We start from the raw sequence: 72,089 nt of genomic DNA on the forward strand, positions 1-72,089 counted from the left end.
ACAGTAGGTTTGTTTGAGGAGGATTTGCTCCTCGCCTTTTGTGAAGAGACAGCACGCTCCACTTGCCACCCCTGTCTCTCAGCTTTTCAGTATTCACCCAGCTGAGTTCCAGGGCTGTGGCTTGGGATGCGAAATTTCGTTGCCCAGAAATGACTATTCATACACCTGGAGGATAGTCTCAAACACCAAGATGCCTAGCTTGGGGGGCTGCTGGGCATCCGTGTGTGTACCAACATGCAGGTCGTAGAGGGACACACCTATGAGTATTATGACCGGCTTTGGTTTCCTCTTAATGCCAACTCGGCATTGCTTCACAAAAAGGAGGCTGCTTTGTAAACAGTTCACTATGGAGTATACAGTGTTCCCTGGTGTCAGCCACCAGACTCCATCAGAGGACTGCCAAGCTTGAATAACATCTGGTGTACCTGGGTGCAATTTGCACAGATACCTTAACAAAACTAAAACCTGACATCAGCTGTCAGCTCAACTGTCATATTCCAGGCGCAGGGACCACCTTACCTTTCCATATCACTTCCTTGGGTGAGGATTTAAGGTTAAGAACTGTTACATTTTGTTGAACTCAAGTTCAATCTCTACAGCCAAAAAGCACAGGTAAATGAAAGTAAATGTTCCCCCTCCTCATGTGGAGTGACCACTGGCTAGATACAGTATGAAAGCAACTGATGACCTCACTTGCTTGGTTGCCCACAAATAGGGCAGTGTGAAATAATGCCGAATTTAGAGTAAAAAATACCAAAGTTTGAGTCTTCACACCACACTGCTGACTACAGGATCTTGAACATTTAATCTGCTTAGCCTTGTTTTCCTTGACAGTAAAACAAGAATAACACCTTAGTGGTTAAAAACCAAGTCACTCAGTATTTATAAGTTCAATTTCTCCATTAAAAGATAATAATTATTAAATGAGTGAACGTATGTGAAAGCCTTTTACAAAATAACAAATGCAAAAGTGACTTTGGACTCAGTTCTAATACTATGGTCGCAACAGACCTTCACCTTGAGAGTAGAAACTTTTGTTTTCCACCTCTGTAGCCCCTCTGCCAAGTTCAATGCCTAGAATATAATGGACGCTCCATACCTGTGAGCCGAAGGAAAGGGATGAAGCAGAATCTGAATTATCTGCTGTTGGAATGAGTCAGTTGCCTTCAGGAAGTTGTCAGTATCCTAAGCCTGCAAATGCAACTGTGGAGTGGCGGTAAGGTTACCAGATGTGGTTGATAATCAGAGGGCATGAGGGGTCCCCATTTCTGCTCTCCTAACTCTATTTAGTTTTCTGTTTATTAATTTTTTTCACAGATTCTGGGTTTCTGGGAGAGACCACCCAACCCCACCATGTCTCCCTCATACCAGGCAAAATGTGTGCTTAGGAACACATCCGATTGTCCTAACTTAGGAGGCCATCTGTAAAAGTTCTTTGAACCTGGCTAGGAAAAGAGCCAAGCAAAGGGGTGGCGTTGGGAGGAGGGAACAGATAAAAGTTGACCTTTTCTGGTTTTCTTACTTTTCCCTGATATCTGGGTGTGAAGCTAACTCTGGGATCAAAGGGATAGCACTTATTTCCAGAGTGGTCACAAGAATGAGCACTAGGAAAGTGAAGAACTTCGAGCTGTAGAGAGAGATGTACCAGGCCCTGCAGCAAAGGAGAGCGTAGGTGGCGCTGTTCACCTACAGAGAAGCTAGTCCCTCAAACAGATTGTCATGGTGCTTTCCATCCATGTCCTCTTTTCTCTTCACGTTCAGATTTTCTCCCATCTTGTCCTCTGTCTTAAATTCCTCTGTAAGTTTTAAAAATAAATGTTGCAAATGTTATTGTCACTTTAAATCCTCAGCCAAGTGTTGACAGGAAACAGACTGCCAGATATTTTTCCAGCAAAGATGGGTTTATTCAGGATCAGCAGAGAATTGCAATTCAGGGTCTGCAACCATGGTGAGCCATGTGAAAGTCCTCTGCAAAAATGGAGGGAAGGGGGAAGGTATAGCTCAGTGGTAGAGCCCACGCTTAGCATGCACAAGGTCCTGGACTCAATCCCAAGTACCTCCATCAAAAAAAAAAAAATCTTAAATAGACTTAATTACCTCTCCTATTCCCCCCCCCCCGCCAAAAAAAAAAAAAAAATTGGAGAGGCTAACTCTTTTATAGATGGGAAAAGGAAGTCGGAAGGGCTTTGGTAAACAGAGTCCATGGCTTTTCATTGGCTGCGTCCTTGCCAGGAAAGAAGAGGAGTCTTTCTTCCTCCTAGTGAGGTTGGCTACCTTCACAGGGTGTGAGAGCTCCCCCTTCTGGTTTCCCAACTCTTTCTAATTGAGGTTTCTATTGATTATCTTTTTTTACACAAGAAAAATTAGGCGTAGCATGAAATGAAAAGAATTTACCATCGCTGAATTCCTGGGTAGTCATTTGTCCATGACTTGCCAGAGGTGAAGTGGAGAGAGATTCAAGTGCAGAGGTGGAGTTTGGAGGGAGAGTTAAGGGAGTCTTAGAAAGGAAATAAATGATGTTGGTCAAGTGTGCAGCAGTTGCTGCCTCTTTGGTTTCCACCCAGGAGTGTGCCACCTGGTCAGATCAGGTGTCAGGACCAACATGGAGCCTCCATCTCTGCTTCTTCAGCCTGCACAGATCCTTGGAGGCAGCTGCAGGCTGAGCCATGCTTTGCCAACAAAAGCTGTCTATCTGATAAACTTTGGAAGTTCAGCTCATTGTCTGCCTCAGTATAAACAAGGAGATTTTCTCAAGAATGCTAACACACATTTGTAGAGAATCTGAGAAACTTTTGGGGTCAAGCTGCTCAAAGAGTTTCCCAAAGCCTTTGAACCTGAGTCCTGCCCTGTGTCTTGATCTCTGCTCCATCATTCTGTGAAAGAGAAGAATGGAAATGAAGTTCCCTTGACAGATTGTTGGAATAAGAGCCCAAGACTCTAGAGTCCCGTGCAGCTTCTTACTCTATTTCTACTCCTTCCCATTTCTCCTGACCCTGCTAGATTTTCTATCTGAATACGTGTTCTTTTCAAAAAAGCCAGGAGAAATGGGAATGTTCATTGATTTGACTGACCCTCTGATACTAATCACTGTTCTGAAAGAAATGTGCTCTTCTGATAAGATTACAAATAGAGTATTTGTCCCTCAGAAAACAATTGTGAAAATTAACTTGTGATTTATATTCGTAAATGAGGCATGAAGCAGTTGACAGTATGTTTCATTCCAAGCAATGCCAAAGTGAAAAAAAGAGATGTCAGATATTCTACTGTTTTCTGAGTCTTTGTGCTTTCCTTTCTTTTCCCACCAAACTACTACAAACAGAAGCCTACACTCATTTCCCATTTACATTTTAACCTACAGTCTGCTGTCTCCCCTAACCTCCCCAACACCCCAGTATGAAGCGTTAGTAGAGTACTTATGAATTAAGGTTGCTCAATTTCTTTGTCAAATCCAACGTGAACACTGCTCAGTCCTCTCTTCTAATCTTGATGCTATTCATACACTTACCTTCTAAAGCTCCCCACTCCGTGGCTTCCTCCCAGTCTCTCCTGGTCCGCTCTAGCCTTTTGCACCATTATTCCTCAGTCTCCTTCTGGAACTTTCTTGGTCTTTCTTTCTCCCTCTTATTGGTTTGCGACTTCAGTCTCCCATTAGTACACTTTATTTTAAAAATATCTCCTTTAGAGTAGCTCCAGTGTGCCTTGGAGCTCATGGTCATGCAGCTTGGCAACAACTTATTGGCCCAGGGAGGTCACCTGCTCTGATGGTATCTGACCTAAAGGATATGACAGAGTCCAATTGCCCCAGGATCGTCCAATTTATAGCCTCAGCTTCATCCACCACCGTGAAAACTACCAAAGATATCTCCATCCCTGAGCTCTGTCTCAAGCAGGAGACTCAAATTTCCAATTGTTTACTCTGTATTTCTACCAACAGGACCCTCCGTGACTCAGACTTTGTATATCCAAGACCAGGCTCATCCTGCCTTTCCCAAGGCTAACTCCCGTAGGACGGCACAATGCGACCAGTTATATTTATCGGTGCACCATCTTTGCCTGTTATCCCTCAGATACATGTCTTGGTTTTTCCAGTAGGCTGTTTCCCAGGCTCTCCTGACAGCTGCTTTCTGGCTTAGTTGGCCAATGTGAGGCTCTCTTAAGAGATTAGGTGAGAGGAGGGGGGAATCCAAGGCATTACACGTATACACACATATCTTGCCAGACAATGCTTAGAACGATTTCTGTTTTCTTGGTTGCATTGTGTATGAAACACTCTCCCTCTTTCTCACCCGTCAAATCACTCCATTCTCTCCTCTCTGTCCCCACTGCCACTGACTTACATCCAGTCTCCATCATTTCTCTCCTACATTTTGGTAATAGAATGTATGTCCTTTGAGTTAAGTCTCCTCATTCAATCTATTCTCTATATTGTTGCAGAATGAGCTCTCTAAGGTGATAACCAGGTAGTCCTCTCCCATTTAAACTGACCAGTAGTCGTCTTCAAAGGAAAATCAGCTGCAAGTAGCTCCTTTAGAGTAGCTTCCGCGTGCCTTGGAGCCCATGGTCGTGCAACTTGACAACAACTGGTTGCTGACCCAAGGGGGTCACCTGATCAGACCATATCTGACCTATAGGATAGGAGAGTGTTCAGTGCCCCATAAGGCAGCCTGGCTAGAGAACTTTGTTCACTGTGAGCACCGATAGTGCATCTAAACTAGTCAGCCTAATCAGATCCATTGGCAATTTTTGGGGAGAGACAGGGATGTGGCAGTGCGGAGCAGAAGTGGAAGAAACACAAAGTAGAGGTGTAAAGACAGTTATGGGGCAGCAGAAGCAATGGCACACTGAGAGTAGCAGTCAGTAGGCAGGCAGAGGAGTAGCAGTTCAAAGCTCAGTGTGGGGGCAGGTGGCTAGGGTGTCGCTCATGTGGTGGAGCGCATGCTCGGTATGCATGAGGTCCTGGGTTCAATCCCCAGTATCGCCATGAAAAAAAATAAACCTCCCACTTTTTCATGTATCCCTAAATAAACCTCTAGCCATAAAACGTCTGTTTCTCTTCCTCACAACCGAATTCCACCCATATTTATGCTTTTCACAAAAATCGCGTGCTTATTAGACTTACCTTTGGAAAGTTTAGGAAACACTTTCCACTCAAGACTGTCAGTGTAAAGTCCTCTGTGATTTTGCCTCCTGTCTCCAGCATCACCTGAGCAGAGTCGTCCTTCCTCAAAGGAACGGTGTGTTCTCTGTAACAGCACTGGGCATCTTTCTCTCAATGCAGTGACATAAACACAGATGATTATTCTTACTGACTAGCAGCAATCCAACTACAAGAGGGCTCTCAGGACTCTGTCCCTTTGTATTTACCGCTCCAGGTGCCTGCAATTGCCTGGAAGAGGGAATCCTCTCTCACTGTAAAGATTTGTGTTCTTTATGGCTTGGTTAAGGTGTCAAGGAAGACTTCTGTGCCATCCCTCTCCTTGACTGCCCCCAGTAGACAGGTCTTAGCTCCTGTTCTTCTGACACCTGTACAAGCTTATCATTGTTTTGAAATTGATTTACTTGCTATTCTTTCTCCCTAGATTGAGGAACTACCGGACTGAGATCCTAACTATTTCATTCTTGTGTGGCCCTGCTTGGACTACGCAGAGGGTCTGCAAGAAATTAATACATTCATTGCAGGAAAGCTTGTCCAAGTTATGGGAGACCTCAGGGAGCTGATGTGGTTATAGTGGAAAGCAAGCTGGAGTCAAGCTTTGGCTCTGGATCGAATTATTTGCATAATCACAAAGTATCTCAAACTGTGTCTGATTTTCCATAGCGGAACTGTGATGAGATGTTTAAGGGTTCAGCCCAGGAACTTCTGTGGTCTTTGTCATGCTGTGAATGGCCTGGGACTTGCTCCTACTGATACCTCGTCCCCACCCGTCCCCACCCCACCCCACTTGTGGCTAGTGTAGAGCTGCAGGCTGCCTTGGTAACATTACACATCTGGTTAGAGATTTCATGCCCATGGCTCTGATTATTTGTTGTTGTTGCCTGATTTTGTGGAACAGAGAAGGATTTGTTATTCAACAGGACACAGAACCCTTTTTCCATAGTCAAGGTAGGCTTCAAGATGTGGATAACACAGATTATATCAATCTGAAGGTAGCTCCACAAAAAGTTTAATTTTAAATATATAAAACTCTGTTCAGCAGAGAAAGCTCTAAGAAGCAAAAACTTCCAGGTTACCGTGTTCAAAAACAGTGTTACCTACTTTTACGTATTTCAAACTCAGAGGCGAGAGAGAACAGTATGCAAAATTGATTTTATTGAACATGCATGTATATCAAATATAAAATTAGTTGAGCTGACAGATCTAGATAAGTCTCTAAATAGATCATATAAAACAGAAGATTAGCAATCATCATTTCTTAGATATTTCTCATCTATAATAAGACTTTTGCCATTGGCACAAACTTTGATATCATTGGTAAACATTTTTGATACTTGACAATCAAGGTATGAAATAGAAAATGGAAAAATATGAAATAGATCTATATTCTGAAACAAATAATTTTTTAAACAAGAAATCCATACTTCTTGGCTTGTCCTGTGGGAAAAAACTTATCTAGCAGAACAAAGAGCTAGAACATCCAATATCCACATGGTCACCACATTTATTTATTTTTCAGGAACCAACTTTCTGGAGGAAAGGATACACAACTCCTCTCTGACACTCCAGCAAGAGTTATTCATGAGTCAAAAAGAAGTATTTAGCTAAAGTCTGCTGATGTTTCTTTGACAAGTTTGCTCTCCATTCTTACAATTACAGTCCATTGTTTGAGAGACTGAGGGCCATAACTAGTCTCTTAAGATCCCCTTGCTCTGTCTTGACCACACCCCACCCACAGCCTTCCTCCATGCTCTTGAGAATTACCGCTCTGAATCCTGAATCTCCGTTACCTGTTCATAAAATCCGAACTTCTTGATCTACACAAGCCTTGAACCCCCTGATCACTGCTCTCCTTTTCCGGCATCTCTCCTCATCAGCCTGGCCATGCTCTCCCCTCTGAAACCACTTGCATTTGCCTGGATGCCCCATGCAGTTTCATGCTTTCAGTCACTGAAGAGTGAAGTACCTCCCACGTATGTGCCAAGGTGTGGTGGGGGCGACTTTCACGCATTTGCTCATGCTGTCCCCAAGGCACAGAATGTCCTGCCCCAAATCTGTCCTTTTAGAAAACACTCCCATTTTTCAAGTCTTAGCACAGTGCCTATAATTTTGGCCTTATCAGTGAAAATCAACCAGGTTTTTTTTCCTGTGCCTTTAATCAGCTGAACTGCAGAAAGTCTTAACAGTACTTTTATGTCTGTGAGACCATAAACTTTGAGAAAAAGGTCCATGTCTCGTTCATCTTTTCATTACCAGTGCCTGCATAGTACCTGACACGTGCGGCATTTCATCTTAGCCCCAATGAGTCCCAGTCAGCCTTTAGCTAGGCACAGCAAAGAACAAAATAAACAACCAAAAACTGCATCAGACACGACTTGATTATCGCTTCACAAGTTACAATCGAATTTTAGAAATATAAGGGATTTGCAGGACCACTGGTGTGAATCTTAACAAATGAAGCCCAGAGAGATTCATTAGAGACGCAGTCACGGCTCAAGGTTTCTTTTCTAACCGTGATCAAGGCTCTATATACGCTTCTTCTCCTACCTTGTTAAACAACTGATCCCACTGAGCACAACGAAACGAAAACTCTCCTTTCCTCCTAAGAAGGTCAACAAATTCTAGTGCCGTGAGAACATTTAATCAAAAAAACCCCCTCCTTTCTGGTTCCCTCTTCCCACACGTAGTGAAACACATCCGTTTAATGAGACCACGCAGCCTAACGCTAGCACTGCCTCCTTCACTCTGACTTCTCCTGCCCTTCAGGAAGAGTTCATTTCTTCTGCCTCTGTTCCCATAGCACTGCATTTACACTAATATAGGTCGTTAAAAATTGATATTAACTGCAGACCATGAAATTGTACCAGGTCAGGGTCTGGCACATAATGAGCACACAAATGAAGGATGAATTGAATCTGGCTTTGAGGATATGAAGCGAGTCAGGACTAACTATGTTCACTCCAACCTTAAGTACTTCCTTTGGCTTTTAATGAGGGATCATGATCTTTGAACACAAATTTAACACCAGACAGTGGTTTTTGTTACCTGCAACACCAAAGTCTGCCCCAAAGGGTGTTAAATATTTATGAGGACACCATTTTTTTAAATGAATTTATTTAAACAATTGCTACATGGATAATATACAGGAAGTGAAAAACCACTAATACAGTGGAGTCTCACAGTGGTTGTTTCTAACGTAGACACACTAAAAATAATTTTCAATGTCTGGAATAGGCCCATAGAACACTTTATCCTGTGGTGTTGCCATTTTATGTTTTAATTATTTAAAACATTTAAATGATTAAACACAAAGGTTAATTATTATTAAACTCTCACTACATTCGTGGTAGGTAAATTAGTGGTGATAAAGCATCAGATACACTAACATCTGCTCTTAAATTCATTCTGATTGGATTACTGAGTGACCAACTCCACCCTCCTCATACTACTCATTATGTGACTCATTATCTTGTGATTCTTGATACTTTATAAAGCATTTAATACTTGAAATGCAGGTCTAGCTTGTGCTTTAATTTTTAGAATTTGGTCATTTTGCAAACACGCTTACACGCTGGCTTGAACACTGCTACATCACAACTCTGATATGAAAACAGCCTCTGTGTAATCAACTTACATGCCTGGTGGCATTAAGACACTGAAAAATTATTCTTAACAGTTATTTCCTTTGGTCCCACTTGTTTGGGTTTTATAGACTGCTGAAGCGTCGTTCTTTTAAGGATGTAAACCGTACTGACTTAGCAGTGAAAATGGAGAAGCCTGACTAGAAAACAAATCTCAGGGCTTTTAGAAATTCTATGGTGCAGTAGTAAGTGCTTTAAAAGATAAATCATCCAATGACAAACATGCAAGTTACACCGGTGGTGCAAGAACCTAAGTGAATGGATGGAACGTGCCTTTACATTCACCTCTACCAATGCTTTGCACTAACCACACTTGTATGATAAGAAAGCCATCAAGAACGAAGCTTGTCTTTCATCAGCCTGAGTGCATGTGGATATCTGTATATTTAACTGGCACATACACACTCCAAGTACCCAGATTACTTCAATCCTATATTCATTTTCCTCTCAGAGTGGTTTAAAGGAACTACAGTGACACATAAAAGGGGGAAAAAAAAAAGAATGCCAGGACTCCTATTAAGTAAAGCCAAATCAAATAATACTGCAGCGCTAATAGCTAAAACACAGATTTCTATAGTTCTGGTCAACTACTTTGTCATTAAACCTTAACTTTGCCAATATGGTTTCAAGTAATGAAATTATTCTTGACTTACTGGAAATTATACATAATACATGAAAAAAAAATTGTGATTTTGTTTTTTGGCCAATCATCAAACATGTTTTCATCTGAGTAAGGGAAATTCTTTGAGTTTAATACAAATTTTTCAATGAAACAACATAAATTTACAATAAACTTAGTGATCTTATTCAATAAATTTTCCAATCTTCAAATTCAGGCGTAACAGAGAAGAGCAATGATTACAGGAGAGAAAATAATAATAACACAAATAATCTCCTGTGGCCATCATCTTAGGGGCTGGTTTTCTTGTAACGACGCATTCTATCAGAAGTTGTTGCGTTTCCAAGATTTGCACAATGCTTTAAAATGGAACTGCCTGAGAAGATTCAGAAAGCCTTTTGTTCTTGGGCTTACATGGTAAGCACTTGGCGTGATTCTTAATCACATTTTTATCCGGAACACAGTGTTACAGGTCACATTTTTCTCGACTATGCATATACTGATTTGTGCTCTACAAATATGAACATATCTACACACCGAATACACACTGACAAGGGGGCATGAAGTTAGCCAGCCATCCATAAGCAGAATGGAATAAAAATTGCAGGAAGGGTAGTATATGATGCCATGCCCAGACAGACTATAGACGCCAATCCCAAGACTGCCGAAGCAAGAACGCTTCTCTGATCGCGAATAATTATCTTCACATTCTCACAAAACTGGAAAATAAAATGTAAGAATATTAGAAAAGGTGGCTAAACTGAAGAAGAGTCACCTATCCCAAACAGCAGAGCAGAGTTTCCCCAGCTATTTTCTATCTACCAGACAGAGGAGATTTCTCTCACATCTTAGGAAAGGATTTAAGATGTTACTTAATAGTTCAGTTTCTTGATGCCACATCCCATAGTAGCTGAAATGATACTTTAGGCTACTAGGTTAATCCTGGAAGCTGTCTTTGAAAAGATAGGACATTTATAGGAAACTAGGAAATGTAAGCACATAAAAGTTATTCAGGATTAAAGGTTAAAAACCATATTAAACTGCCTCTCAATAACAATAACATATTCTAAAGTTAAATAAGCAAATCAAATTTAGCGTATCATTCCTGGTGAATTCAGTTCCCACAACTCACCAGCCTACAGTTTGGTAACACTCATGATGATAACTTTCTCATCAGTCTCAAAACCGAAAGGCACACAAAGTCTGATTTGGTTGTCATACCCCATTCCCTGCCAAAATAGGTTATGTTCACAATCAGTTATGTGACACAAAATTGACTGCTGCAAATACAGATAAATTAAACATGATCCTTACCCCTGAGGAATGCATTCTTCTAATGTGTGTAATTTTTCTTCCTTAGAAAACTAATTTCCAGAGAAAATAGCTATGGTTGAGTTCTGGATCATCTAACCATTTAACCTGTCCAGACTACCCTCTGCTCCTGCAATGGGAATACTGAGGTTATTATGAGGATCGAATGAGACCTTTTTTGCAGAAGTACTCTGTACTCATCTGCACACTATATAAATGTAAGGTATTACAATGATTATTATGACTGCTATATTAGTTGACAATTATCTCTACCTCCTCACTGTCAGGGCAGAATGTAGCAATCAATTACTTCATTTTGATATGAGTTTTAAGCTCCTTTTCTAGACATGACATTATACGCTTTTAGGGTCTCCTATAGTGGCCTGTTTAGTCCTGGACAGCTAGGTTTCCAAATTCTTAATGGATAGAATGCACAAGTTCAATATATTTTAACACACTATCTTCACTGTAAAGTTGTCCCTGTCCGTACTTTATACAGTATCTCAACAAATACAAAATTTCCTGTTGGTTATCCAGATGTCATTCTTTTTATATGTCAACTATATGATTTGTCTCTTTTAAACTAAACTAACAAGACATTGAGTTACAAACACACCATCTTAAAAGTGATGAGAATGAAACTGAATGAAGTTTTCAGGACAATGAGAAAGTTGCTTAGCAATTAATGGGAAGGTATACACTGAAGTAAATGAGAATATCGTCTTGATACAGTCATGCTTCCTTTATCTTTTTTCCCAATAATTTTTAATTAAGGCCTACACAGTATCATTCTGGGCTCTCTTTTCCCCAAAAGATTTTCCCAAGGAGCATCTCATTTCGAATGTCCTAGTCTTGTTCACTTGGCTGTCAGTGCAGGAGGCATCTCTCAAAGGTAGGAAAATGTCTTGTATTTCTAGGTGTTAAGAAGCCTGTAAGGGCAGTTTTGAGCACTGAATCCCCAGAAATTAAAAGGGGTCTGTGCATTCATTTTGGCAATGAAAACCAGCAAAGGAAAAAAAAAGGATAAGGAATAGTAATAGTTACTAATTAAAGGGCTTTATAGTTTACAAAACACTGAAATTTTTAACAATAATATAAAAGTTTAATTTTTTGATTTCTAAACTTATAAAAAAAAAAGAGCATCACTACAAAAAAATAAGATTCTCTCCGAGTTCACGTTTATATTAATTGCAGTGTTTTCGTGAGGGAAAGCGCTTTTGAGAGTTTTCACAAACTCAGATTTAAGAGGCAACTCTGCAACTCTCCTGTTGAGCTGATAATAGCTGTATATATTGTGAACTCCACAATTCGTCCCAGAATCAGGTCATTCCTTATGCTTCTGAAAAATAGAAACCAGTCCTCCTTCAGTATTAATGACCTACTTCTCCTAGGGCATGTTCAAAAACACTCCTTAGAATTGGAATATTTGGGACGGGGATTTTTTTCTCCCCCCTCCCCAGGAAATCTACTCTGTGGCCAAGCTGTTTGTTAGACCATTCAAAGCGAGGACAAAAACTCAACTTCACAAGAGGTGCTATGCAGCAAATAGCAATTAAAACACTTCTCTACTTCTGTGAAATCTTCCAAACTTTCCAAAGATGAAAAACTACTCCAGCTAGTTGTTAATGCAGATTAAATATTTTACTACCTTAAGAAAGCACTTGTACTGTTGTGTGTGTGTGTGTGTGTGTGTGTGTGTGTGTGTGTGTGTGTGTGTGTGTGTGTGTTTGGTAGAAGTATGTAATACAGTGCTATATGTGTTCCATGAAAGGGTAACTCCTAATTACGGGATAGAAATACTGTTTTTCCTTAGAGAAATGATTTGCTTTGGGTCCTGAGTAAATCTGACGTGTTTCCTTTTGAACACTTTTGGAGCCAGTGTTTGTAAATGTGGTGAAGTTCATTTCTAGACGGGCCTGGACTGGAGCTGTGAGTCTTGAATCACTGCACAGTGCTCTAATTGTATTTTTATTTTACTTAGAAAATAATTCCTAGATTGAGTCTCTCGTGGCTTTATAAATAATCTATAGAGTTTTAGACACTGATGTATACAAGCATTATACTTTCCTGCTCTGCCACAGAGGAAAGATTTTCCTATATGGGTCCAAAAATTAAGATGTAGAGCAATAGAAAATTGGTTACATGGCCTCAGATTCTTTGGTCCCACAATATCTAAGGTGAAGAGTAAAATCTGAAGCTTCTTTTGTGATTGCCCAGGTTTTCACAGTGAAGGGCACACATTATCAATACCTCTTTAGCCACTGCAGGGAAGGCTGAGAAAGCTTCCAATTGCAAATGAAGTTGCAGGCTTAAAATGTTAACGTTACAAGTGAAGAGGTTTCAAATGTTAATAAAAATCCACTGTTTTTCCTTTGGGTTTGTACCTAATGTAATCATCTTAAATTCGAACTTTTTTTTTTTTTTTCCTTTTTAAAGTAGCCATAAAAAAGACCTTCCAACATTTAATGGCTCTTCTTGAAAATCAATTGTTTTGATCTCTGGGGAACATGTAAACAAACTAACCTATCTGTGGGACTAGTGGGTAAAGGATGCTTAACAATGAGGAAGTCTAGATGGGGATTAAAGCCAATACTGAAAGAATTCAGAATACCAAGGAAAAGACTTCTCTGAAGCCCAGACACAGGAGGAAGGGATCTACCTGGGAGGTCTTCTTAATAGAAATCTTGGTAGTTTATTATTAAGCAAAGGAAATTCACTCTCTGCAGCTTAGGGGGAAACTGCATGCATCCTTATTTTAAAGGGACAACATTTGTACTATACAGTGTTATAGATTAGATATAAACTCTGGACACTTTCCTTCCAACTGCAATTCTTGGGTAAAGTTGCAAGCACAGGGTGACAGATTTTCTGTGACTCTCCCATTTACCTGCCCTTTGTCATATTTCAGCTACCCTGGGGGACACCATGATGACTTCCGCAGCAATAACTGGGCAGCTCTCTGGCATCGCTGGCAACTGTACTGCACTGCCACACTCTTTCACTGTGCATTTCGAGATATCCTGCAAGGCACATTGCCACTTATGTATTCACTTGGCCTCCCCGAGGAACATCAGAGGACTCCTTCCTAAGTCTAGAACTCAATCCCTGCTCAAACCCAGGGGAGAGAAAAGGTTAGAGATGGGAGGGGGCGTCCTCACCGAGCCCACCGGCGAGTCACGCGTCGTACCTTGTCCGACTGGGGGCTGATGGCGGTGCCGAACCTGCAGTAGGTCACGAAGTGCTCGCAATTGTTCCACAGTAGGCTGTAGGAAGTCGTGCCCAGCAGCTTCTCCGCCCTCTGCGCCACCTCTTCGTTGAGCAGCGCCTTTTTCTTGAGGGACTTGTCCAGGTGATTGACCAGGATGTCGGCACCGTAGGCAAAATCCTCCACCGTGTCCACGCGGATGCTGGCCACCTTGACAATGACGCCCAGGACGAGACGCTTGTTAGAGACCACCTTCTGCGTGAGCCCCTTGTCATCGGTCAGGGCCAACAGGATGTCCGGCATCATGTGCGCGACACGGTTGTCGCCCAGGTAGATGCCATAGTGTGTGAAGTTGGTCCGGGGCACCTCCAGCACGTCGCCGCGGAGGAAAGAGTTTACACTGTAAGTGGTCATTGCCTTGTTCTCACCCGGGGTGCCCGAACTGAAGAGCTTGAAGTTGGAGATGAGGAGCAGCTTCTCCAGCACTAGGGACACCGCCTCCAGCATCGGGTTCTTCATCCTGCAGGGAAAAGGGAGTTTTAGGGGGACTGCCGCCCCTCGGGCGCCGGCCGGGACTGGCAAGGTGAGCTGGCGAGACAGGGCGCTGCGCCGCTGCTCACCTGCCAGCCAGCCGCTCCGGGCCGCGGGGCAAGGCGGCTGCGGAGGAGGGAGGGCGAGAAAAAAGGGAGAGGGAGAAGCCTGGAGATTGGCTTGCCCGAACCTCACTGCGGACTGAGAAGGATAAGGAACCGGCGGCGGTGGCTGGTGGCTGGACAGTGGGACCCGCGCCGCAGGCAGCAGGCGGGGACCAGCACCTGGTGGCCGGGCCGAGGCGCAGGGCCGCGCGCGGTGCTCTGCGTGGCGAAGTCTCTAAGGCCTTTTATTGCCGTCGAGGGGGCGGGGCCGAATGCCGTCACAAACCCAGCGAGAGCGCTGATTGGGCGCCGGCGGCGAGCGCCGAGCGCCGCGGGGACGGCCGGTACTCAAGGCTCTTTGCAAGCAACAAGAAGCCTCTCGGCTTCGGGGGTTCCGCCCCGCGACCCCTTTACAAGCACAGGCTTCCTCTCGCATTCGAAAATTTAGCACTTCCCGCCTCTAAGCGGCTGTGTTTGGAGAGTAGAGGCCGAGCGTGGCCGCACAAAAGATCCTGCACCTGTCTAGAGTGGGGCGCGTTCTGGGCACTTTCTGGGACGTTTTTGGTGGAAATTCCCCTGGAACGAGATTTCTGAGCAGAATCACCTCCCTCTAAAAGGTTGGATACCCGGAGACCAAGGCTTACTCAAATGTTTGCATTTACTCTGAGAAGTGTGAGCGCCTCGAAAGCCTGCAGACTCCCTCCTAAGCTCCGGAGAGCGGTGGTCCCGCACACCGCGCAACTTTCTACCCTTTAAAAGCCCCGAAGGACGCTTGCTTTGGGCTGGCGCGCGGGTAGGGAGCGACCCCGCGAGCCATCGGAACCCCAGGCGCCTCGGCGCTCCGAGGCACCAGTGACCGTTGAGCGCACCGCTCCCAACGGTCAGCGAGTAAAACGGCGAAGCGCCCAACGTCCTCCCGGAGAGCCGGATTAATGTCGAAGTTTTATTTCTTCGGCTTTAGGGGTCACATGGACCCAGCTTCGGTTCACCCACCGAAACTTTGCCGCTCCCTTTTAAAGCGCAGCCCTCCGAGGTGGCGAGGAAGGAAGAGGCACTGAGTTCCTCGCCCGAGCGCCTGCGGCGGGCCCCCGGTGCACCGGCGAGGGGCCCTGGGGAGCGCCCGGGCCCGGGAGCTGCGGGCGCGACGTCCGCCCTGGGCTCCGCACGCGGTGTCCCGACCCAGCGCAGAGTTCCACGATAACACATTATGTAAATGCTTGAATTCCTCGGACAAAGGCCACAATGGAGAGCCTCGGTTGCCTCCACAAAGCCGCCCAGTGCGGGGCTAATAGGTTTCGTCAGTAAGCAGATTCTTCGCCCGCCTGGGGGAGGGGCTCCCTGCGGATGATGGATGAAGGGACATTCATTTTACCTGGAAGATGAAGGGGACCCTGGAGACCAGACTGGGAGGAAGCCGGCTCCCCATTATCCTCCGAGGCCCGGCCTTTGCTCCCACCCCCTGTCTGCCCTCAGCGCTCTGTCCCAGTCGCCCCGCTTGCTGGTGACTTTTGTTCATTTCCCAAACGATTTCGAATCACACTACAGTCCCAGCAAAGAGAAGAAAACTCCATTCCCTACAAACGGATCGAAAGAGGAAGGTGGGGAAGGGGAGAGAGGCAGTGGACGTGAAAATCTTTTAAGACATTTATTTCCCCAGTCTTATCCCAAAATTTAAAGAAAAGCGCAGTTAGCGAGTAGCTTAAACGAATCAAACTGCTCCGCACTCAGGCGCTCGTTAGCGTTCGGCGGCCCACCAGCTCAGCGGATGGACTGGAACTCTGGGCAGTCGTAGAAGCCTGATCCAGACCGACGTCGGACCCTTAGGCTCAGGACGCGCTGGTCTGGTCCAGTTCTGGGAAAGCGCGGACACCGGAGCCTCCAGGGTCACAGGCCAAACGGCCCGGGCAGATCAAAGGCGACTCTGTAATTAGCGATTTCCGTCTCCAGTGGTCACTAACCCGGCCTGTAATGCCTGCGACCGTCTGCACCCGGCGAATGTGCCGGGGGAACTGCTCACGACTCCACAGAGGGCTTTTTTCAGATAAAAAGGAAAATATTACGGAGCAGTCACCTAGAGACCCTCCTCAATGGCCGCACTCCCACGGCGTTTTGGGAAAGGTGGGCGACGCCAAGCTGATTTACGTTTGGTTTTTCTTTCGTTCCAGGTAGGGTTAATTATTTTGGCCGCTTCTGAAAAAAACGGAGATGAGATTAAAATGAGGCATGAATCGGAGTACTTTGCTCAAGATGTAGGGATTCTGCTGCCTTGGGAAATGAAGGGGGCGGGGGCTGTCTCCATAGTTTCTTGAAAGTTTTTGTTTGCCAGGGTTAACTCCCAATTTTTAAGCCAGAATATTATGCCATTACATAAATTAATTTTCCCAATGAAACTGCCCAAAGCAGCCCTCTCCTCCTGCCCTGCTTGCCGGGGATTCGGCTTCTGGAAACTCAAAGGAGACAGTGGAACATCTTCATTTATCCGGTTTCTGAAATCTCCTCAAACCTATTAAGGGGGAGGGCTTAGCGAGGATTAGGCTGCCTTTCAGCTGAGAAAATGCAGCGTCGAATGAGATCTTGTTGACTGAACTGATTCCCTCCCCTCCCTTATTCTTCAGCAATCATTGAAATCTTCCCTTGCAAAAAGCCACTTCTTCACGTTCTCAGGGCTGCATTATGTGTATTTCTATGGCTGAGCGGCCACATTTTGATGGCTCCTTAGAGACACACTTCATAAATAATACGTATATACACTAATAAGCTCACATTCCCACTAAGATTTTCCTGCCTGAATCAATTTTAGCCAAACTAAAAGAAGACAACAGCTATTAGAAGGAAAGGCCCAAGAGAAATCTAACACCAGAACGTTCTCCTTCCTAAACCAGAAGCGGTCATTGGTCGAGAAGTGAATCTGGCTGGCTAGAAAGACCCCTTGTTCCCCAATTGTAGGAAAGGTGGCTACATGCAACAAGTTTCAGTGTACAAATGGGCTGAAAGGACTCGAATGGGTCGCCAGATCTGGTGGGGAGATTCTGAGAGTTCTGGCCTTCCGGTCAACATGTAGGCTTCACTCAACTGTCAACTCTTTCCTTGGCCACCGCTTCCCTACCGTCCAGCACAAAGTCCAAAGTTGAAAGACAGCAGCCTCCCCACCTGCGAGTGGGTCCCTCTGCTCTGCTCGGGCCGAGGTCTGTTTCTCCCTACGGCCAAAGTTCCGTTGGGGTTCTGCACAAAGAAGGCTTAAATTGGGGCATCTAACTTGTAGGCTTCACCCCTGTCTCTAGATCCCATCGCGGGTCCCAGAAGAAAGCGTTCCTGTCCTCAAGGACAAGGGGAGGAGTCCTGCAGGAGCCTGGAAGGCTAGTGGACTTCCTACCTGTGGATTTCATACCTCTGAAGACTCCGTCTTCCTCAGATGCCTTTGCGGAGGAGTAGAAGATCACAGTATCCTGGGCTTCCTGGGTGTGAAGCACTAAACTAATAAGCATTTTCTCACTTAATCCTTATAACCCTATCAGGTGTCATCTCCATTTTACACAAGAAGAAACTGAGGTTATAACTGTCTCCTCACCTTGTTAGTGTGGATCAGGACTGAACTGCAGGCTCTTTGCTCCCAGGTCCACCACCACTGGGGAAGTCTGACCTCCCATCAGTTCATCTACCTGTCACCCATTCATTTACTGAGTACCTGATGTGCCCAGTCCTGGAAGCTCAGTGAAATATCCAAGCCTAAACTTAGATCCCAGAGCTTTTCCTCTTCCTTCCCTCCTTCCTTCCTTCCTTCCCTCCTTCCTTCCTTCCTTCCCTCCTTCCTTCCTTCCTTTCTTTCTTTCTCTTTCTTTCCTTCTTTTTCTTTCTTTTAAATTGGTGTATAGTCAGTTTACAATGTTATGTCAATTTCTTGTGTACAGCATATTTCAGTCATACATATATATATTCATTTTCATATTCTTTTTCATTATAGGCTACTAAAAGATATTGAATAAAGTTCCCTGTGCTCTACAGTATAAGCTTGTTTATCTATTTTATATATAGCAGTATCTACAAATCTTGAACTCCCAATTTACCCTTTCCCACCCCTTACCCCCCAGTAACCTTAAGTTTGTTTTTTATGTCTATGAGTCTGTTTTTGTTTTATAAATAAGTTTGTCTTTTTTTTAAGATTCCACATATAAGTGGTATCACATGATATTTGTCTTTCTGTCTGACTTACTTCACTTAGTATGATGATCTCTAGGTCCATCCATGTTGCTGCAAATGACATTATTTTATTCTTTTTATGGCTGAGTAGTATTCCATTGTATAAATTATACCACAACTTCTTTATCCGTCATCTGTTGATGGACATTTACATTGTTTCCATGTATTGGCTATGGTATACAGAGCTGCTATTAACATTGGGGTGCATGTATCTTTTAGAATTAGAGTTCCCTCTGGATATGTGCCCAGGAGTGGGATTGCTGGATCATATAGTAAGTCTATTTTTAGTTTTTTGAGGAATCTCCATATTGTTTTCCATAACAGCTGCACCTAATTAAACTTATAAGCTTTTGCACAGCAAAGGGAACCATAAGCAAAACAAAAGGACAACCTACAAACTGGAGAAAATATTTGCAAAAGATGAGACTGACAAGGGCTTAATTTCCAGAATATAAAAACAGCTCATACAACTTAATAATAATTAAAAAAAACAATACAAAAATGGGCAGAAGACCTAAACAAGCAATTCTCCAATGAAGACATTACAAATGGCCAATAGGCACATGAAAAAAATGCTGAATATCGCTAATTATCAGAGAAATGCAAAACAAAACTACCATGAGGTATCACCTCACACCAGTCAGAATGGCCATCGCTCAAAAGTCCATGAATGATAAATGCTGGAGAGGGTGTGGAGAAAAGGGAGCCCTCCTACACTGCTGGTGGGAATGCAGTTCGCCACAGCTTTTCTTTAAATTTGGACTTTATTTCCATGCTCCTCTAGTGCCACGAGTTCCAGTGCTAAACACCAAGTTATTTTACTGCCATGGTGAGAAAGGTCTGGTTAGGGTTCTGGTCAATAGTACACCTTCACCAGAAAGGCTCCAGCACTTGAGTGGCCAGTAGTCCTCCACCCTCTTAGACACAGGAATGGGCGCCTGGGGTGGGGAGGGCACAGGTGTTGGGCATCTGCCCGAGGGCACAGAGTCAGAAGCGGAACCTAAATGGGGTGTCTCAGACTTCTTCCCTCTTAGACCACCTTCTTTTCCCTAAGCCTGGTGCACTTGGCTTTCTAAACTTTGTACTTTTGAATTATTGTCCCCCTTTAGGATGATTTTGTTGTTTTTCTTATATTTTTTAAGATCATTAAATCACCAGTCACAGACATTATGATCATCTTAACACTTGTTTTTCCTCTGATCTCGCTACCCGTCTATCTTCAGTTCCTCTGCCTATGCTCAGTTCTGGCCCCCTGGACACAAATGGAGGCCCTAACCAGCTGACTCTCAGGGGACATGGAGAATAAAGGCTTTTGAACTTCCCTTCGGAGATAGAGGAAAAAGAACAGACACCTCTTCATGGAGCCTCCTAACCCAGTGCTCCCCGGAGTGTTCCTGAGAGGAATCCATCACCTCCTGGGAGGGGGTTTTTCTAGCTTCCTTCCTGGCTGGCTAGCACCTTATTATGAGGGTCTCATTCCTGCCCTGGGAAGTTAGTCCTTCAGAAAGGTTAAAGGCAGCAGCTCCAGCCAGACAGGATTTAGTTGTTGTTTTTGACAACCATAACTTAAGAACACGGTGCAAAACAAGGAATTTACATTTAATATTGTAAAGAATCATGACTCAAATGAATCCAGTTTATTAATAAATTAAGAACAGGTTGAGGCAGCTGTGATGTAGGAGAAGGAGGCAGAAACCCTGAGGGTAAGGCCTGGTGTTGCCATTTATCGCTAAATAAACTCAGACCAGTCATTGGCAACCTTTGAGCCTCCATTTCGTCTCTCTAAAATGGGAATAATATTTCAGAGGAGAATTTTGAGGATTAAGCAGAATCAAACCTATTGTGTCAAGGGTCATAAAGTGATACATCATCTCTAACATCATCTGTGTTAGTCATCAGTGAAGCAGAGTAAGGCAGAGGTGCTTCTCTCTTCTGCTTGGACAGAACAGTCATCCAAGAATGCGGAGTAGACAAAAGGCATGCTTTTACTCACAGACTCCCTCTGATGTTTCAGCGCAGGGCCACAGAGGTGAGCAGGAAGTAAGTACGTGAGTGCTTTGGAAGTGAGCGCAGCAGGCAGAGGCAGATCTCTGCTCCTCCGGCTGCTGGATGCCAGGGAAGCCCTTTACAATTCATAAACACAAAGACAAAACCTGCCATTTGAAAGTGCCTCTCATGAATACAAAACCCCCCAAAAGTCCATCTTAGAAACAATCAAATGACATGATACCAAGGAGTGACTAAAATTTTTGAGATGCTCATGACAGGTAAAGCACATTACAGTTTAAAATACAAATAATAAATGACAAGCCATGGCATTTCTTAACAACGTGGAGCAGATACCTTATAAATTCACCTTCTTTCTTTTTGATTCTCATTTTATTATTGTGAGGCAACAGTAAACATGGATATTGGATGACCCAGGTTTGTTAACAAAAGCAAATGTGACAGTAATAACCTTTGGCTACATATTCAAAAAGTAACAACCACACCAGTGTATTCATACAGGAACTGTACAGAGAAGTCAGGTTTGGCTATGCCCCAGACAGGTCAGCACTGGTGATCCCCAGTAATGCGAAGTACCAGGAACAGTGGTGAATGCCATGCTATTAGCTGTATTTCAAAAATCCTTTCTAAATACACAGACATTGTAAAGATAAAATGACAGGTAACTGAATGCAGAACTTTTTTAACATCAGTCTTAGCTTTTGCAACTCATAGCTGATGGTTTGTGAGATCACTGAGAGCCACGAGGCCTCATCTATAAAGTGTCTTGAGCTGGATTAGAAGGAGATGCTCTTTAAACCCTTCCAAGTGTGCATGGTCCACGGGCCTATGAAAATCAAATTACTCAGGCCCTTCAGACAGTCTTAGCTGTTGCTCTTGGTGAATTTTCACAGGGAGTAATTCCCAGAAAAAGAAGATAAATCACTGTCTGGTACTTAGAAAATCTAAACAGCATTCACAATAACTGCTTTAAAAAGTGCAATGCCTCATTGAATTAAAAAAATAATAATAAAAAAGAAATCACTCATAGTCCAGTGAAGCAGTAATTACACAAGAAGGAGAGAAGAGACTGAGCAGGAGTCTGGCAACAGTTGGTTCTGGAAATCAAGGGCTTTTTTGATAACATATGTTCAATCATAAATTTTAAATAATACAAACACAATATTTGTGTTTCGTCAATTTTTGTAGCAATATATATTATTGATTTTTGAAAAGAAGAACATGTCTTTAATTTCTAAAATTAACTTGAAATAAATGTATCTTTCTGGTATTTTTGTAATTACATTTACTCTTACCCACCCCAGGCAAAAAAGAATTCAGTGTAGTCCAGCTAAAGCTGATTTATACCTCAACAGCTCAAACAACTATAAAAAAGGGAAATTGGATTTTAAATTGTCTCATTCTTCTTAATTGGGAGAACTCCAAGTGGGCAGCTCTCTCCTTAGGGACCAGGCTGCCTACATTCTCCAATGTAGGCACAAAACTTTGTGCTTCAATTAAGTTCATTTATTTTTACCCTGGTCGCCCTCTGCAATGACTTGCCTTTATGTCAGATTACATAAAGTTACTTTCATTTTCTTAACACGCAGACTTCCCCTGTAAAGAATGTGAGTGGAATAGAAATTGGATCACACAGAATTAATAAAGTAAAGTCAAAACTTTTTTTTTGAAGATGAATTAAAAATCTTTGAAATTGTGAGGGAGCAGCCAAGATGGCAGAGTAGAAGGACGCTCTTATCTCAGCCTCTCCCACCAAGAGAGACGTCCACGGACCCACCCATCCACTCAGAACACCTGCTGAACTTTGACAGAGCATCGCCTTCTTCAAAAGACAAAATTCATCACAAATCTGGTAGGAGGGGAAAAAAAAAAGGAGAAAAAAGGAAATTAGTGAGGGATCTGTTGCGGGGGAGCAGCAAAGGAGGAACAGCGCTCTTATGCTGGGATTCCCCTCCAACAGAGAGGTCAGTGGGGATGGAGGGGGAGCCTCTGAGGCTTGGATCAGTGCACAGCAGCCCTTGGCTGACAGAACTAAGTGAAATGGGCCTAAAATGTCCCTGAGATCCCCAGCCCTAGACTAGATGAGCCAGTGGGGGTGGGCGGGGACTGGCTGCCCAAGGCGGGCGGAGGACTGGGGCCCACCATGCAGAGGCAGCCTCAGGGGACTGGAGTGTGCTGTGTGCCGTGGCTGGGAGTGTATATAGAACAGAGCCTGGGTTCCCCATTTTAAAAAATTTTTAAAAATAGAAAAGAAGGCAACACTGCTGGTGCGTGTTGAGGGGAGGGGCACAACATGGCTGGGTGGTGGCCTTTGTCTCTGAAGACCCGCCGCACCATCACTGGTGCACTCTCAGGAGAAGAGAGATGGGCTCGGCCACAGCCACCGTATCCGCCGGTGCAGCTCCAGGGACGAGGTGGGGTTGGAACCTGAATCCGTACCCAAGGGCTCTGCAACTTCATAGGCAGGACTGAGATTTACTTACAGCCCCAGGCAGAGGGGACTGTTTTGCTCCGGAGGTGCCTTTGTGGACCCGCGCCTCTAAGACTAACAAGCAAGGAGTGGAGCTCTGCACGCAGCGGGGGCCAGGGCTGGTGCGGCCTGTTTTCTGTGAGCCCGCCTGCCTACCACGCGAGGACCCGGTGCTGGGAACGCGCTGACACTGCGGCGAGACCTGGTGGCGTGACCCGTGGGCCTCTGGAACGAGTGACTGGAGTTTGTGCAGTGGGGCGAGCGCAGGGGTGGCCTTTGGTGCTGGGGACAGCGCTGACCCCAACAGTGCACCACGGTCAGGTGTGCGACCCAGAAGTCAGTGGAACTGCACTGGTGGCTCTCAGGGCAGAGAACGTGGGGGACACCAGAGCAGCACACGGACATGCCCGTGGCTAAAGCGTGCATAAGGGCAGGTTCAACAAAGAGTACTCGCCACGCCCCAACCCCGCCTACTAAACACCACAGCTCAGAAATGGGGCTTGCAGTCTCTAATCCAAAAAAAAAGGGGAACAGACCCAGCCCCTGTCGGGGCTTGATGACCACAGAACAAAAAGGAGGCTCCACTCCACAGCCAGGGCAGGCTCTGGTCACACCACCACCAGCCACAGCCCCATTCAAAGGGAGAGCAGCCAACATACAAGGAAGAAAGATGTGGCAACCATCTGCACTAAAAACAGACCTGGTGACAAAATTATTAGGGGTGCACAGCCTACACAGGAGGGCCTCTGTAGGGAAAATGGAGTCACTCCGGCTCCCTTGTCAGACATCTGGTGCCCAGTGACCCAGCTGTACTATCCTGCGTGTGCAGGACCCACGTAGTGTTGTATAAACGTGACTTGCAGCATCGAGTGCACTGGTGAGCGCCAATCATAGTTGGCTTGATGCCAGCTTTGTTTGCCTTGATATGTAAGGCGGGTGGGACTTTCCACCACCACCACCGAAGCCTGTGTACTCCTTCGCAATAAGGGCATGTCAGAGATACCCCTGGCTCCGAGAGTGTTCTTCAGTCTGCCGGAATCCAGCGTGAACCTGCCAGGCCTTGAGCATTTGCAGTGCGTTTGGTGTAGTCGGCAGGACTCGCCGTGGACTGGTATGGAGCCCTCTAAATCCCTAGGGTGGGTGGGCTTGAGGGGTGAACCCCGACGAGTATGTGGGACTCAGTAGCGAACATCTTTTCTACTTGGGCACCACCCCAGGGATGCCCAGAGGTGGATGGTCCCCCTGCCCAGGAGGAAAGGGCCCCACAGGAGGTAGGGGAGTCCCTAGAGAAGCCCAGTGCGCACATGGCAGCCAGGGCTTTGGAATGGGTGCTCCTCACAGCCCCGCAGGCTGAAACCAAAGCCTCACTGTGAGACATGGCAAAGGTTTAGAGTTACAGGAAAGGGAGGAGGCTTTGGAAGCCCGCATCTGAGCCCTGGAGGAAGATTTATGGGTTCTGGAGAGCCTGCCATCACCCCTTCCACGATGATGACAAGTTTGGGTGAGGTAGAAAGCCGTCAGACAGCAAAAGGGCGTACGAGCTGTTACCCGACAAATGGGGAAGTTAGCTAAAAGGACTGGGAAACCTGTCAAGGTCACTAGTACCCAGAATGTGGGCGCGCCTTGCAGGAGCCGGTGTAGACTAAGCTGAGATAGATGGGAAACCTAATGCCCACTTACTGGAGTTACGGCAGGAGTTGAGGGAGGAGCAGAGGTCCACTTCCATGAGAAGGCATACCCCTGCTGTGAAAAGCACCAAGGAGTCCAAGGGGACCAGAGCAGTGCACCCTGAGGACCACGTGCTTCCCCGGGAGGAGGAAATGCTTTGTTTGCCTTTGAATAGAATGCAGGCCAAGGAACCTGCCTACAGGGGGCAGACGGGGACCAGAGGCCGCATGTACAGCTTGCTGTTTACTGGTCCCCGACCATCGTGCAGCGAGTATTGGCCTTGGTGGACACGGGGGCTGAATGCACTCTGTTACATGACGAGGCCCAGGGGCCTACATAGATGGCTATGTGGGGAAAAGTATCTGGGTGAAAGCTATACAATTGCTCCTTGGAATAGGGCGATTGGCCCCTAGAGAACACAAAGTTCATGTGTCCCCAGTACCAGAACATCTACTGGGCATAGACGTGCTCACGGCCTGTGGCTGCAGACAACTGCCGGTGAGTTCTGCCTGCGAGTACGGGTGGTGAAGGCAGTAGAGTGGGGACGCGCAAAACACCCTCCAGGACAGTTGCCTGTTTCCTGGCGGGTCACCAACACCAAACACTATAAACTGCCAGGAGGTCATGACGAAATTACAGGCATTGTTGCAGAATTAGAAAAGGTGGGTATTTTACACCAGCCCATAGTCCATTCATTTCTCCTGTATGGCCAGTGCGTAAACCCGATGGTACTTGGAGAATGACTGTGGACTACCAGGAGTTAAACAAGGTAGTCCCTCCACTGCATGCCACAATGCCTTGGGTGGCCAAATTGATGGAGCGGCTAAGCCATAAGTTGGGCACATATCATTTCGTGGCCGATCTGGCAAATGCTTTCTTTTTGATTGGCATTGCCCCTGAGAGTCAAGATCAATTTGCCTTCACCTGGGAAGGACAACAGTGGGCATTTACAGACTTACCCCAGGGATATTTACACAGAGCCTGTGAATTAGACATGCACGTTGCTCCTGAGGGATTTGGCTGGGGTATGTGGCAACATTCAGAGCATTTGCAACAGCCCATAGGGTTTTGGTTCCAACTATGGAAGGGAGCAGAAAGCCGGTGCTCTCCTGTGGAGAAACAATTGGCTGCTGAATACGCGGCCTCGCTAGCTACTGAGGGTGTAACCGGCACAATGCTGGTGATGCCCGCACCACCCACCCCATAGCGGCTTGGATAAGAGAGTGGACCTCAAAGCCCCGAAGTGGGGCAGCCCAAACTCCTACACTGGCAAAATGGGGGGCACACTTACAGCAGCAGACTGTGCTTTCCATGAGCCCTTTGCATGCGTAACTCCAGGAGGTCCTGGGGGTGGTGACTTATGTGGGTAGCACGCCCACCGCTGAGTCCCCTTTGAAGACTGAGCCAGAAGCTAGTCCCTGCCAAGAATGTAGGGCCCCTGTGCCAGCAGATGCATGGTATATGGATGGTTCAAGTTGAGGGCAGCCCCCGACTTGGATAGCGGTTGCCATCCAGCCTGAGTCTGATACCATTTGGTGTGATACTGGGGCTGGCCAGAGCGGTCAGTGCGCAGAGCTACGTGCGGCACTGTTAGCTGTAGCCAATGAATCGCCGACCATTGCTGTCTGCACTGACAGGTGGGCAGTCTGCAGAGGACTGACCCTGTGGATTTCCACCTGTCATTTGAGTAAATGGTCTGTCACGCATAGGCCTTTGTGGGGCCAAGACTTGTGGCAAGACCTCTGGGAGTTACATCACCAAAAGCAGGTGACTGTGTTCCATGTGACTGGACTTGAAACTTTGGCCTCACGAGGGAACGATGAGGCCGATACCCTGGCAGAGTTCTGATGGCTAGAGACTGCCCCGGGAGATGGAGCCCCCAGAAGTGACGTGACATATGGCTGCACTGACACCTGCTGCACGTGGGGCAAAAGGCAATGTGGGCCTCTGTGCGCACCTGGGGACTGCCAGTGAGCCTGGCAGAGGCGCACAATGCCTGTGAGCAACGTGTGGTATGTTCTAAGGCGCACTCAGGCGGCCCCCGGGCCCCTCAGGCCAGGTATTGCAGGGCAGATCCCCCCAACTCACTGGCAAGTGGACATTGCTGGCCCGCTGCCTGGCTCTGAAGGCTGTCGTTATGCCGGCACTGTGTAGAGACTGCAGCAGGCCTGTCGGCGGCCCATCCAGTTCAACACCCGGAGCAGAGGGCTGTGTTGCGAGCGCTGGGACCCCTCTGTGTGGTGTATGGACGTCCTCTAGTGATTACAGGTGAACGGGGAACTCATTTTACTGGAGCCCAAGTGCAAAGGTGGGCACGGACATGAATATTGAGTGGGGAGGTTTCATATCCCTTACAACCCAAGGCCACAGGTATTATAGAACAGTACAATGGCCCACTGAAACAAGGCTGCGAGCTAATGCCAACTGTGGAGGGATGGACCAAAGGGCTATGGGACGTCCTGCGAACCCTTAATGAACGCAGCTGACACGATGGCCCGGCTCCAGCAGAGGCGCTGCTCCATCGCGCTGCTGCACCCACATAGATCCAAGTCCAGGTGAAGGATATTTTGCTGAAACCTGGATTTGGGCGACAATGTAGTATATTGCTGACGGCGCCAACCAGAGTGGAGAAGGGGCAGACCCTAACGTGGACGGGGCCTTGGACTATTCGGGCCCCCCACATGCGTCGGGTAGCCCTTATAGCACCAGGGGGGCCAGACTAGAAGCTGATTTACAAGTAACCCTGTGATTTATAGGACAATGGCCTCCCAGAGTAGAGGTAACACAGCCAGGGGTGGCACATCGATCCACTGTACTAAAAGGGACTTTTATGTTGGCCGTGTGGCCTATTAGGAGTTCTCTGTTACTGCATATTGAACCTGCAGAAGCCTCTCTTGGCTAAGCGAGTGTGGTATGCCAGTTCAAGAAGGCTGCTGCTCCCAGCCACTGAGTTATCAGCCGATAAAGCATTGGCATGGATCTTGCCCGAGGGACAGGACCTACCACGGCTCATACCACTAACAGCCTGTCTTTTTGCCCTTAGGTTTGTTTGGACTAACACCCTGGTTGACTGGGCACACACTTGTGAGATGATTGCTAACCATTAGGCTTGCTGGATCTGCACTGAGTTGCCTGTTAGTGCCTCAGATGGGCTCCCGTGGAAAATTAAAGCAGCCTCTGAGGTTAATTGGACTTCGCTAAGAATGTGGAATGATACTAATCCACAATAGAACTTAATCAAAAAGAGGATACTTGCTGGGGTGAGAGAGTGCGTAAATCGCCCTCGCCCTGGATGGGATGTTCCATATAGGACAGTCTCGGCTGGGTGACAGCTGCAATGGTCAAGCCTCTGGCACGCATCCCCTTCTGCGTTGAGAGTTCAAAAAGACGGGACCATGTCAGATGGATCCCGTCTGGCCCGTGCAATAATGTTACTTGAGTAGCAAAGGGGGAGAAAAGGGGAAAGAGGAGTGGCACCTTAGCCTGGCTTGTCCCTTGTGGGAGCCTTTGGGTCCGTGGGCAGTAAAGCCGACCATATCTGCCCCACCGCTGGACCGGCGGAGGCACTTGGGGATGGCCACCTCTCCCTGTGTGGGTGCTGCCTACTTCACAGACCCGCCTAAGTAAGTGGGGAGCGCTTGAGGCATGCCACAGGGTATGGCGCACCCCTTGGTGGTGTCACCCCTCAGCTCTTTCTTCCCCCCAGGCAGCCACCATAGGGACAGAAGCAGAGATCAGTGCTTCAGCAGTGCACACGGCCAGGGCATTTAACGAGACCCATAAAGCCCTGGGCCTTCTTAATGGTGAGGTGTATCAGCTGCGAAAGCTAGCTTTGCAAAATCGTACGGCACTTGATATTCTGACAGCTTCAGAGGGTGGGATGTGTGCCCTTGTAGGATCTGACTGCTGTGTTTATGTTCCAGATGCTCATCATAATATCAGCCAGGCTCTGATGGCCTTGGAAAAGAGCTAAGAGCTACTGAACACCTGACTGGAGACCCCCACAAGAATGGAAGGGATCACTGACTTCTGAGTGGTGCTTGGTAATAGCCATTTTGGAAGTATCTGCTTTTGTATTAGCAGCTTGCTGTTGTAGTCTCTCTTGATGCTGTGGATTATGGATGGAGAGATCCATCTGTCCTGTGAGCCCTTAATGAAGGCAGCTGACGCGATGGCCCAGCTCCAGTAGAGGCATTGCTCCAACGTGCCACTGCACCCAAGAGTCATCTTTTTGAATGACCTTCAAAATCTCTTTGACTCTAAAATTCCACACTTCTTTGAGAACGGCAAGAGTAATGCATTTTAATATTTCCCCTCTAGCTAAATTCAGATTTGTAAAGCAAGTCATAATGATCACAAAATATTAGCATAATTTACATTTTATTTACCTATTTTAAAATTATGTATATATCAAAAATTATTTATACCAGTAAAATCTTCCCAAATAGCCAAATAGATAAAGTGTACTGAGTCACAGTATCTGCCTGTTCCTGAAGAAGCATATGTTTGTTTCTTCCAAATAAGTAAAGACCAAGGGGTGGGGTGGGTCGGCACACGGCAAGTAGAAACAAGACGGGGAAGTTGTTAAGAAAGTCTATTCTGTAGCCGAGTTGCTGGGCTTCAAATCCTGGCTTTTCTACTTAGCTCTGTGACCTTGGGTAAGTTACTTAACTCCTCTGGTCTCAGTTATCTCCTCTTCAAAAATGAGTATGGTGATAAATATGATGCTGACCTCACAAGTTTGTGGTAAGGATTAAAGAATAAATATGCACATGTTATTTAAGAGCAGTGCCTAATAAGAACTCAAGAAATGGTGGTTGCATAATAGTTCTCATTCTGCAACACATTTAGCAATCTATTGATTATCGATTGCTCTCATGTAAATTTGCAAGAGGTGGCAAAGGTCCATAGGGTAGTAGGGAATTCTGTAAATGGGGATGGGAGAATTCTACTCTCTGATCCACCTCAGTAAGTACTTACTGAATACTTAGGTTGTGTGTGGGCTCAGAGATACAACAGGAAATGAGATGCAGTCCCCTCCCTAATGGAACACAGGACCTGCTAGGGACGGGGGAGACCTAAATAAACTGCCCCAGTTCAGTGTGATGTGCTAAAAGAGCAGCAGCTCTCAAGGCGCCGGGACACTGATGAAGGAGTAATTAATTCTAACGGGGGCAGGGAAAGTGAGAGATGGGGTAGCACCTGAGCTGCACCATGAGGAGTTGGGGTTTGCTAGGCACACACGGTAGGGGTAAGTTAGTGCCGAAAGGCCAGGCAGGCTAAGGAAACATGAACAAAAGCAAAATTCTTAAAAATTGTTGGGTATATTTTGCAGAGCCATAGTGCAGCTCAATCAGAATAGAAGGCATATGCTTCTCCAAGAGCAGAGGGTCAGAGAGGGTACAGTTCAGTGGTAGAGTGTGTGCTTAGCATGCACAGGGTCCTGGGTTCAATCCCTGGCGCCTCCATTAAAAAATAACTAAATCTAATTGCTTCCCTGACAAATTTTTTTAAATGGACTTTCATCCATACACCACATCAAAAAAAAGAAAAAGGAAAAAAATAAGAGTAGAGGCTAGAGCCCCACTTGGGAGGCTTGAGGGGACAGGCTGGGAAGGCCTCCTACGCCGCTCCGGGCACTCACACGTTATTCCGCAGGCAGCAGAGAGCCAGGGGAGGCCTTCAAGTAGGGGACCGAGAAGATCTGGATCGGAGGGAGGAAGGAGAGACGCTGGAAGCAGAGACCAGTTAGAAGTCCACTTAGTAGTCTAGGAAAGGGGCTGAAACAGGGGGAGGGAGCTAGAACAAGGCAGAGGTGATGGAGGGGCAGGGACAAAAGCTGAAAGACACTTCTGGAGATAGACTGACAAGGTTTGGTGACCTGGATGCAGTGGTGGTGGCAGGAGTGCTAAGAGGAGTAACTGAGACTGAGACAGGAGGGAAGGGGACAGGGCACAGCCATTAAAAGAATGACACAGCAATCAGCACCAAGATGGTGGGAGATTCAAGTCCCAGTAGACGCTGAGCTTCAATATACACTCACTGAAATACACTAGGATGCTATATGGCACTCCCACAGGTGCCAGGGCAATTTTAAGTGTGACCATAAAATGTCAAAAAGTGAGTGATGGCCCAGTTCCTGGGGACCCCCCCATCCCCAAAGTAGTTGAAATAATCCTCCCTCTTGTGAGCATATGAAGTTACCAAGCCCATAAGTACTAACAACCCCACACCCTGTGGCCTCTCCTTTCTGGATGAGATGGCCGCACTCTGTCTATGGAGTGTGCACCTACTTTTGTTTTAAAACTAAATACTCACCCCCCACACCTCATGGCCTTTCTCTCGCCTTCTGAGACAGCCTCTGTCCATGAAGTATGTATCTCTCTAAATAAATCTATCTTTACTCACTTGTGGCTCACTCCTGAATTCTTTCCTGCATGAAACCAAGGACCGACACTTGGTGGGGCACATCCCAGGGACTCAACTGTGACCTGGGACACGGCCGTCCTCTCACCCCACATTCATTTTCCTATATCAGGACCAGGACTCTGAAGTTTCTTGCTGGAGCAACTGGACAGAGAGTAAGACAAGAAAGGAAGGAGTAGGAATAGGTTTATGGGAGGAAGAGAATGGGTTCAACCTCAGATATATTGAATTTCAAGCATCTACAGCTTTTCAAATGGGGATGTTTAGTAGGCAGATAAGTAGGGGAAAAAGGATCTCTGGAGAAGAGTCTGGCCAAGAGAAAAAGAGGCGGGAGTCACAAGTGTCTGGTGGGTAGTAAAGGCTTTGGTGCAGATGAAAATGCCCAGGGGCGGCACACAGCAAGGGAGGAGGAGACAGTGGGGACAGAGCTCAGCATAAAGGGAAGGCAGCACTAAGGAGTCATCAAGGTGCTTGAGGAAAACTGAGAGGCTGAAGAAAGTCTTCATAGGAGGGTGTGGTCAGTAGTGCCAAAAGCAGATGAGCTAGCAAGAGGGTCCAGGGGCTCTTGGATGAGGCAACAAGGAAGGTCCTAGAGCTGCAGAAGTTTCAGGGAGCCAGACTGCAGAGGGTGCAGAGAGTAGGAGTTAGGCAAAGGGAAGGACTAGGCAAAAAATGGAGATGATGATTGCAAGAAGTTCTGCAGAAAGGAAAGGAAAAAGAGGGGATCAAATGGAAGATTTCTTGTTACTTGCTTCTTGTTTGTTTTAATGGGGAACACATGAGGATATTTGTACCCCCAAAGGAAGGGAAACCAGAGGAGAGAACAAGTGCATAGCTCAGGGGAAGTCAGACCCAGAGGCGGTGGGGAGCCATTGGATCAAAGCTCCAGGTGGGAGAGTTAGAACTGGTGGTGGGTAAGGGCTCTTGTTCTCCAAGTCAGGAAAGGGGGAAGCAGGTAAGAAAAGAAGCTTTAGACACGTTTGGAAGTGGAAGTCAAAAAGACACTCACTTTAGTTTGTACTCTAAACTCTGAAGAAGGAAACTCCCCAACCCAACCCAACCCGTTGGCAAAGTTGGCATGGATGGCCCAAGACTTGATGCAACCAGGAGATTCATGTAAGTTTATGGGTGTATAAGAAATTGACACCGTAACACTAGGCTATTTGCATATGGTGCGGATCTCAACGAAAAATGAGAGAGTTTGGAATTCCATTCCTATTCAGAGCATTTATTTATAGTAAATTTTACATCCATGTTCCAAGGAGCTTATTAATCTTTTATCTCCTCATCTGTTAAGTAACAACAAGCTATTCCTCAGTGATGTCAGTCTCTAGGATTAAACCAGAGGTGTGGTGAGGTGCTGAAAAGGAAATCATATTTATGATGGACACTAGGGAAAATCAGGCTCATAGGATCATTCATTAAAATCCCTACTCACATTTTTATTATGTCAAATCACTTCAAAATTATTACCAAACTATTTACTATGGAACAGAAAATACGGTTAAATTAAAAGTGGTCAGTCCCCTGGACTAAAATGCAAAAATAGTTTTACAGCAAGCCTTGAACTTAATTTGAGTTCAAAGTATTAGGTCACTGTACCATTAACTTTCAGACTGTTTCCTATTGAGAAGGCTAAAATATTCAAATATTTTCTATTTTTTTCAAAATCCGTGTGAGGATACTACAAATGTGTGAAAAAATTGCATAAGTAATTGATAGGCTGCTTCTTTGAACCTGAACTTAATTTGTATACTTTCGCATGAAGATTGTTTAGAACAGGTAATAAGATGTTTAAATTACTCTTTAAAAGAAGAGCAAGATACTCTTCAAACAAATGACAATAAAATTTGCCAAGCTTGGGTCTGAGTATCAGAGAGAACTGTGAAGAAAAAATGAAAAAAAAAAAAAAAAAAAAGAAAGAAAGAAAGATGAAATAATAAAAGATGAAACATTTTAGAAACAATTAACATAGTGAGTATAAATTTTGGATAACTTGAATAAAATTGGCTATGTTTCATTTAAAACTCTAAAAGTGAATATATTATTAAACAAATCACAGTTTATCAAGTTTTTAAAGTATATGCTTTACAGAATAAAAGAACGTCTTTATCAAATGCCTATGAGATATATCTATCATCTTCTCATTTGTGTCATATGTTAAATCTTTGTTGTTTATAATTTTGTGTTAAAAAAAAATCACCTGTTCTCTTCTACCTTCCAGTGACCACGTTATTAATGCCGGTATTCAGTCCACCAAATCGGTGTTTACTTATAATGTGTGTTTTCTACATTCTTTTACCTCGGATTCAATTTTGCAGTTGTACTGAGAAACAGTAAGTTCCCCAATGCCAACCTCTTTTATCCACCTACTAATTACTTTAAATCAGGAAGATCTTTAATCTGGAAGTCCAGTACCACTTGTGCAAGCACTTTGCCCCGTTGAACAAAACAAACAGAAACATACTGAAGTGTTTAGCGGATTCTATTATAGTTACTAACTTCCATGTCGCACATTTTTAAAAAGTGACTTCTATTTAAATGATTCGGGTAAATAAGATTTTAGTTGATATTGTCTTATCAATTAAGAAATTTCAGAAACACATACTAAGGGGACACAGTTTCAAGTAAAACGTATTATTTGGTAGATGAATTCTAGGTGAAGAACACATGAAAAAGGTTAATGTGTGCAAAGGAGAGACAGTTCCTGAATCAGAAATGCTTTATGCTTATATAGGAATGTACTCGTTGCAAGAAAACAACAGAGAAGGCAAATTTTAAGAGGAAAGTAAGAATCACACACAGAGCATAATACACCGATAAACATCTAAGTAAACTGAACATATAAAAGAACTGAAATAATATCTTCTTTCTGCTAGTGACTCACCACATGGCTACAGTATTTTAATTTCACCAGTGGTGCCTGCAGGTTACTGGCTTAGACAAGAATCACAGCTGAAGATGTGAGCTGTTTTTATCGACTTCACAATTTTTTCCTTTATCTGATGACTGTAGCTTAGAATGACTTGGTGAGCTTCAGGTGGTCCAAAAGGTGAATTGAAAGACAGCAGAACTACAGAACTACAGAGATGCTGAACTGAGCATAATTTGTATAGTTCTAGCCATTTAAGGTTCGGACTAAATAAAATTATTTCTGTGATTTCTTACATATTTCAGTTTGAGATATTGATGATGAAGGAAATGTGGAGGAGCATAAAGAACATTCCATTTTTAAAATTTCACTTCAGGCAAATTCTACTGAGAAGATTTTTCCTATATTAGATGCCTCAGAATCACTTTAAGAGCTCTGTACAAAGCGGGTTCCTGAGGCCCATCTTGAGAGCTTCCAAGCCAGTGGGTCTGGGGTGGAGCCAGGATCTTTATTCTAACAAGCACCCCTGGGGATTCTGAGGCAGGGGGGCCTCACATCTTGAGAACCACTGAAGCTCGCTCATCCTTACAATTCTGCCAGTCCTCGGGTCATTGCTGAAAGGTGCCGCGGCCAGCTGAGCTTGAGGGTGCCGTCCTAATGGTCAACCACCCACTGCCCACCCCCCCACCACATGCACATATGTAAGAACCCAAGAGATACTCCCAATAAACAGATATTTTAACAACACATTTATTAAAAATTCATAGCCCCCATCAGTTGTCAATTGTATCTAAGAAGATATAAATATAGCAAGGTTTCAAAATAATTTGCAAAATTTAAGCCTAAGCGATACACTGGACTGAGCTAAGGTTACTGACTAAAGTTCCTTCCTAGGATGACCCTGGTGTATTTGAATCCAGCTCCACAGTATCCGGTGTCAGCTGGTTCTGGGCCGTGATAATAAGATAAAACTTTCTTTACCTCAAAGGATGGTTCTCTTTAATCTATAGAATACAAATCCTCTTTTGCTTTAAGATTAAGCCATATATGAACTATTTTCTTAAACATTGAGATACTAAATTTTTTCTCTTGCTCTCTGGTCTTCAAATCCTCTAAAACAACACTCACTGAAATAAAGACAAATATGTTTCACTAAGAAGTTATCCAGAAAGACTTCCCTCCTATTTTATTCCTCATTCTGAACTGAGAGCTCTGTAGTATTAGGGCAGATGTTTTATAGAATGTTCTCAGTACAACTGCAAAATTGAATCTGAGGTAACAGAATGTAAACAATACACATTATAAGTAAACACCGATTTGGTGGATTAAATACTGGCATTAATAATGTGGTCAATGGAAGGTAGAGAATTAGGTGATTTTTTCGAACACAAAATTAAAAACAACAGAGATTTAACGTATGACACAGATAAGAAGACTGATAGATATATCTCACAGGCATTTGATAAAGATGTTCTTTTATTCTGTAAAGCATATACTTGAAAAACTTGATAAGCTGTGATTTGTTTAATAATATATTCACTTTTAGATTATCTCTTATTTTTTTTAAATGAAGCATAGCCAATTTTATTCAAATTCCCCAAAATTTATACTCAATATGTTAGTTGCTTCTAAAATGTTTCATCTTTTATTATTATTTCATCTTTCTTTTTTGTTCATTTTTTCTTTACAGTTCTCTCTGATACTCAGATCCAAGCTTGGCTAATTTTATTGTCATTTACTTGAAAAGTATCTTGCTCTTCTTTTAAAGTGTAATTTAAACATCTTATTACCTGTTCTGGTGGTAGCAAGCAAGATGTCTATACACATGGCATATATGGTGTAAATCATGAGGCTGGTATCAGGATGAATTTTTTTTTTCCTCTGATTTTTTTTTTTTTTGGCCTTTGAGCCTTTGATCAGATACCATGAAGTATATACTGAAGTCAGAATATCTCAATAGGCAGTATTCTGAAAGTGAAATTGTTCACAGGGAAGATTTACTAACGATCATAACACAAAGTTATACTGTACCTTCTGTCCAGTGTTCATTGCACTTAGAATGTGGGAAAAATATATATGTATGCGCTGTGGGACACTATGGGGTGGCCGGTCCATAATATGTGGGTTGGTAAAAGAATTTACCAGAGATAAAGTATGGGAATAGAAAGGAGTTTATTGGGACATGCTGCCATAGACAGCAGTGGGCCACACAGAAGAGAGGTGTCTGTGTGAGCACCGAGGGCTGGTAGTTGGGCTATTTTATAAGGTCTGGTCACAAGGTGCCTGATTGGTTTGTGCGCAAGTCTGGTTGCAGGTGATGCAAGAAGTTTAGAGTCTGTGAAGGGCGGTGGGGTTTATGACTCTAAGGTGGGCGGAAACAAGCCAGCCTGAGCTATCATGAGATTAGGCATTACCTAGGGCTATTAGTTTGTTAGGGGAAACATGCCCAGTAAAGAATGTACTTTATCTGTTGAGGGATCACAGGCAGATGTCTGAGGGCCCAGGAATGGGAGGCCATTGGACTTTGAAGGACATCAGAGGGCCCAACAGTATGCACACACACATATCATATAATAGTATGGACTAATGGACTATTTTATATATGTGTGTATTTCTGTCTATGTGTGCATGAATGGAAATTGTTCAGAGAAGATCCACACTGTCTAGGGCAGCGTGAAACAGGCTATTGGGACCAAGATGTGTATCTGTGAAAGGAGCAAGGCAAAAATGGGGAAACTGAATGAAAAGGGAAAGGTAGCTGAACTGCTTGGAGGTAAATTCACTGTCATCTAGTAACAAAATATTTTCCTTTACTTATGATATTTTAAACAGTGCTTTGGTTAATTTATTGAATAATAACATGGAAACCAGTGAATATAATTGAAGCTATGCAAGGATGTATAAAAATAATACAATTATTATGGAAGTAGAATAAATATATTGATGGATTGCTCAGGCACTAATATAGGAATTTATACATTGAATTTTTTTTTCTGTCATTAAGACTGATAGAAGACAGTTTCATCATCGATGTCTTGAAAGTAATTTTTTCCATTTTGTTTTGATGTCTACACGCAGGATATATTGTGTTAATCAAAAGATTGGTACCAGATTTTCTTTTTCCCTCTCCAACTTTTTACCTTCGAGGAACTGAAACTAGTCTTTGATTTTTTTTTTCCAACTATGCAATTTCAGCTACCAATTTTACATAGTATTAAATACCTTCCTTATTACTCAAATGAATAAAGGCCATATTTAAGAGCAATTTCTAAATGTTGTTATTTCAAGCAAAAATTAATTTTAAATAGGAGAACCTGCCCTAGGTTACTATTTCCTTTGTAAGTTGATGATTGTTAATATAAATTTGACTCATTTTTTTTCTATGTACATATAGCCAGGTGGAATGTGGACTTAATGAGATTCAAAGACTTAATGAGATTCAAAGTTATATAAGAACTGTTATTAATCATACTTCCATAATAACTGAAATTATATTCACACATAAGTCTGCTTGTGAATTTCAGGTGATACAGAATTCTCCCCAGGCTTCTTTCATTTATTTTTTGATTTATGGACAAATATGGACAAATACTAGTATATGTACTAGTTTTCCATAACAATCCAGGGCAGTCTGTGACAAGAGAATAATATAAGATCTTTTAGAAGCTCAAAGAAGGAGGAAATGTTGGCCAAGATTGATTCATATTATGTAAAGTGGAATCACTTTAAGCACATCAGTGCTAGGTCAGGGCAAAGCCCCAAACCCACATGTAGTGATTCCGGAAAACATGGGGTGTGAGAGGATGGCCATGTCCCAGGTCTTGGTTGAGTCCCTGAGACAAGTCCCACCAAGTGAGGGTCCTTGGCTTCATGCAGGAAAGAATTCAAGAGTGAACCATAGTTGAATAAAGGTAGATTTGTTCAGAGAGGCGTACACTCTATAGACAGAGTGTAGGCCGTCTCAGAAGGCAAGAGAGAGAGCGACCATGAGGTGTGGGGTTGTTAGTTTTTATGGGCTTGGTAATTTCCTATGCTAATGAGTAGAAGGATTATTCCAACTACTTTCGGGAAGGGGCAGGGATTCCCAGGAATTGGGCCAACGCCCAATTTTTGACCTTTTATGGTCAGCCTCAGAAATGTCAAGACCAGCTTTGAGGTTGACCATAAAAGGTCAAAGAGCGGGCAGTGGCCCAGTTCTTGGGAATCCCCACCCCTTCCCCAGGGTAGTGAGAATGGTCCTCCCACTTGTTAGCATATGAAGCTACCGAGCCCATAAAAGCTGGCAACACCATGCCTGGCCTCACCTTTTCACTCCCTCCTCTTTGGAGACAGCCTGCACTCTGTCTGTGGAGTATGTACCTACTTTTACTTTAAACTGAGCACCCAACCCTGACACCTTGTGGCCTCTCTCTCGCCTTCTGAAACAGCCTGCACTCTATGCAGTATGTATCTCTCTAAATAAATCTACCATAAGTCAAAAAAAATTTAAAAAAAAAGAACTGTCATGGCATCTGTGGGAGTGCCATTTACCATGCTAATATATTACAATGAGCATATAATGAAGCTCAAGGTCTATTGGAAGTCAAATCTCCCACCATCCTGGGCCCCCAGGTCTATTGGGAGTTGACTTTTCCACCATCTTGGTGCTAATTGCTGTGTTATTCCTTTACTGGCTGTGCCCTGCCCCCTTCCTTCCTGTCTCAGTACCACACAACCCATCATACTTTAGAAGTATCAGTGTCCAACTAATGCAAGAGAGGAATGGTGCAGAGAGAGAAGCTGTGAATGAGATTAACAATTTATTTACTGAAACAGATCACTAAACTTCAGATAACTAAGAATCAAGGTACTAATCTTAATATTTAAAACCTACAAAAATATTTTACCAGATTCTTGAAAAACAGAAGTTCCAGTCTCCTGTTCAAACTAGCAGCAAACTAAGCTTAAGAAACTCACACTATTAAAATCTGGATCACTTTAAGCATATCAGGGCTGGATCAAGGCAAAGCCTCAAACCCACATGCACCTCACATCCCATTATACCTCGGAAGCATAAATGCCCAACTTTGCAAAAAGAAATAATGCACAGGAGAACGTCAGTTTCCTGGTTGCAGAGAGGAAGCCTGTGGCAGGCGTTCCTCTGGTGAGGTGAGGTGATGGAGCATAGTGGTCCACAGCACAGACTGGGGAGCTAGCCTGCTTGGGTTTGAATCTGGCTCAACTACTATGCCCTTTGGTAAATTATTTCATCATTGTGTGCTGTACTTCCCACCTGGTATCATAAGAAGGTTGTGAGGAGGAATAAGTGAATTCGTAAGTGCTGAAAAACCCTGAAGGGGTCAAACAGACTTCCACTAAATAAGTAAGACCCATTGAATGCATTGATACAGCTCAATATACATTCACGAAGTCCTTCTATATACAGGACACTGTGCTGGGGTTTACATGCTACTTCTGACAAGGATCTTTACTATGGTCTGTATAAAATTATCTGTGACTCTGATGCAAGCTCGTTTCTTAAGATCTTCACCAGGAAGAGTGAGTACTTGACTGACTCATCAGAGAAGGTGTGTTTTTATTTCCCATGAGATTGCTAATCTGACGAGCAAATCTGACTGACTACTTCTCTCTGGACCCAAACTGGCACTGTGCCCTGTCATTGTGAGTGACTTCCCAGGCACCCAGTCTGCCCGTCTGCCTCCCTTTACCCCACACCCACCCTGCAATGGGAACGTGAACATCTGGGGTGCTGAGCACGCACCCTGAAAGCTCACTGTTGGGAAAAGGGTTTTAGGAAAAGTGAAAGTACTGAAAAAAAATGTGATGGAGAGGAGGGAAAATATGTCAGGAAGATAAACTAGTGACACAAAGAGGGAACTAGGTCAGAAAAAAAGAAGAAGAAATAAGTCTGAACACAAGACTATAGGAAGCAAGAGAGGAGATTCTACGAAAAATCAGTTGAGTTCAATGAGAAGTGGAAGAAGGAAAAGGAGTTGGGAGGTGATGGGTGAGAGAGTCGCTGTGAGGGTTCCATGAGTCAGTACGTGAAAAGCGCAGCTGCGCTTGGTAAGTGGTGGACCCGGTACAAGGGCTAGTCATGACCGGGGCTGCACTGGAGAGAAACCAATGGAAGAGCCAAAGGTCAGAAAGCGCATTAGCTACCATGTTCCAGGGGAATAGAGGAGCGCCCATTGAGTACAGTGATGAAACAGGAGACCTTTGCAGTCTTTCACAATTAATGATCATCCCGTGACTGGTATGGTGTATAGCATGTACACACACACTCACACACACATACTATAGTGTGTGTATATATAATTAGCTAGAAAATACCTATGGTTTTTATTACTTTTTTTGTGTGCAAATTGAAGAGGTACTTTTGTTGGCATATCTAAGCCATTCATTTCAAAAAAGTCGTCTTTAAATTACGTGAAGAATAATTTAAAAAAATAAATGTTTATAGAGTAGCATTGCTCCTAACAAATTCTTTTAAATTTCTCTTTTAAAATGTAACATACTTTAAATTTGACAAAAGCTCGTAAAAACAGAAAGCTCCTCTGTTTTGGCTGACCTAGCATACCTAGACACAATGGGGTGCCTTCTTAATTGCTTCCTTCAATATGCTGAGCTTGGTTTCAGTATTCACTAGAGATCAGACGTCCAGGAGAATTTCCTGTTAAGTTGGCTAAATTTTTATTAGTGAATTATATGGAAAAATAGAACATTATCAACTGATTATAGGTAGTCTCTGGAAAGTATTAAATGAAAACACAAGAAAGAAAATGTCTCTGCATAGAATTAGCCATAGCAGCAATAGATGATCAGACGAAATCCTGAAACATGCTAGTGAAATTCAGCCCTCTGGTTGGCCAGTGTTGGTAATGATTGGCACCATATGGGTTTGCTCAAAGCAACTAGAAACAATTTACTCCTTTCTTAGTGAAGTTACCAAATGGCCCCCAGGAAAGTAGATGTTTTTCTCCAATTTTATTTACCCCCAAAATAAAAATCTTAAATTTAAATGTATTCTGACTTTCACAATTTCATTGTGATTGAACACACCTAGGAAACGATGCTACACAAAGACAATCCTAGCAGCTTTAAAAGTCAATCTAAACATTAAGTTATTCAAACATATTTGGAGATGTTTCATGTGGTGTTCTCCAGTACTGACAGGAAACATTATGTCCCAATTACTCCACTATGACGAATTTATCGGGAAGAATGACAAACCAAAGTCTTTGTTCTCAGGAAAATTTCAGCACTCCGTTTGTGTGTGTGTGTGTGTGTGTGGTGAGGGAGGTGGGTGGGTTGTGGTATCACTGATCAGAAGGTAAGCCATGTGGTGGCCACATGGTTCTCTAGTTAACAAAATCAGAAATTGCTTTTCTAGGTCTACACATTTCCTAGAATTTGGTTCTTCAAAGAATAATTTCCATGATTATCCAAATATTGATAATAACCATATTATTTTTTAATTATTGTATTCTGGGGTAGTATTTAAATTCAGCACCCCATGCTGCTGGTGCTATTTAGCCCAAATGCCCAACTGATTAGGGCAAGTTGTTAATGAGCATAAAATTGGAATTACACAGGGTAGTTAGTTTTTCAGTCCCTAGTGCAATGGCTCTATTCTCAGGACATCCTACAGATAACAAAGGGGGCAGTGTGAGGGTGGCGAGGAACTGGTAGGAACCTTATGGACATCCTTAGAGATCAATGAATATATCATATCTGCTTAAATATTTAAGGTAAAGAGTGGGTGGGTGATTTAGACTTTAAGATACTATGTGTTTTAGTAAAATCTCCTGAGGAAACCCATTGTGGGCATAAATCTACACAGACAAGATTAAACTTCATTTAATGCTGAACATTTAAGAAACTATTACATTCTTAGGGAATGCACTTTATTACTTTACTGAAGTATTGAATATTCACTGAAACAGAAATGCAAGAGCAATAGAATAAATAAGGCTTGCTTTTTGTGACAAAATACCTTCATTTGATGCAAATTAATTTCCTTAGGGACAGAAGAGTTTTTCTTTAAAGACAGAAAACTAAAAAAAAAAAAATTAGAAACATGAAAAATGTATATTTTCCTAAAATACTTTTATTTAATTACATAACTGTATATAAATGATATCCACAATGTGTGTGAAAAAAACCAATGGAATGTATCTTTCCACCCACACAAAAATGAAACTTAAAAAGTAAAACTTTAGGAACTAAGACATCGTAACATAATGCTTATAATTTCCTCCTACAAATTAAATAAAATTTTCTAACCTTTCCTCCAATGGCTTTACTTTCCATTTTCAAAACATCATTCCCCAAATTATACAATTTAGTAGTTCAAAGTATTTTATAGTGACCCCCCAAACTCTCTCAAAAAAGAAGTCAATATATTTAAAGATTTCCTTCACTAAAGATATTTTCTTATTGAAAAATATATTCTCTTCAGTACTAAATATGACCTACAAATTGATACTAAACATCTATGAAAAAGTGATCTAAGAGTCACAAATATTTATTGAGGATCAACTATGTGTTGCTGCCTGCAGGAAAGAATGTAAGGACAGGATGGATGAAGAACAAAACATACTCCCAATCCTTCAAGAAGGTGATGGTGCCAGAAAGGAGAGCCAGCAGCTTTACTGCAAGATCGGCAGACAAGCCAAAGCAAGGCAGAAAGCAATTAAACAGTGAAAAATGGAGATTTCTTCGCTTGGAAGAATTAAGGACCATTCACAAGGAGAGGGTCATTTGAACTAGGGTTAGTAAAGGTAGATGTGAGTATTTGGTTGTGAGAAGATGGATGGAAAAGGACAGGTTGTTAGAAATAGTGAGATCCGAAACACGGACCTGGGAAAGCCCAGCTTACCTTTTGGGGCTTTTAAGGTCGGTGTTCTGTAGTGCAGCAAAGAGGCTCACCATGTCCTGACCAAGGCTCCCATCCTCAGCCTCATCGGTTTCTCTATCCTACTTGCAAATTCCCTCTCTGTCCCCTGAGCTTGAAGGGCCCTTTCTCTCATTCCCTCCTTCTCACTGGGCCACCCCCTCTCCTCCATCTCAGCACGTTGATTCAACTGGGTCTCCAGTTGCTTCCAGCTGCTACATGCCGGTCTGCTACCATACACACAAGGCTGGGGTTTGGTGCTCAGCCCCTGGGAGCCTCTAGTCCCGGGGGACCCTCATCTCTCAGTCATGGAATCGACTCTGCATTGTCTGTCTCCCTCCCTGGGGCTTGTTCACAGTTGTTTTTCCAGTCTGATCACAGAGCCCAACACACTGTAGGTACATGATAAATATTTACTGGTTATTGAATGAATGGAAGAAATGACCTCAGTTGACTGAAATGTAGGGTGAATGATAAAATAAATAAACCAAGATAGACTAGAGAAGCTTATAGAGGGCAAGAATGCTATGTGTGGTAGTCGTTAGTGTCACTTGCCAAATATTTCGGTTCAACATAAGCCCTCTTTTGGGGCATATAATTGCGTTAGGTAGTTAGATAAGTCGGGGGCACTGGGCAGATAAGGTGGAGGAGGGGGAGGAGGGTCCAGAAGATAGCAGTAGGCCCGCCTCCAGCATAAAGGGGCTTTGCTTTCTGTAAACGAGTGCCAGCAAGAATCCGGTTGGAACCTGACAGCCACAACTGTGCAGTAGTGACAAGGACCTAACCAGACATGACCCAGTGCTCATTGTAATATAATCGGCATTGCAGGTTAGGCCCCCATGGGTTTTTCTGTGTGCATCACCGGTAAAGACATTTGCAAAAGGGGATGAACATGACTGAGCGCTCCAGGGGCAAGAGCTGTCAATCAAGAGACCACTGCTAAGCGAGGGTACAAGAGAAGGGGGCAAACAAAGACCATTGCTACACCCCCTTGGATCAGCCCACCTCCCATTCTTGGAGGGGTGCTTCCCTTTGCTAATCAAGCCTTTAAAATCTTTTGCTACACAACGCTTTGTCTCCAATCTGAATTCTTATCTTTTGGGTATGACAAGAACTGGGGTCTTTTCCCTTCTCCTTTTGGGGTAACAATTGCACTTCCTGTCCCTCTTGTGTTGAGATGGGATCATATGACTAGTTCTAGCCACTAAGTTTTAAGTAGAAGTGACCTGTGTCATTTCCTGGTCAAAGTATTTCATTGCCAGTTCAAGACACTCCAGAGCTCTCTCTTCCCTTTGGCATGAGTCCATCAGCCTGAGTTCCTGAGCCACTAAAAATGAGCAGTCTTCCTGCTGACATGTGATGAACATATAACATGAGCAAAAAAAAAAAAAAAAAAAAAAATTATTATTTTTATCCACTGAGATTTATGAATTGCTTGCTAATGCAGCACTACTATCTAATTTATCCTGTCCATTGTACCATGCTAAAGAATTAGATGTTTGGAACATTCATTAGGTAAATCATTAGGTGCCATTAAGAATCTCCTATTTTTTAGGGGCTGGGTGGTAAACAAGAGAATAATCTATCAGAGCTGGGTTTCAAGAAAACTAGTTTAGGCATTCTTTTTAATGATGGATTTGAAAAAAAAAAAAAAAAGATGAGCTGAAGTCAAGGAGAGCAACTAGGATGCTATTATAGTAGTTTGGGGTCTATATTTCCCAAACTTAGGCTCTACATGGAACTCTCTTTCAGAAGACATAAATTGATGTAATATCAGAAAAATGCTTCCACGGTAAAATAATTCTGAAAAATGCTATATATTAAATTATATTGCCTTTTAATGGTATTTGAAATATATATTTAGCCAATTAAAGTTTCAGAGAGGCTGCTAATTGGAAGGAGGTTCTTCAACTGATCTCTAGTATCTACCTCCCAGGCTCCTTTGGTCCTCTTCAGCCAGTTCTTGATTTGTGTGTGTTTGTTTAGCATACCTCTGTTAACCTCTGATAGAGTACTTGATAGCAGACTGGAAAATACTGGTCTACGGGGATGCGCACACCAGCTCGGTGACAGTGGAAATGACATAAAATGGAATATTTAAAATCTTTGAGGGAGATTTATCAGACTTGGTGACTCATTGGATTTGATGACCAGAGAAAGATCGGAAAAGACTGAGCTTTGCAACTTGGGCAACTAGGAAAGTGGTAGTATTACTGACGTTGGTAGGAAAGAAAATAGTAGAAGCTGGCGTTGGAAGACAAGGAGACAGATTAACTCAAAAAATATTTGTATGGTTCCTACAATGTGCTGAGAACTGTGCTCGGTATTGGACCACAGATACGATGGACACAGTCTATTTTCCAAAGGACCTTTAAGTCTTCACTCAATCATCAATTTCTTTACTATCCAATTAACATTTCTAAAACACTAGATTCTAGAGCAGAAATTAAATAAGAAACGATTGTTGTCTTCACAGAGCCCCTAGGATGGTCATAGAGACATTCACCCATAAAAATAATTCCCAAACTTAAAGTGCTATAAGAGAAACACACTAAAACGTTGTAGGTTTTATTTTGTTGAATTTAAGGAGTGATAGTGAACTATTGGATGGAGTTACCTGTCAGGCAGCTGGCAGTCTGGCCTGGAGTTCAAGAGAAGGGTTGTGGTTAGTTAGGTGTGTAGGTTTGCAGATCATTCACTTAATTGAGAAGAAGGCTAAGTACAGTGAGTGGAGTGCAGCCAATCCTGTATCCGGGGTATGGGAAAAGGATGAGGAAAAGGAGCCTGGAAGATGAAACAGCCAGGATCCTATGCAGGCACAGAGATGGAAATGTTAACGTGAAGCGCAGGACAACGAAGATGCCCGTATAGTGTTGGTTGGCCCTAGTCTTGGGAACTTCCAAGAGGCCACTGAAGCAATGGGAGAAGGAATGACCTTCTGTCAGGGGCATATCAAGGATCCAGTTTTGCAGAATAATGCAAGGAATTTGAAGAGTGAGTGATTGGGCAACAGACCATGGAGGAAATCTTCAAGGGAACAGAACTGGGGACTGGAAACCAGATCATGAGTGTCTTAGGAGCCAGTGGATGATGAAGAAATAAAATGCAATGTTAATTTGAGGGGCTAAGTAGCAGGTGTAAGAGTTTTTGTTTTTACTTTTATTTGGTATTTGGGATAGAAAAATCAAGCAATTAAAAAAAAAGTTTGCTCGCTTTATTTTATTTATTTTATTTTTAAAAGTTTATTGCTAACAGAAGTACTGGGGATTGAACCCAGGACCTCGTGCATGCTAAGCAGGTGTTCTACCGCTGAGCTATACGCCCCTCACACCCCACCCCCAAGCACTTTTCTCAAGGGAAGAAGGGACTGGCAACGCACTGAAGATGCAAGAGACTGAGTTGGGATGGATGGGACCAACACCTTGGGTGGAGCTGTTGTTACCCTTGGAAAGATTTCTTTCTCTGAGAAGGTAGGAAGGAGAACAGGGTGGGCACACATGGAGGGAATTTGACAAAGTTTCTGTTGAATGATATGAAGAGTCTGAGAAAACAAGAATGTGAAATTATGGCAGTAACTGAGTGGTTCTGAGAACCAAAAATGTCTGGGACAGTAACTAGTGGGAACGCAGCTGGGAGTCAACTAGAGTGCACTACAAATGTTGTCAACCATCGGTGTGCCGTGGGAATGTTATGTGAGGTTCCTCCAGGTTTTGCAGGACTGTCTTGTTTATTACAGGAAGTTTAGCATCACTGGCTCCTGTCCATTCAGTGCCAGTATTGTTTCCCCTGTCATTGTGATAACCAAAAAAAACACTCCCATTGGGTGGGAAGGGATAAATTGGGAATTTGAAAAATTGCACCTCTTGGGGAGTGACGGAAATGTGAGCTATCTTGATTGTGGTGGTGGTTTCATTGGCGTATACGTCTATCAAAATTCATCAAAGTGTACATCTGAAGTACGTGTAGTTTACCGTAGAGGAACCAAACCACAGTAAAGGCGTTAAAAAATAAAATAAAATTGTAGTAATAACTTAAAAAAAACACTCCCATGAATTCCTGAATGCCCTGAGATGAAAGTCACTTACCTGACATTAGATGGCCTGACATTACAATGCAATCAAATCACACTGGATACAGGCTTCCCCAGTAACACTTAGAAACCCAAGATCAGAGTTCAGTAGTTTTAAAAGCTTTATTAAAGAGACAGTAACAGAAATGTTCCTAGATGTTTTTCTCCCACTGACTGAGGATATTTATACCATCCCTGACCAACCTCCATAGATCTGTTTCCAGTTAGAGCAATTGCTAAGCACACACAGCATTTCAGAGCCACATACAGTTGCACAGGAGATTAATTATTGCTGATTCAGAGACATTTTTATAGGCAATGTATGTGTAAGCCCTGATCCAAAGCCTGGTTTTATAAGCCTGGCCCTTGGCCCAGGATGTGGGGGTGGGGAGAGGCCAGAGTAAAAGCCCCACAAAGGAGGCTAAAAAGGCAATCAGAGGACTCAGCCTGGAAGAGAGGCCCTGCTCAGGTCTCCGGGCAGAGCACTGATTTTCTGCACAAACACGGCTCAGGGCTGGGGAGTGAAAATATAGCTGCTGATCTGTCCCAACAGAGTCCAACAAATATGAACAGAGAAGGCTTGTGCCCGCCCAGAGAGAGAGAAGGTCTAAGTTTAATAGAGCTCATTGAAACAGCTTACAGGAAGTAATAGTAATAGCTCGAGGCTAGACCTCAGCCTCTGCTTATCTGGCTGTTTTATGTTCCTTAAGAAATTCTTGGTAGGCTGCTAACTCATCTGATCATGTTCTCAGCCCTCCCTGTTTGGCTAAGATGGTAGGTTTCAACCTGCCAACAGCTTCGCCCTGTTCTGACTGGGTCTACTGCACCACAGTCCTCTGCTGAGCCTTGCCCCAGTGACTCTTCAGTTGCAAGCCGGGCCCATTTCAAACTCTCCTCTCACTCAAAACACTGATGGGGATCTGTCTGGTTTTGGTCCCTGCCTGTCTTCCCAAAACTCTTGCAAAAACTGCAATGCTCTGCCTTCTAAAGGTTGTTTATCAAACTGCAGCAGCGCATTCCGGTGCTAACAGCTACTGATTTGACATTTTCAAACATCAAACATAAGCCAGAGCACTTCATAAAACCCACCTAGAGTGTGAGGGAGTGCCAACTGGCTTAATTTGGGGGTTAAGCAGTGCCAAAAATAATGTAGAGCCTCACTGTTGCTTTTAGTCAGGCATAGAATGCTAACGAACTAAAGGAAAGGAAACTTGCAATGTTGTTAAGTAGGACCACATTCCAAAATCAAGGCTACAGAAAAGATTATTTATATAGAAGTAGTAGCATCTATTATACCACCTTTAGCTTTGAACGTTCTGATGGTTGATTTTGGACAGTAAATAAATTATCTGCTGATTGTTTATTCCAATCCTCTAGTCTTAGATTAAACTGTTAAGATGCATGAATTTCTAAAAGTCAGCTATCAGAAAATGAAAAGAAGCTAAATAATAATGAAATCATCATCTAATTAAAAGAAAAACTGTATAGTGTATTTTTCATTGGAAATGTTAATCATCACTAAAGCAAACAACATAACAAGTCAAATGATAAATATACAGAGTTTTAAAATGTATATGCTATCTCATAATTTTAATATATTTTTATATGTTTAAAAACTTTTGAATTTAAAAAAGATAGACTATTCACATTTCACTTAGAGTGAGCAACCAAAAGAAATTTACATTTCATTACTAAATATTCTCTGGCATATGATTCAATTGTATTAAAATTCTGAAACGGAAGCAGCATTTAAAGGGCCAATATACTATTTCCATCAAGTTTTTCCCTCGCCCACATCACACAGCTCTCTCCCATTGCCCGGGTTAGTACCTAGACTACCCAGTTTAGCATGTTTCAAAGGGTTCTGTATTGACCTCTAGATGCCCCAAATCTTGCCAATCTAACAGATGTACAAAGAGTGCCAATTTAGTAAGATGGCCCATTCATTCTGAAGGATAAAGATCATGCCTTCTGCTTTTTTTTTCTCCCATAATGTGGGCAAAAGATAAAAGCCCTAGAATCAAAATAGAACTATTGATCTCCTAATTCAAAGCAGACGCCCTCAAATATTTGTAAGTCTCAAATATAGATGTGGTTATTCAGTCACTGAAGTTGAACCATACCTTAGTACTGAATTCCCTTCAGGCTGTTCTTTATGCAGAATATGCTGGAAGTAATCTTCTATGGCTTGAGAAGTTGGAAATTTTTTTCAGGTGTGAGTAGTAGAGGGGGAGCTGGGCTATGACACCTGTTGTACATAAAACATCACATTAACAAGCACATGTACTGAATGTCAATCAAGATGACGATAATTGGAAGTATCTTACTCTGATTCACTGAGGATACTGTGTGCCAGGTGGGTATGGGAGAGACAGAGGGGTCTGGGGGATACCATTGACAAATCATTGCCATCAGGGTGAATTTCCTGCTGATGAATGTCATTCTCTCCGTTTTGTCAATGTCCTGTTTCTCTAATTCAGGGTGGCCAGATTTAGGTATGTCTAATTTAGGGCATATCTAAATATTGCATGGGGTATATTTATACTAAAAATTATTCATTGTTTATCTGAAATTCATATTTTATAAGATATTCTTTATTTTATCTGTCAACTATAATTATCTCAAGGGGTATTAAGAAATTCTAAGAAAATTTACTTTCATTCATTTTCTTTTCAAAACTAAGCATATGATGTATAGTTGTAACTTGCCAAGAAGGGACGGAAGATTGACACAATATCAAATGAAGGATGTTAGAATGTTGACTTCTAAAGACTCTAAGTTTTAGAGGTCAAGAACCTTGACCATCCAGCTCACTCCTCTATTCTCACCCACCACTGATGTTCTAGGGAATGGTAGGGACTAAATTCTTTTTTTTTGAGTAAAAATTAGCAGGTATAAATGTCTCAATTTTTGGCCAATACAAACTCTTCTCTCCTATTATCAGGAATGGAAGATTGACCAAACCATTCCTTTAGGTCACTTCAGCTCAGACAGCTCAAATAACTGCAGTGGGTGATGGTGAGGCACATACACACAAACTATGGCCATTACGCAGATGGCCTGCCAGGTGGAGACGGGGCATCAGTGCAGTGGGTGTTCATAAGACAGCGGACATGGGTACCTTTAAAAGGAGTTTGTACACATGAGTTCTTTTAAGCTTACAAATTTACTAGACGATAGATGTTTAGGTCCACTCTGGTTTTGATATATTATTTTTACTATAGAACAATGGCTTTTACAGTCCATTTATTGAAAAAATAGTCTGGCTATTCTTGGGATTTCAGGAAAGAGATGAATGAATGACATTTTATGAGATTAAAAAGGAGAAAGAACCAGGGACGTTATTCTAAGGAGAAAAGGAAAGGATTCAATAATTTCTGAAGAGGAAAAGAAGGAGAAAGGAGTTTCAAGAATAAGAAGATATTCTTTAAAATATATATAGGAAATATGTATGAATAAGGAAAAACAGAAATACGGTGATAATAATGAGGTATTGTCCTATTTAAAGAACATTAGAGGGAAAAGCAAGATGGGGAGTAGAAGGACGCTTATAGCTCACCCTCTCCCACAAATGCACCAAAACTCACACCTATGGGCCCACTCAGCCAACCAGAGCACCTGCCGAACTCCGACAGAACATCGCCCTCTTCAAAAGACAAAGACGCCAAAAATCTGGTAGGAGAAAAGGAAAAAAGAAAGAAGAAAAAGCAAAACAGTGCAGGACCGGTCCCACAGGGAGGGAGCAGCAAAGGAGGACTGGCACTCTTTTGCTGGGTCTCCCCCCTCCAACGGAGAGGCCAATGGGACGGAGGGAGAGCCTCTAAGGCTCAGATCTGCCCCGAGCACCCCTTGACCGACAGAACTGAGTTAAATGGGCACAAAGGGTCCCCACGACACCCAGCCCGAGATGCAAGCTGGTAGCTGGGGGCCAGGACAGGTCGCCTGAGCCGGGCGGAGGACTGGGGTGGCTGCACTGAGGCAGCCCTGGGGGACTGCAGGGTGCTGCGCACCGTGGCTGGGAGGGGATACGGAGCAGAACAACCTCGGTCCCCCATAAATTGTGAAAAAAGCAAAGCAACATGCCTGATGTGCCCTGGGGGGAGGGGCGCCATAGCCTTTGTCTCCTCAGACCTGCAATGCCATTACTGGAGCTTCTTGCGAGAAGAGAGGTGAGGCACAGCCACAGCTGCCATCTCCTCCTGTGCGCAGCGCCCGGGCCGGGGGGGGGGGGGGCGAGACCTGAATCTGCACCCGGGGGCTCCGCAACCTCCTAGGCAGGACTGAGATTTGTTTACAACCCGAGGCCGATAGGATCTTTCTGCTCAGAGAACCTGCGCCACCAAGACAAACAAGGAGCTGAGATTTGGCATGGAGCAGGGGCAGGGCCATTTCATGGTCTTCCCCAAGCCCGCCTACGGAGCGTCCACCGGAGGCGGAGAGGGCAGCTGCACAGAGCAGCGGAGCGACCTGCACCAGGAGAGGGCAGGCGGCCCCCTGCCTTCCTGGCAGGAACGCAGCACCTGACCACAGTGCTGGGAGGGGGCGCGATCAGCCCACCTGCCTCACTGGAGCGCAGCATCTGACTGCGGCATTGGGAGGGGGAGTGACCTGCCCGCCCACCAGGTAAGAGCTCAGCACCTAACCCAGTGTTGGGAGAGGGTGCGATCTGCTAGCCCACAGCCACTGGGGGCAGCATAGACGAGGGCACCAACAGAGGGCCTCTGGAAATAGCAAGCTGAGTACGCAAAACAAGGTGAAGACACAAAGACCTCTCGATAAAATCATTAAGAGCACACAGTCTCCAGAAGTAGATAACTGATACTCCTTAAGCCACAGTGCCAGAGAGATATGAGCAATATAAAGAAGCAGAGGAACCACTCCCAATTAAAAGATCAAGAGAAATCCCCTAAAAGCATGATCAAGGAAATAGGCATTGATGGCCTACTAGATCAAGATTTCAAAAAAGGAGTGATCAAAGTACTGAAGGAACTAAAAGAAATAATGTTTAGAGATATAAAATATGTCAAAAATGAAATAGAAGCTATAAAGAAGAACCAAGTAGAATTAGTCAACTCATTTGCTGAGATGAGAGCTGACCTAAAGGCTGTGCAAAGCAGACTAGATAATGCAGAGGAATGAATAAGTGACCTAGAAGACAGGACAACAGAAAGCACCCAATCAGAACAGCTGAGAGAAAAACAAATGAAAAACAACGAAAACAATATAAGGGACCTATGGGATAACATAAAGCGTGCCAATCTACGCATAACAGGGGTTCAAGAAGGGGAAGAAAGAACAAAGGGGATTGAAAAGATATTTGAAGAAATCATGACTGAAAACTTCCCAAACCTAAACGAATCAGATATCCAAGTACAGGAGGCTCAGAGGGTCCCAAACAGGAAGAACTCAAACAGACCCACACTAAGACATATCATAATCAAGATGGCCAGAGTCAAGGATAAAGAAATTATCCTAAAGGCAGCAAGAGAAAAACAAAGAGTGGGTTACAAGGGAACCCCCATAAGGCTCTCAGCTGATTTCTCTACACAAACACTACAGGCCAGAAGGGAGTGGCAAGATATGTTCAAAGTCCTGAATGAAAAAAGATGCAGCCTAGGATACTCTATCCAGCAAGGCTATCCTTTAGAATAGAAGGAGAGATAAAGAACTTCATAGACAAGCAAAAACTAAAAAGAGTTTAGCAACACTAAACCCATGCTAAAAGAAATATTGACAGGTCTACTCTAAATAGAGAAGAAGCAGGATGCTACAAAAATGAGAAACTCATAACTGGAAAGAAGATAACTGCCATGAATTACAAAAAGAATAAACACAAAATTGTAAAAGAAGACATCTAAATCATTAAGAGTGGGAGAGGGAAGCAAGGAAAGCCACTGTGGAAAACAGTATGGAGATTCCTCAAAAGACTAGGAATAGACTTACTGTATGTCCCAGGAATCCTGCTCCTGAGCATACATCCAGAAGGAACCTTACTTCAAAATGACACCTGCACCCCAATGTTCATAGCAGCACTATTTACAATAGCCAAGACATGGAAACAGCCTAAATGTCCATCAAGAGATGACTGAATAAAGAAGATGTGGTATACTTATATGATGGAATACTACTCAGCCACAAAAACCGACAACATAACGCCATTTGCAGCAACATGGATGCCCCTGGAGAATGTCATTCAAAGTGAAGTAAGCCAGAAAGAGAAAGAAAAATACCATATGAGATAGCTCATATGAGGATTCTAAAAAAAGCCAAAAAAAAAAAAAACCCAAAATAGAAATACAAAACAGAAACAGACTCATAGACATAGAATACAAACTTGTGGTTGCTAAGGGGGTGGGGGGTAGGAAGGGACAGACTGGGATTTTAAAATGCAGAATAGACAAACCAGATTATACTGTATAGCACAGGGAAATATATACAAGATCTTGTGGTAGCTCATAGCGAAAAAAAAAAAAGTGACAATGAATATATATGTGTTCATGTATAACTGAAAAATTGTGCTCTACACTAGAATTTGACACAACATTGTAAAATGACTATTACTCAATAAAAAATGTAAAATGAAAAATAAATAAATAAATAAATAAAACAGCAAAAAAAAAAAAAATATATATATATATATACAGAACATTAGAGAAAAGATGTTTCCCTAAAGGGTGCTCTTAGCAAAAGACCAATTCATAGAAGTGCATTATAATACTGAGACAGGAAGGAAGGGGGCAGGGCACAGTCACTAAAGGAATGACACAGCAATGAGCACCAAGATGGCAGAGAAGTCAACTCCCAATAGACCTTGAGGCCCAAGATGCCAGGAGAGTCAACCTCCAGTGGACTTTGATTTTCATTAAACACATTATAATGTACTCGCATGGTTAATGACATACCCACGGGCGCCATGACAGTTCAGAGGCTAACCATGAAAGGTTGAAGAGAGGGCAGTGGTCCAATTCCTGGGAATCCCCACTTCTTTTCCAAAGTAATTGGAGTAATCCTCCCACTTGTTAGATATAAAAATCAACAACCCCTCACCTCATGGTCACTCTCTCTTTCTTGCCTTCTGAGACGGTCCGCACTCTATGTATCTACTTTTAATTTAACACCTCCCCCACACACACACACACCTCATGGCCTCTCTGGCCTTTGGAGATGGCCTACACTTGGTGTATATAGTGTACATCTTTCTCAATACATCTACTTTTACTCACCAGTCCCCTGACAGCATGGTTCCAATTTCAGTTACCAAGATATATCAACTGGATGTAATTGCAAGATTATCATTCAGTTCATGCACACACCCAAAGTGTGCAGTTGTGTTGCCTCCCTGTCTCTCAGTGACAAATCCACAGGGCATTTTATAAAAATAGATCACCGAGAGAGAGAACTGGCCAAGAAAGATGAAAGTGTAGCAAAGAAAGGACGTATGATACCAGGGCAAGTAAAATTCGGATCAGTTGTAAAGGAATTATAGAAGAAAGAGCTGACAGGAGGAATGCTGACACTGTCAGTACTTGAAAGAGCAGATGTGCAGCCAGAGAAAATTGGTAAAGGCAAACTTATCAACATCAGTGAAGAAGTGATTGTGATTAAAAGGATGAAGATATCCCAGAGGAAATGATGCCTGCTGAAAGAAAACCTTCACCCTAAAGGAATTCTTGGAGCTACGTCACAACATTCTTTCACTACAGACCTTTGTCTCCAATCAGAATTCTTTTCTTTCGAGTATGACAAGAACTGGAGTCTTTTCCTTCCCCCTTTGGGGAGACATTACCACGCCCTGACCTCAGGTAAACCACACTAGTACTTCCTGCCATGGTGTGCTACATACTTGTCATATCATCTTCATAGACACACAAAAACACACTGGGAGACAGAATAGATAATGAAAAATGGAGAGAATAACTGCTTTGGCAGAAAATACCAGATAGAGAAAATGAACGTACTTTCGAGTCATCAGCTATTGTGGGTAAGTTTGGTGGAGCCAATGTGTCCAGGCTAAAGGTGAGATCTTCCTGAAAGGTTTCAACATGTTCTCCATTAATATAGATATTAACCTGAAAAATATTACTTTTAAGCCAGGAAATGGTGAGGGGGGTGAGATTTTATGAGCAAGTACTTCTCTTCTAGCTTAGCTGGAAGACAAATTGGTCAATTCTTTACCCTCACATTAGAAGTTCTATTTTTGAAGATTTTATGGAACTACCTGGAGCATACTGCTTTGCCACTCTATTTAGTGCAAAAAAACAAAACCAAACAAACAAAAAACATAACCTGCTTCCAACTTCTCTTTTCTTCTGCTCTGGCAAGCATTCCTCTCTCAGGAGTACCTTCCTCTGCTTGCTGTTGATGAAGAGAGAGTGACAATGAACTCTAGCTGCTAGTCTGGGGCAAACTAAGTCGAAGAGCACCAACAAGTGTGGACCTGCGACTGACACTGGAATCAAAGACTCTTTGTTTCTTGAGAATTGATGACTGGTGGCTGCGTCACCAGCACAGCTCCCTGGAAAAGCATTTCCAGCTTCCTTACGCCGTCCTCCAACAATTGAATCAGATCTGAGGCATACCTGTTCTCAGGTGCCAGGGCCTCACGATGGAGCTTTTTGTGTCAAAAACAACATCTGCTTCATTTTTTTATCAGGTGTGTTGAGCCTGGCTCATACACCAATGCACAGTCAACTCACATGGTGGCAGGGAACCTAGAATAGCATGTTTTTTTTGAACTGACTGCATTCGTTTATATGGTTATATGTGGGTGGAACCATATCTCCTTTTTCTTTGTGTCCTAATGCTTAGACAGCCAGTGCCTGCAATATAGAAACACTCAGTAACTGTTGTGCCAAACATAAGAGTTTTATTTACTTGATTTGCAAAGCAGTTACTCTTGACCTTTTTCATGACCAGTGCAAGTGCTGTGAGAACTGGAACCAAGCTGCACAGAGTAGGCAGGCAATAAATACCAAGACGCTCCATCTACACAGATGGCAACACAGATGGCATCTTCACTCTCATCCCATCCTGTCCAGCCTGATTAAAATTACTGCTTAGTTCTCCTTCCTTAAGGTTACCAAGGTGAAAGTAACTAATTAACTGTGCCGCTGTCATTTTAATGTACAGACAATTCACGACTTGTTCATGCTTCTCACCATTGCAAGCTCTGGGCAAAACTGAGCTCTCCTGAAATAATAGGTTTCACTTATTTTACAAGGTGATCAGGCAAAAATGGATGCAGCCATACTGAGTGCTATCACCAGGTACTTACCTACGGATTCTCATTCAGGATATGCTTCTTCCAAATGTTAAGAAATATGCAGAAGCAGAGGCATTGACTATTTACTCTGATAAACTATCTTTCAAGTGTTGCCAGATCTCCATCTTTGATACCTATGAATTAGTTTATAATCCATTGCCCTATTGTTTTTGACTTCACAGTGGCTGATGAGAAGATTAAGAGCCTCGATCTTTTCATTAACAGGTGAAGAGGAGGCTTCTTTAAAGCAAATGATTAAAGTAAGTTGTAAATCCCTTTAAAAAATTAGCTTTATACTCATGCCATACATCGACTCATGTCAATTTGTTATGGCCCAAATTTCTAATAACTGCATAAAAAAATCTGCAGATGACATTGGCTGGTGATGCCATGCACTCCTTTTCCATCATGGAACATTTCCATCATTTTCTATGGTCAATGAGATTGGATCATCTTGATGATGATCTAGTTTCTGTGATATTACAGATAACTGAAAACTTGGCAGCCATATTGCCAAAAGTCAAGCTGCCAAGAATCCTGCCAATGAATTCATTAATGAAAAAGATTATATTCTGTTATTGTACTTTCTCAAACTCTAAGCAATTTGCTTTTCACAACAGAGGGCAATTCAGGAAGGTGACGGTTATAATCCATCACTTAGTGGATTATAAAGGCAAATCCAGAAACTCCTACACAGGGTGTATTTTCTATGGCCTTTGACAAAGATGGAGTAATTCTAAGAAGCTTGTTTTTGAGAAGAGCAGAAGTCTCACATACTTCCATTTGGAGTTTAAGGAGAAAATAGAAAGGGGAAAGAAACTGTTTTAAGAGATAGTGGCTTACAAGTTTTCAGAATGATTGAAAAAACAAGTTCTCTGATACAAGAACCAAATGAATCCCAAACAAGGTAAGAAGGAATGGATAGCTACACAACAGGGTGAAACTGGAGAAGACCAAAGACAAAGAGAAGCCAGGAAAGAGAAGATGCCTTATCACTCAAGGACTGCCAAACTGACAGCTGATTTTTCAGGAGCTATAGTGGAATAATCAAGTGCTACAACATTCAGCCTACAAATATTCCTAGTAAAATTATCACTCAAACAAATATAGACTCATTTTTTAAGCCTTCATTTTTTAGGAGAGTTTTAGGTTCACAGCAAAATTGAGTAACACATACAGGGAGGTTCCATTTACCCTTTACCCTCCCACATACACAGCCTTCCCCACTATCAGCATCATCCACCAGACTTGTATCATTATTACCAAGGATGAACATCATCACCCAGTAGTTTACATTAGGGTTCTCTCTTGGTCTCATACATTCTATGAGTTTGGACATATGTCTTATGACATGTATATATCATTATAGTATCATACAGAGTATTTTTACTGCCCTAAAAATCCTGTGTTTCACCTATTCATTCTTCCCTTCTCCCTAACCCTGGCAACCAGTGATCTTTTTACTGTCCTTATAGTTTCAACTTCTCCAAAATGGCATATAGTTGTAATTATACAGTATGCAGCTTTTACAGATTGGCTCATTTCATTTGGTAATATGCATTTAAGATTCCTCCATGTCTTTTCATGGCTTGACTGGTAATAATATTCCATTGTCTGATATACCACAGTTTATTTATCTGTTCACCTATTGATGGATATCTTGGTTGCTTCCAGGTCTTGGCAGTTATGAATAAAGCTGCCATAAACAACTGTGTGCAGGATTTTGTGTGGACATATGCTTTCAATTCATTTGTGTAACTATCAAGGAACATGATTGTTGGATCGTATGGTAATAGTATGTTTGGTTTTGTAACAAACTGCCAAACTATCTTCCAAAGTAGGTGTACCTTTGTGCATTCTCACCAACAATAAATGAGAGTTCCTGTTGTTCTACGTCCTCACCAGCATTCAGTAATGTCAATTAAACATTCAGTTAACCCAAAAGAATACAAAAAAAGAAAAGACAAAAAAAAAAAAAACAACCAAAACCCAGAAAGGGTGCAACAAATAGCCAAAATATGATGGAAATACATCAGACTATATTGGCAAACACAATATGTGTAAACTGACTACTGCAATTAAAAGACAAATGTTACCACTTGGAATCAAACAAACATACAAATTCAGTTGTTTACAATAATCCCATTTAAAGCTTAATGACATAAAAGCAAAAGCATTTAAAAATTTTACTAAATATATACTAATAAAAGTTAGATAATGTAGATATATTAATTTTGACAAAATATACTTAGCAAAAGAAAAGCATTAATAGATACAGAAAAGGATTTTTTTTAAAAAAAAAGAAAGAAAAATCATTTCTACATAATGAAAAATGTTAAATTCGTAAGTTTGAAACTTGTATGTATTTCATAACATAACTTCAAAATCTATAAAGAAAAAACTGAAATAACTACTATGAGAAACTGAAAAATCTACCGCTGTGGTATAAGATTGTAATACAGTCTTAATACAACACAATACAATAGGTCAAATAGCCAAAAAAAAAAAAAAAAAAAGTCAGAACATGGAAGACCTAGACAATGCATCAGCAAGCCTGAATTAATGGCTACATGTGTATATATGTATGTATGTGTATATAATAAATACTATATATATACATACATACAATTTTGCACCTACCAATTAGGGAAATATGTATTATTTTTAAGCATACAAGAAATATCTAGGAAACGAAACACATACTAAGGCTTAAGACAAATCTCAACAAATTTCAAAAAATTCAATATCTATTGTGTCATTATTTTACCATAACAAAATAAGGTTGGAAACCAATAACAAAATAATACATAAAAAAGTACATTTAGAAATTTAAAACTACACATCTCATGAGTAAAAAGGAACAAACAGAATTTAGAAAATAATAATGAAAACTGCAGAGATAATTAAAAAATTTTATTAGAATGCATGAAAAAAATTCAAGTTGGACTAAGAACATAAATACGAAAGGCAAAACTTTAAAAATTTTAGAAGGAAATATAGGGGAATAAATGACCTCAAAATAAGTAAGAGTTTTGTTAAAAAGACACCTAGAGCAAATCATAAAGAAAAACTTTGATGAAATGAACTACATTAAAATGAATAATTCTGTTCATCAATAAATCCCATAAAGTCATAACCTGGGAAGAAATTATATGTGATGTATATACCTAGCAAAGGATTAGTTTCCAGGCTCTATGGAAGTCAAAAAAGAACTCAAAGAACTCAGATCTGTAAGAAAAAGACAGACAACCCAAGAGAAAAAAATGGGTGAATGATGCAAATGGTTATTTCCCAGGAGGGCAACAGGACTGGGTATAAACATATGGGAAATGCACATTAAAACGACATGAAATACTACTTTGCATCAATCACACTGGCAATAATTAAAAGTTGGATAATGCCAAGTGTTGGGCAAACTTTCACTCATATATTGCAGGGTGAGTGTAAATTAATACCATGGAAAACAAGTTGGCATTAGCCAATAAAGCTGCACATATCCAATGACTCAAGACGTTGACTTCAAGGTAAATACCTAGAGAAACTTCTGTTCACTAGTACCGGGAGATATGCAGTGCTGTTCCAAGCAGCTTTGTTCGTTAAGAGCAAAGTGGACAAACAAGTAAACGAAAACCTGTAAGAGTTGCTGTGTTCTTCTACAACAAAAATAAGTTTATAAACTATAGCATATCCGTAAAATAGAATGTTCTAGAGTTATGAAAAATGAATGAATAATCGCTACTTGCCTCAACACTGATAAACCTCAGAAGACAAATTTGAGGGAGAAAAACAAGTTACAGAAGAAAACAAACAGCTCGAGTCCACGTGAAGTTCAAAATTACACAAAAGTAAACAATAGATTGTTTAGAAATATGTACATAAGTGGCAAAACTATATGCACAAGCAAGAAAACAATAAACATGAAATTCAAGTACATTACTAGCAATCTGAGAGGAAAGACTGTAACTTACACTTCTGTCTACCTGCCTCTCTCACCACCTCTACCACATAGACATAGTTTAGCAGGGAACGCAGAGCCTCGCAGACTGCACACGGAAAACAGCATCAGATAAGCTGGTTTGTGTTGAATTTCACTGCGTTTTCTTCTGCTTTACTCTCTGACTTCACAAAATATTTTGTTTTCCAAAGAGTCAGACTGTAGTAGAAGGAAAGGACTGACAATTCTCCAGTTTCTTTTCTCTACCCTTGTGTAGGACTCTTCGGGCTACCAACCTTCCAGCTATTTTAGCTGCACTAAGAACAGCTACCTTGAAGAGTTAGCAGCATCTTTTCAAAACACCCCCTCTGAATCTTTGAGATGAAAAAAACAAATCATTTAATTTTTCAAATGGCCTGCTGGAGACTCTCATCGGACGGATCCACTCTGAATTTGGATTAAACCACCCATAACCACATTCATGATGAGTATAAACTTTTTGCCGTAAGCTTCATTTCAGTAGCTGAATTTCCAAATAAAATCTGAATCACATTTGAAAGAACCTATTTTGTATGAACCAGAGTTTCTAAATGTAATTATGAGATGCAGACTTCCAATTACGAGTCCGTGGTCCAGTTTATAATTATGCTGTAAATTTCCTTTTGTATAAATCCATATTTTCCTCATGTCTACACTTCTTAGAGCCACAATTTTCATGAAAAAAAGTAGCTTCGTAAGATGAGGAAGTTGGTTTCTCAGTACTTTATAGCATTAGTATTTTATGCAGACTTTTTAGGCCTTAATTCTAAGAAAATAAATGAAACTTAATATGAGCCAAGCAAAATACGCTTCTTTCTTGGATTATAATGCCTTCTTACATCCTTGGGCTCTTGATTTTTAAGATAGTTAGGATCTGGTAGGTAACAAAAAGAAAAAATGAAAAAAGGAGAATTTCTCCCAACAGGTAGTCATGAACCCCAAATAAACTGGCCTGCAATAAAGCTTACTGATGCCAGAGAAAAAAAGAGAACTACTTTTTTTTTCAAGATTGCATGTTTTAGTGTCTTTTCTGCCACTCTAGTCAGAATGTGTATAAGTTCTCAGAAAGATGCAAATTAATTCCTTTATGTAATTGAGCACTTGTAGTTAATAATTAATGTAACCATCTAGTTTAAAAGTCTACCGCACCCACTTCTAGAAAGGCCCGAGGCAGTTTACATATTAACACACAGTTCAAAGGCACACTATTACGTTTAAGTACTAAATGAAATAGATTCTAGAAAACATAAAGGAGTTGATGCTATCAAGGACCAGTCCTGTTCCGCCTCTTTTGAATGGCTCCCCGCCCCAGACACTACCTCCTCCCTGCACTCTGAAGTGGAGGCTGTTTGTTCTCAAATCTTCCGCGTAACCACAGGGACTGGCCGGGTCCGTCCGGCAGAACCAGCAGGACAGGGACATGGGCCAGGGTGTGCACTTTGGAGCCTAATTGCCTGGACTGGGACTATGACTAGGTACCTTGAGCAAATCATTAAATATCTCAGAGCCTCAGTTTCCTCCTTTGTAAAATGGGGGGTAATAATAGGACTTACGCCATAGGTGAGAATTGAATAAGTTTAGCTCATGTAAAGTACTTGGAACAGAACCCGGCACACAGTACACGCTAAATACTGCTGGCATGCGCCCACTCGATATTCCTCCGATCTCCTGTGAAAATCCTTCTTTGAAACTTGGGCCTCTCACGTGTACTATCCTCCAGCCCTTCTTAGTGCTCTTGTGTGCATCAGAGATTTGGGAACATGGCTTATGATTTTCCTCTCCATCCAAAGTCTCCCTCTTTAAGGCTCACATGAACGACCCTTCCGATACCTAGCACCTTGGCTTCTTCAGCTCCCATGACCTGCATCTCAACACAGAGATCAGCAACTCATCCCTTCCACCTGTAAAATCTTAAACCGTCCGGTTCAGCTTTCTTCCCACAAGCTCCTATTCTCCTCACCACTCCAATTATACCCGCGTATCCATGTGAATTGTGTCTCAGGCCCTATTCTTTACTGCACACATTAGACCTTCTGCTTTTGCTTCCTTTCCCACCTCGCTCTGGTTCAACAACTCCAACCTGGCTCTTTAAACAGTACCTCCAACTTCTTGCTCCTCTTGCTCCTTTGTCCTTCTGCAGTACTTACCCACATGTGGATCAATCCAGTCCTCTGTGCTCCTAAAGTCACACGAGGTAAGTCGTTCAGCCTTGTGCACCGGAGCTTCTAATTCATGGTCTCCGTCCTTCCGAGCCCCCAGAACACAGCCTGGGAGTCTCCCCCATACCCCTCTCCAGCCCTGCTTTTCTTTGCCGACTTCCTACCACTATTCTCTCACCCCTCATATCCAGTCAACAAGCTCCATCTAAACTATGTCATAAATATCTCTTGAATCTAACAGCCTCACTTTATTCCTTCTCTCCTTCTCATCCCTTCTCATGATCGCTAACCATCTCCTTCCCCTCCAAAATATCCTCCTTCCTGCTGCCATCAAGGGGCATCATGGTCTGTACATCCTTCATATCCTTCAGTAACTCCCACTGCCTGCATAGCTTGACCCCAAGGCCCCTGTTCAGCCCTCCCGACTCCTTTCCCGATTCTTCTGACCCGAATCTTACACACTCAATTACTTGTGCTTCCTCGATTGTGCCCTAGTCTCTCAGACCCTCATGCACTTTCCATCTATATCTGCTGGTTCTGCATCCATGCATTCAACCAGCCATGGATTGTTCAGTACAGTAGTATTTACTATAGAATCTGCATGTAAGTGGATCTGTGCAGTTCAAACTCTGGTTTTTCAAGGGTCAAGAGTAGTTCGGGAGACTTATCAAGACTAACCTCTCTCTAAACCATCCATACCACGCATGCTTGAAAGTATAATTAAGATGCTATCAAAGCAGATTAATGAGTCTCTCTTACCTTAAACTTTTTGGGGGGGATAAAGGAAGAAAAATGGTTTTAGAACAGGAGACTTAGAAATATAATGCAAAAGAAGTGACAAAAAACATTAGGCTTACAAATCTGGGGGCCCAGAAAAGAGGGAAGGGGTTTCCACAGACCTCTGCTCACTTATCATGCCCTTCTCACCTCTATCTAGTTATATGTTGACATATACACTGATCTGTTTCTTGTTTAACTGAGATTCCTTCATTACAAAGTGTCTTTGTTGGGGAGGGTACAGGTCAATGGTGGAGCACATGCTTAGCATGCACAAGGTCATGGGTTTGATCCCCAGTACCTCCACTAAATAAATAAAATAATAATAATAATTAAAAAATAATAATAATAATAACAATAACAATAACAATAATAATAATAAACCTAATTACCTCCTCCAAAAAACCAAACAAACCAAAACCAAAACCAAAACCAACCAACAAACGAAGTGTCTCTATATACATAAAAACCAAACATTAGTGGGTCGACAAATGTTGAAGTTGTTTTTCTAGTAGGACCTAAGGATTTTCATCAGTGCATCCTTTACCCAGTCTTAGGATGACGTGAGTACCAAGTAGTATCTAAAAGAAGTCTGAGAGGAGCTAGGGCACCATTTTTAGGCATGGACAGAGATTAATGACCTTTTGTTGTGACATAACGTTTAAGTCTAACCTTAATCACAAATAAAATGGTAGGAAGGAAATCTACTTATGCAAAGTGGACAGACAACAATTAGAAGAAAGACCCACAAAAGTAACAAACAGAAATACAGAGAAGGCATTGAACATTTGTGGGCTGCATTAACTAAGAGTTGAAACTAGAGCTAAAATATCTTATCAAATTTTATGGTGTGTAAAGATTAAGTTGATGGGACCAAATATCTTGAGATTATTAGACATTTCAACCTTTTATAGAGAAATATAATACTTATAGAGAAAAGTTCAAGGAACAAACGTGCAGTTTGATGATTTATCACAAAACAACACCTACGTAGTCACCTCCAATTTTACCTGAGAAGGTTTCCTCCTGCTTCTGCCAATCACCACCATCCTCAATACAGGTAATCGCTATCTTGACATTTATGAAAACCATTTCCTTGCTTTTCTTTGTAGTCTTCCACCGAAGCGTGCATCTCAAAACACTAGTTTATTTTTGTCTTTCTTTTGAAGTTTATATAAACAGAATTAGAGTACATCAACTTTTGTTCCTGACTTACTTTATTTAACATTGTGTTTGTGAGATTCATGCATGTTACTGAATATCACTGTAAGTTGTTCAGCTACATAAAGTATATACTATGCCTTTTCATTACTATATAGTATTTACATGAAGATATGGACTTTTTTTTTTAATTGAAGTACAGTCAGTTACAATGTGTCAGTTTCTGGTGTACAGTAATGTCCCAGTCATGCATATGCATACATATATTCATTTTCATATTCTTTTTCATTAAAGGTTATTATAAGATATTGAGCATAGTTCTCTGTGCTATACAGAAGAAATATGGTTTTTTAAAATCTATTTTTATATATAGTGGCAAACATCTTTTTAACTTATGAAGTTGATTCATTTAAGGGAGAGAAACAAGAAAAGTTTCTTAAATTCAATGGAGAGCGCTGATTCTGATTGATCTGGCAGAGGGGGAAGATGCAGGGAGAACTGAGGTTTCTTCCTCCATTTTTTGCCCCCGGAGAAACACTTGAGGCCATGCTCCAAACCAAACAGCTCTGTCTTCTGTCATGAAGGAGGAGCAAGGAGACAATGGCTCTGTGGGCAGAGTGTGTGCACTTGGTATGACAGAAAGAGCATGTGTGTTCAGTTCTAGTTGTTATTCTGTTAATTCTTGATATTAACTTTGATATATTTGCTGTGTTTTGGCCATAAAACCCAAAAAAGTTCTATTAATCACAGACTATTTGATTACAAAAAGGGTTGCTGCTTTGGGTTGGATCAGGTTATTGTTCAGCAAATACTCAGCCCCCTCCACCTCTCTTGGAATGAAGTATGTTTTCTGGTCTTTGAGCTTGGCCATGTCACATGCTTTGGCCACTGGGAAATCAGAGGTGTGATACCAACAGCACCTCCAAATATGCTTGAGTGTTGGACTCAGACTCTTGTGTTCTAGTGATCTGCTGGGGACGAGCAAGCCTTGGTGGCCTCTTCCCTGGAGCCCCAGAATGAAAAATGTGGAGCAGACTTGAACCCATATCACAGCCCAACCAACCCACAACTTGGAACAGAACTGCCCAGCCCAGCTAAGCCTACGTCAGTCTAGCTGCAGTTGACCATGTGCTTGAGAATAAATGCCCATTATTGTGAGTCACTGAGTGTGGAGAATTTTGCCATTACAGCAGTAGATGGTTTTATAGTTGCAGTCAGAGGTGTAAAGGTCAGGTCATTATCACTCCATCATAGTGGACTTGGCTCCATTAACTTCATTCTGCATTTGCTCAATGAAACCTGAGAGTCTGGTTTCAAGATTTCTTTTTTTAGTGCAAATTCTAAATACACAGGGGACTCCTACCAGACCCCCTTGGAATTTGAGGAAAGGGCTGATAGGAGATGGGAATATTTATCCTCAGGTTTAGTGGAGAGGAGCAAGGATCAGTAACGGACTTCTTGCCAGAGGTACGGTGAGCAAAATGGCAGAAGACTCTTCCCTGCATCCAGGTTAGCAGGTACGCTGCTCTGGGCTTACTGAGAAAGGGAGGAGACCCCCTACTTTGGTTGGAAGCATACAGAGAGTTAGAGCACAGGTAAGTTATGTTTTTTAGCAGCTAACTAGCTTTGTTGAGGTCAACAAAGCTGTAACCTAGGAAAAGTTCAACTTTAGAGGTAAAAACTGCATGGAGAAATGGTAAATTTCATATCCTGCTGGTAGGAGTGTAATTTGGTCTAAACACTTCAGAGAACTTGGTGTAATTAGAAGTTACTTTGGAGAACAAGCATATATTACATAAAGTTGAAGACGCTTATCTCTTAAGACCCAGTAATTTGGTGCCAGATATGTCCCAATAGGACTCAACAGGACTGGGGCCACACCAGGGGGGCATTTTTGTTCATAAGAATGATATAAGGGAGGGTATAGCTTAAGTGGTAGAGTGCATGCTTAGCATGAACAGTGTCCTGGGTTCCATCCCCAGGACCTCCTCAAAAAAATAAAAATAAATAATAAATAAATAAGTAAACCTAATTAACCTCCCCCAAGAAAAGAAAAGAAAATTTTAAAAATTAAAAAAAAAAAAAAAAGAATGATGGAGAGTTTACTGTCAGGTAGTAGGTGGGAGCGAGGTATCCCATTTGTCCTGCACCTTGAAGGCTCATTCCATTCAAAACAGAACTGTCCAAGGTCCTCCATGATGTCAGAGGTTCTACTAGAACACTCACGCAGATGAGCAGCCCGTTTATCCAAGACTATAACATAGCTTTGCTTTAGGTACAAATACCAAAATATTTTTGTAAGATTTTAATATATATAAATTTCCCAGGGATGCAACTTCTAGTAAAGGGAAGACTGTATTTCATCTTGCTCAGAAACTTACCAAGAGTTTTTCAAGTCACCAATAGCAACATCACTTTCGAGGTTTGAGTTTCCAATATCACGAGCCTCTGTGAGTCTGCATTTGCAGATGACTTCAGTTTGTCTCCTAATGCACTGCTAAGTATCTGTGGCCATTGATGTATTGAAATACCTGTTATTTGATTCATTAGTTTTCTTGTATTTCTACTTTATATCACAGTAAATATATTTGATTTTTCTAAATGTGTGCAAATGAGTTAAATTACTTACAAATTTCATTTCAAGATAGTAATAGAGGTGATACAAAATATATTTGTTATGAGTACACTGAGTGTCTCAGTATTGAGAATTACTGCCCTAGATAAATTCTCATATGCACCCAAAGAGAAAAACGTAGTCCAGAACTGTGGTCTCCAATACAGTGGTCATTAACCACATTCATTAAAATTAAGTAGTTAAAAGTTAGGTCCCAGAGTCACACTAGCCATATTCTAAATGCTCAGAAGCCATATGTGGCTAGGGGCTGCAGTATTGTAGAGTACAGATACAAGACATTTCCATCCAGGCAGAAATTTCTATTGGTCTAGAATGTTAAGGCAATCATATTTATAATATCAAAAACCTGGAAACAATCTATACGTCCATGAACAAGGGAATGCATAAGTAACTGGAATGCTATCCAGCGGAGTAAGTGAATGGTTACCCGTATTGACATAGATGAATAGCACAATAATACTGAGAAAAAAAAAGACCTGTGGGTTTTGGTTTTTTTGGGGGGGAGGAGGAGGTAACTAGGTTTATTTATTTAATGGAGGTACTAGGGATTGAACCCAGGACCTCATGCATGCTAGGCCTGTGCTCTACCACTGAGCTATACCCTCCCCCTCAAGACCTGTGTTTTGACACCATTTAAACATAACAATAATATGTGTGGTTTAGGGGTCAATGTATAACAAAAGTATTTTAAAAATGCATGGGTTTAGGAATTTGGGATGTACAGATACAAACTACTATATATAAAATAAACAATAAGGACCTACTGTATAGCACAGGGAACTATATTCAATATCCTGTAATGAGCTGTAATGGAAAAGAACCTGAAAAAAAATGCATGTATATGTATAACTGAATCACTTTGCTGTACACCTGAAACTAACATTGTAAACCGACTACACTTCAATAAAAAATAAGAATTAAAAAAATTGCATGGGAAGGATAAGTCCCAAATTCAGGATAGCAGTTACCCCAGCAAGGAAGGAGACGCAATTGGAGAAAAGTAAAATGAGGACTTACCTGCACTGATAATATTTTATTTCTTTGGATATAACGTGGGCACACCAGAACTCATTATTGTTCATGTTTTTGATGGAAAGAATATATATTATTATTTATATCTCTTTTGTATGCAAAATAGAATTTTAAGCAGAGGGCATTTCATGAGCACGGGGCCTTGTTTTGCTCACCTCTCTGTGCTTAGTCCCAGATGAGGCCTGGTACAGCGTAGATGATCTATTAGTATTTGCTGAACAGTCAACCAAACGTGCAAAAGTTCATCCAGTCTCAGTTTTGACTCTTAGAAACAGAATGTTTCCATCCTAGCACAAGAGGGTAACCATCCCAAACTTTTTTTAATCATGCATTAATTTTACAAATATCTATTATAGGCCTACTCTGTGGCAGGCACCCCTCCAGTGTTAAGGGCACCACCATGAATGCAAATAAACAGAATTTTCTGCCCTCAAGGGGCTTATATTTAAGGATGTGTGTTGCGGGGGGGTGGTGGGAGGGTGGCAGAGAGTATAATAATGAAGTATAATAATGAAGAAAACAGATAAAACAGATGTCAGGTGCCCTCAAGACTAATGAAGCACAGAACGGGGACAGGAAGTGTTCAAAGATTTTAGGCAAAAGTAAATAGCGTGGCCAGGTTGTACTCTTTGAGATTTGACCTTTGAGCTAAGACCTGAAGTGAGGCAGAGGGCCATGAACCTCTGAGTCAGAGGGAGGAGAAAGGGCAAAGATGTTCCAGCAGCCTGGAAAGGAGGGCAGGGCAGCTGAAGCAGAGCGAGTGCCTGGGAGACGGTCGGAGGGGACGTCGGGGCCTGGGCAGAGCCCACTACACCATTTGAAGGACTTTGGCTTTTACTTTACGTGAGATGAAGGACTTGGAGCAAAGGACAGACATTGTCTGGCTTAACACCTTTACAGGATGACCTTCTTTCGGTTATCAATGATTGTGGGAAGTAGAAACAGGGACATAAGTTAGGAGATTATTGCAGTAACCAAGGGGGTGGTGGCTGCAATCAGGGTGGCCACGGTGGGGGTCATCAGGGCGCAGATTTTTGACATGTTTTGAAGACACAGGTGTGGAACTATTGCTGATGGATTGTAGATAAGGCACGAGAAAAGGGAGCAGGCAGGGATGACACGAAGGTTTTTGGCTTGAAGTTGTCATTTACTGAGAAGAGGGGGACTTGGTTGGATGGCAGTGGGGTGGGCTTCAGTTTGCAATATGTTAAAATTGAAGTGTTTCCTAGGCCTCCAAAGTGGAGTTGTTAAGTAAAAAACTGATATATGAGGTTGAGGGTTAAGGGAGACAGAGAAGCTGGAGAAATAAATGTGAAAGCAGTTAGCATACAGGTGGTATCTGAAGGTTAAAGACAAGATGAGACCATGGGGCAGTATGTGTCGCTGGAAGAGAAGAGAAGTGCAAAGACTATGTCTTGAGGCGCCACCATGTTTAGAAGTCAGGGAGGAAGAGGAAGATTCAGCAAAGGGGATGGAGGAGGATCAGACGAGGAGGTGAGAGACCCCCATGGAAACACAGTGCCATTGAAATAAAAGCAAGAATAAACAAATGGGACCTAATCAAACCTAGAAGCTTTTGCACAGCAAAGGAAACCATAAGCAAAACAAAATGACAACCTATGGAATGGGAGAAAATATTTGCAAATGATGCAACTGGCAAAAGGTTTAATTTCCAGAATATACAAACAGCTCATACAACTCAATAACAAAAAACAAACAACCCAATCCAAAAATGAGCAGAAGACCTAACCAAGCAATTCTCCAGTGAAGACATACAAATGGCCAATAGGCACATGAAAAAATGTTCAATATTGCTAATTATCAGAGAAATGCAAAACTACAATGAGGTATACCCCCTCCCACCATCAGAATGGCCATTGTTAAAAATGTTAACCACTATATATAAAAACAGACAAAAAACAAGTTTCTTCCATATAGCACAGGGAACTACATTCAGTATCTTGTAATAACTTTTAATGAAAAAAGGATACGAAAATGAATATATGTATATATATGTATGATTGGGACACTGTTTTACACACCAGAAACTGACACATCGTAAATGACTCTAATTCAATTTAAAAAAAGAAAAAGACACAGCACCTTCGGAGCCAAGTTAAGAAAGTATTTAAAGGAGGAGAGGAGTGACTAGCAGTGTCAAACAATGCTCAGCATCCAGGTAAGATGACAGTAATGGACCTCGGTATGAAACCAAAGGTTGTGGGAGACCCTGAGGAGGGGCACTTCTAGAGGAAGGGTGGCTGGTGAAGCCCTTCTCGAAGTGGGTTCAGAAGAGAGTAGAGAGGAAAGAGTAAACAGGACAGACAATTCTTCCAAGGCCTTATCTTTTTCTTCTTTTTCAGCCTTATCTGACTTTTAGACAGAAAGAGAGAGAAGTCACACATTCCTGATTAAACTGACACAAAAACATACCGAGAGTCAGTCATCTAATCACCCCATATCTTATCCCAAAGGAACAGAACTCAAAGCAGCCCGGAAAATTCCACCGAAGTACAAGAACGTGCTTGACTTTCTACAAATACAAAGAACTGTCTTCTGTGCCAGGAGAAACTGAACGAGGGATTCTGGCAGGAGAAGGAGAAACCTAAGGGAGGTGGTCACGTTCCTCTAATTGTGTTATGTTAAGCCCAAGAATTGTCTTTCATTTGTCAACAAATCAAATTTCCCTCATTGTAAATTAGCAATTGGAAGAATCGATTACCTCCGCCTTATGCTATTTCTTTGAAAAGCCATTTATCTCCTGAGAACTTTAACCCCGGGACCAGTTCACCTGTCTGGTTCCTCCAGGAAAAACAAAGTTGATTCTCAGATAAGGCCCGCTCACTGTTCAGGAACCTTGGCAGGGCTCCCGTGAGTCTCAGGAGATTTGTGACCAAGATGTGCCAGGAGGGCATGCCGCGGACCCCTGATCTGGCCCTGCCCTCACCCTCCAGAAAGCTGCGCCAAGGGGAACGACAGATAGAAGACACCCCAGCGTATGGTCAGCAAACTTACACCTTGGGACGTCCTCCAACCACTGCCATCAGACCAGGTGCTAAAGAAGAAAAAAAAAATTAGAACACTTTCCTTTTTATAATAAAAGGATTTGCTAAAGTAGCAAACTATAACTCCAGGGTGGCCCCATGTAACAAAGGATTAATTTTCTAATACAACAGGGCGCTGTTAGTTCTCAGAAATGACAGGAGAAACAACGGTCAGAATTTGTTAAGTAGGAGTCAGTGAATGGAGGAATAATTGGACAATTAAAACTTCTTACAGAAGAGAGTCATGTTCTTACATCTGAGAAAGCAGAAAGAGAGGAAAAGGCAAAAATGTTCCCTCACATTTATTGAGTCAAATTTTATTTATTTGAAACATTCTTCTAATGTTCAAGTATTCAATTTGTAGAATCAACTATTTTAATAGCCAACAGAAATCTTAAAATTTATTAAAGAAAATCATTTTTGGTTATTTTGGGGGGACGCAGGGTAATTAGATTATTTATTTATTTAATTATTTATTTATTTAATGAAGCTACTGAGGATTGAACCCAGGACCTTGTGCATGCTAAGCACGCACACTATGGTTATGTTTTTTTGATGGAGACATCTTTTCTTTGCTCTAAAAACCAAAATGTAATCAGAAATTTTTAGCCTTCCCCTTAAATAGAAACTTTTAACTTGAGCTAGAGTAGAAAAAAATGAACTAATTCCTCTTTATCTCTGCTCATATGCACCATCTAGTGGATTCATAATTTAATCAAAACAGGAATGAGGAAAGAGCTATGTGATCTAATAACTCAAGTCAAAGATGCTGGATAAAAACATGGCAAGGAGATTATTATAAGAAAAAAATTAGAGTTTGGCATATTAGAGTATCCTGTCTGCATAGTAAGTCCATCTTGGAATGTTAGCTGGAT

The 72,089-nt window shown here is 42.3% G+C and overlaps 1 protein-coding gene across 3 annotated transcripts; it reads right to left on the reverse strand.

The window, feature by feature from the left end:
- Window positions 1–6,288: 6,288 nt before the first annotated feature.
- LRAT (lecithin retinol acyltransferase) lies at window positions 6,289–14,796 on the reverse strand. Of its 3 annotated transcripts, none has more exons than XM_031464264.2 (3): window positions 14,653–14,796; window positions 13,914–14,451; window positions 6,289–10,134 (listed from the first exon to the last, which is right to left on the reverse strand). In XM_031464264.2, the coding sequence occupies exons 2-3, from the start codon at window positions 14,448–14,450 to the stop codon at window positions 9,982–9,984; spliced, it is 690 nt and encodes a 229-aa protein (XP_031320124.1). In that variant the 5' UTR covers window position 14,451; window positions 14,653–14,796; the 3' UTR covers window positions 6,289–9,981. The 3 variants fall into 3 exon arrangements, with proteins under 3 accessions (XP_031320124.1, XP_010978615.1, XP_064344230.1); XM_010980313.3 differs by having other exon boundaries at window positions 9,976–10,134; window positions 13,885–14,451; XM_064488160.1 differs by lacking the exon at window positions 6,289–10,134 and adding an exon at window positions 10,143–12,065 and having other exon boundaries at window positions 13,885–14,451.
- Window positions 14,797–72,089: the final 57,293 nt, after the last annotated feature.

Source organism: Camelus dromedarius, chromosome 1 (genome assembly GCF_036321535.1).
Source record: "Camelus dromedarius isolate mCamDro1 chromosome 1, mCamDro1.pat, whole genome shotgun sequence".
In the NCBI taxonomy this organism is placed as follows: domain Eukaryota; kingdom Metazoa; phylum Chordata; class Mammalia; order Artiodactyla; family Camelidae; genus Camelus; species Camelus dromedarius.

Excerpts from the sequence above, each read along its gene's own strand:
- LRAT (XM_031464264.2), bottom strand. The coding sequence starts at position 14,450 with ATGAAGAACCCGATGCTGGAGGCGGTGTCCCTAGTGCTGGAGAAGCTG. Across the intron at positions 10,135-13,913 it reads TCAGCCCCCAGTCGGACAAG|TTTTGTGAGAATGTGAAGAT; the intron begins GTACGACGCGTG and ends TTTATTTTCCAG.